This window comes from Syngnathoides biaculeatus, chromosome 10 (assembly GCF_019802595.1).
Source record: "Syngnathoides biaculeatus isolate LvHL_M chromosome 10, ASM1980259v1, whole genome shotgun sequence".
Lineage (NCBI taxonomy): Eukaryota > Metazoa > Chordata > Actinopteri > Syngnathiformes > Syngnathidae > Syngnathoides > Syngnathoides biaculeatus.
This window is the reverse complement of record NC_084649.1, coordinates 23,781,672-23,850,242: the sequence shown is the minus strand read 5'-3', so window position 1 is coordinate 23,850,242 and position 68,571 is coordinate 23,781,672. Positions and strand designations below refer to the sequence as shown.

General features: G+C 41.3%; 4 protein-coding genes and 1 pseudogene across 5 annotated transcripts; 3 read left to right on the top strand and 2 right to left on the bottom strand.

Moving 5' to 3' along the window:
* The first annotated feature begins 10,437 nt into the window (after positions 1-10,437).
* On the top strand, positions 10,438-19,744 carry LOC133507379 (immunoglobulin-like and fibronectin type III domain-containing protein 1). Its single transcript, XM_061832335.1, has 23 exons — positions 10,438-10,483; positions 11,207-11,227; positions 11,653-11,775; positions 11,868-12,007; positions 12,278-12,377; positions 12,521-12,599; positions 12,677-12,869; positions 12,986-13,099; positions 13,319-13,487; positions 13,652-13,924; positions 14,002-14,175; positions 15,426-15,470; positions 15,561-15,676; positions 15,947-16,088; positions 16,166-16,459; positions 17,065-17,367; positions 17,508-17,687; positions 17,787-17,915; positions 17,996-18,075; positions 18,171-18,363; positions 18,776-19,072; positions 19,241-19,567; positions 19,661-19,744. The coding sequence occupies exons 1-23, from the start codon at positions 10,438-10,440 to the stop codon at positions 19,663-19,665; spliced, it is 3,543 nt and encodes a 1,180-aa protein (XP_061688319.1). The 3' UTR covers positions 19,666-19,744.
* A 5,222-nt stretch (positions 19,745-24,966) lies between these two features.
* LOC133507378 (immunoglobulin-like and fibronectin type III domain-containing protein 1) lies at positions 24,967-36,064 on the top strand. Its single transcript, XM_061832334.1, has 19 exons — positions 24,967-25,177; positions 28,237-28,359; positions 28,448-28,587; positions 28,694-28,793; positions 28,971-29,016; positions 29,087-29,282; positions 29,349-29,462; positions 29,542-29,704; positions 29,774-30,046; positions 31,647-31,771; positions 32,024-32,165; positions 32,287-32,580; positions 33,023-33,199; positions 33,258-33,386; positions 33,492-33,800; positions 34,317-34,402; positions 34,476-34,668; positions 34,743-35,039; positions 35,718-36,064. Exons 1-19 carry the CDS (start codon positions 25,147-25,149, stop codon positions 36,062-36,064), a joined length of 3,285 nt encoding a protein of 1,094 aa, XP_061688318.1. The 5' UTR covers positions 24,967-25,146.
* Positions 36,065-39,011: 2,947 nt separating this feature from the next.
* Positions 39,012-54,360, top strand: LOC133507084 (protein phosphatase 1 regulatory subunit 12B-like). The gene is made up of 8 exons (XM_061831701.1): positions 39,012-39,212; positions 44,415-44,431; positions 44,523-44,661; positions 44,938-45,039; positions 45,847-45,900; positions 46,642-46,692; positions 48,254-49,101; positions 54,223-54,360. The coding sequence occupies exons 1-7, from the start codon at positions 39,117-39,119 to the stop codon at positions 48,338-48,340; spliced, it is 546 nt and encodes a 181-aa protein (XP_061687685.1). The 5' UTR covers positions 39,012-39,116; the 3' UTR covers positions 48,341-49,101; positions 54,223-54,360.
* Positions 52,764-61,331, bottom strand: LOC133507083 (synaptotagmin-2-like). Of its 2 annotated transcripts, none has more exons than XM_061831700.1 (8): positions 61,130-61,331; positions 60,899-61,059; positions 57,461-57,592; positions 56,841-57,008; positions 55,030-55,197; positions 54,192-54,309; positions 53,490-53,623; positions 52,764-52,979 (listed from the first exon to the last, which is right to left on the bottom strand). In XM_061831700.1, exons 1-8 carry the CDS (start codon positions 61,329-61,331, stop codon positions 52,764-52,766), a joined length of 1,299 nt encoding a protein of 432 aa, XP_061687684.1. The 2 variants fall into 2 exon arrangements, with proteins under 2 accessions (XP_061687684.1, XP_061687683.1); XM_061831699.1 differs by having other exon boundaries at positions 57,461-57,583.
* Positions 60,208-60,326, bottom strand: LOC133508198 (5S ribosomal RNA; annotated as a pseudogene).
* Positions 61,332-68,571: the final 7,240 nt, after the last annotated feature.

Genomic DNA, 68,571 nt, shown 5'->3' with positions numbered 1-68,571 from the left:
TATATTCATGTGAAATGCATTTAAGTCAAATTTGACTGTTCACTGGCTGAATTGGTTAAGTCCCAAGCACAAACCAAGGAGACTGAAATTGTTTTTGACTTTAATGTAAATAAACCCTTTTGACTCTAACTCAAGAGTGATTTTCTTCTTTTAACAGTCCGGCAACATCAGCAGCATTACAATAGCATTACTAAATTACAACGCAAGGTATATTTCCACAAATATGAACCTTCCTCTAACATAAACCATTCACGCAATTAGTCACTGGATGCATCATCCAACACAGATATCAAAGAGTTAACCCCAATTTCAACTAAAAAACAGCAAGACCGAAGCAGTCTCTCAGATGACTTCCGCAACGCAACTCAACGCAAATGTGTTCCCTGTGCAGTACTAAAAATGATATTTTCTAACAAAAATAAACCTATCTAGTAGATTGATCGCTCCACAATGTCAGGTGCATTTTTGCTCCCTTCCTCTCAAAAAAAAAAAAAACACTTCTAGGCCCTAAATGACAAGTGGGGCAATAATTGTGCTGCGTGACAACATATTCTTCATGCCCTGGCAAAAGCAGATACCTAAAATGCCTGCCATTCATAACTTTTAAACATCATATGTCACTACCATTGTGAACTGACAACCTCCTGTAATATTGATTGGTACAGTATCAACACAGCAGTATCAGGGCTCAATACTGTTCCGGGTACAGATAACCAGTTGTACAATTTCAGTTAACAATTGCAGTATATATTTTGCTGTGATCGACTGGCACCGATCGAGGGCGTAATCGGCTTATCGTCCCGAGTCAGCTTGGATATATCCTCAGGATCCCCACAAAACTGAACAAGATGACCGGAATAGAAAATAGATCGATGGACTATACCCATATATTATGACAATGATTACAGCATTCATTGGTTGCTGTAAATGGTTAAATGGTGATTGCGTACTGGCAACACATTGTTTTACATAAGCAACTTATCAGGACTTATGGATGATCACATTAACTTGTGCCATAAATCATCAACATTCACTTCAAAATGCTTACAGTCTTGGAAGAATTTCATTGGAAACCAGGACTCAGGTTGAAAAATACATGACGGTGAAAATACATAATGATGAGGTCATAGCAACAGAGAAAGTCAAAGACAAAAGTGAGTGGATATCTTGCTGTTCTGAGGATGAGGATTTGAAATCTCAGCCTTCATGTACAGAATCCGCATGTTCTCTCTGTGACTGTGTGGGATTTCTCTGGGTATTCCAGTTACAAAAAAAACATCCATCTTCTACCGCTTATCTGACCTTGGGTCGCGGGGGCAGTATCTTTAGCAGGGACACCTACATTTCCCTGCCCTAGCCACTTGATCCAGCTCTTCTGCAGCTATCACAAGGTTTTCCCAAGGCCAGCCGAGAGACGTAGTCTCTTTAGCGTGTCCTGGGTCATCCCTAGGGATCTCTTTTCAGTGAGACGCGGAAGGAACACCTCACCAGTTTGGCGTCAGGGAGGCATCTGAATCAGATGCTCCAGCCACCTCATCTGGCTCCTCTCAACGTGGAAGAGCAGAGAGCTAAAGATCAAGGCTTGATGAAGTCAACAGACCCAAATCTTCTGCAAAAAGGAGAGATGCAATACCGAGGCCACAGACTTCACACAGAAACCCACAGCACTGACCGTTCAAGAAGGTAGGGTGAAAAACACTCCTGCGTCAAAGCAGTTTGTTTTTGTTTGTGACACATTACGCTGTGATGACCAGCAGTTATGATGGCTCAATTCCAGGAAAGCTGGCCATTTTCACAGTAATAGGTATCAGCAACCTTGCGACGATGGTGTCATGGCCGAGAAATAATGGAGAAATTGGTGAAGAGCATTACAAAATGATCCACGGCACGCATTCTGCTGTATACTCACTGCAGGTGAGATCATAACAGTGACTCAAATAAACAAGGATGACAAAAATATGACGTAGCCAGCAAGAATAACATTTCTGCATTTTGATTTTTTAGATCCCAGATGTCGCAGCTGCCCTTAATGTCGTTGAAGGTGAATCACCTACGTACTAAGTAAATAGTGAGAGCAATCAGTTGTCCTGCACCCCAATGTCTTCCTCCCTAGTTGGATACAAAAAGAGCGGAGCCTTGCAACAATCTAGAACAGGTACACATTCCAGACTGTTTGATATCAAAAGTCTTAAAATCATCAATCACAAACACATGACCAATACATTACACATCCCTGACAAATTCTTAGAATACTTTGAGGTCTTAAAAAGCACATACATAAGATGCCAGTAATTGTTATTTGACATGACATAAATTCATTTCTTGTGCAGGGCTGACATGGAACCCAAATCTGTAGTCAAACGAGTCATTGATGGCAGGTTTGGGATCTTTCATTGAGCTGTGATTAAAAAATAAATAAAAAATGAGATCTACGGCAAGTATGATGTCACCTCAAAGAGGCGTGTTTGAGGGCGTCAGTTCACAACCTATGAAAAAATTCAACTGGATGGGAAAGAAGACTTCACTGGAATAAATGGAAATATGATACAAGTCAGAAGATATGCTCATTCATTCTCTGGTGGTGGAGAACTACCGGCCGTTGAACAAAGGAATCTACTTGACTCTGGTTGGAATCAAATATTGCAGTGCCTGGCTTAAAGTGGAAGGTATGGGGATGTTTTTCATTTAAAAAAAATGTAAATGTCCATAGCACTATAAGCGTGTCTGCCTCACTTTTCTGAAGTTTGGGGTTTAATCATCAACTCCAGCCTTTGTGTGTGTGGTTAGTATGTTCTCCCCATGCTGATGAGGGTTTTCTTCAGGTACTCAGACTTCCCATGACAGTCCAAAAACAAGATGAGACTCAACTTGTCCAAAAGTGTGAATGTGAATGGTTGTCCATCTACACAGCACGCATCCGGGGACTGACTGGTTAGTCTAGGACACGGGTGCTTAATGTGTCGATGGAGATCGAGGCAGTTTTGGTCGATCGCGTGACGACCTGCTAAAAACAGAAAAAAAAATACAAAAGACGTCAGTTGATCTCGTCGGTTGATTCAGGTCTGGCAGATACGTCGATCACACACATAAAGGTGCGTTCTTCCAAGCTGGCCTCCTATTTACGGTCTCTCCTTTGTTTTTCATCTATGGCAGTCGCAGACTGAACAGCGAGGACTGTGAAGGACTCCGGAACAAAGACGAAAAAGAGGTGAGCAAAGCGAGAGTTTATAAGATTAATAGTGGTTCTTTTTAATGGCTCTTGTGTCTTTCAGTCACATCTACAGATGAGGTCTGTATCATTCACGAAGGACGTTATTGCACGCTTGTGTTTATAAACTGCTAAGAGGATTACGGAAAGTTTGGCTATGAAGCCGTAAAACGCAAGGGAAGGAAATTGGTGGATGTAGCGACATACGGGGAAAAAAAATGAGAAGCCCTTGAAGAAGTCATTTAATGATGAATGACAAGTAGAAAACTATGCGCTCTTCCGAGAGATCTCCTGAGAATGAACAAGGATGACCTCACTGAGTTCTTAAAAACGGTTCTTTTGGAAGATAGAGGATGCAGCCTTCAAGCTGTCCTTTGTTGGCTAGGAACCCATGAAAATACTGTGGTACAAAGGTGAAGAGCTGTTGGAGGACACCCGCAACAGAATTGAAAAGTTGTCGACGCGCAACTGCCTACTGTTGTTGAATCGGGCAAAATAAAGATGAAGATTAAAAAGGCTATTGGAACGACAGAAGTTTTCACTCAACCTCATTGTTCTCAGTACAGGGGGAAAAAATTGCTACATTTGTAATTTTTTAAAAACTTATTTATGCATTTGTTGATTATGGGTGTTAGAGCACCTGAGTTGTTATTTTTCAGATAGCTAACTGTGTTCTTCTTGGGTGCTGGGACAACGGCGACTGATTTAAGGCAGGTGGGGACTACAGACAGAACAAAGCAAAAAAATAATTTTGCATACGGTGGCAGATAGGCTTGGCTTTTTAATAAAATCTAGAAAACGTAGCATTTTTCAGGTTATCTTTGTAAGATCATAAAACTGCCTCGATGATCCAAATAATTTAAGTCTGACATACGCCGCCCACCCCACCAAAAAAAAAAAAAAAAAAAAAAAAAAAATCAGAATTCAAGGAGGGGGAAATTTTTTTATTAACTGACTTTTCATTCCATTCTATGCTACCCAATATCCTCTCTCTTTTGTTTGAAGTCAGACAAGCCAACATCACCCCCGAGGCCCTGCAGATGGAATTGAAAGTTTGTCAAATAGTACAGAGTTCAAAAGGAGGGCTCTCAAACACAACGGAAGCTCTCCGATAACTGACTACATCCTGGAATGCCAATAAATCAGTGCTAATAGCTGGAAGACGTTGGGAAAAATGGGTCCTGGGGCCAAATAAGCACACTTAATGATCTCATCTCATCCCCCAAATCTTAACTCTGATCAATCGCATTACCTGAACTGACCTGTGAGAGGCAGCAATGTCCTGCAAGGATGTTATGTTAATTTATTGACTATTCTACTATAGTAAAACTGCGTATACGGGAGTCACTCTACACATGCGGAGTTAAAACCGAGTATTTATGTCCTTTGTGCTCTTATTGCACGCGGTGTACACCAGCTGGCAAACACAGCACACCACACACACGGCGATATCTCCGCGGACAATCCAAAGACCTTTCTGTCAAAAAATGTCTGTCATAATACTAAAATTGACCTTTGAGAGGGAGGATAGTGCCACAGGGTATCCGACTGCTGTAAAATAATAACAGGAACGAGGAGGAATCAAATGGGAAACAAATCACTCTTAACAGACTCCACGCTAACAGGATAATCGCTCAGAATAATCTTTTATAAACATCTAGGGAACGGGCCTTGGCCAACATTGAGCAAAAGTTGGAGAAAATACTAAAATTTTGCCCAATTGGAATTGAGTGTAGCCTGCTTCACACATGGAGGACATTTTATATCGAAAATAAACAAATGACATTGAATCTTTGTGCTGTAGCCAGTGGGTTCTCTTCTTCCTTCATCTGTTCATTTCCTGACTAGCTATTGCTCTGTTCTACGTGACAATAACAGAATCTGTCTCTTGGGCAGCCTCAGCTTTGACCCCATACAAACAGTTTTGATTCCCTCCATCCATCCATTTTCTGAGCCAATTATCCTCATGAGGGTCGCAGGTGTGCTGGAGCCTACCCAGCTGTCATCGGACAGGAAGCAGGGTACATACACCCTGAACTGGTTGCCAGCCAATCGCAGGGAACGTGGAGAAAGACAACAGTCGCCTAGGAGCAAATTTAGAGTCTCCAATGAATCCATGTTTTTGGGATGTGGGAGGAAACCCGAGTGCCCGGAGAAAACCCACGCAGGCGTGGGAAGAACATGAAACTCCGTACAGGTGGCACCGCGATTTGAACCCTGGTCCTCAGAACTGTGAGGTCAACGCTTTACAGCTGCGCTACCTTGCCACCCAGCACTATAAAAATTAAAGTTATTGTTGTGATGAAATCATAAAGAACCAAAAGCAAATAGCATTTTTACTGTACATACCGCCCTGCATTGGGATGTGTAACGTTATCTGGTTTCGTCATTGTTTAGTATAGGGCAATACAATTCGAGGAGCGTTCTTTGGCCACCCCTCGTATTGAATATCCCTTCTCAGAACGGCTCGTCATGCCTGACAACAGTCTCATGTGTCGGATTTTATCACGAGGGCTTGAAATACACAATCGTGCTCACACTAGGCATTGCTGTGTTATTGCTAAGGTTGCAATGACTGGGCCGTGGCTGCTCGCCAGCAACGTGAATGACTTCAAACGCGTAATGAAATACACTCCGTGGGCACAACAGATGCAGATCAGATTTATCACTGTCCAAAGACACCTCACTTCTTTCCACTATTCACAAAATGCACTATTGGTGGGAATAAGGGAAGACCCCCGCTATACGCAGGGGATAGGGAGCGAGCCCTGCCACCAGTAGCCAAAAAATGTGTATAGTTGACACCCAGTAATCAAGTTTTAATTCAGTAACTGGACTGAAATTGGCGCCACTCTGACCTGACACTTTCGGTTGTTTCCCCCCCCACCCACCCCCACCCCCATCCAACCATATCATGGGGCCACGTGTCCACTGTTGTGTCACGCTGTTGGTGCCACCCAACTAAACACCTGTTACACCACTGGCCGCTCTTATGTCATGCGCAGGGGGTGCCATTGTCAAGGGATATTTATGAGGCAGTGAAGGGGTCGACACAGGGCAGTTATTTTGTCATGTGCGCCCACAGCAGTTGACTATTAAATTCCCATTGAATATTTTTCTTATGTATGCATATGATTTTTTTATTTGATGAGAGTTAGTGTTTGAATAAGGTATTCAGTCTCCTGCAGTTTCTTCACTTTGTAACGACAAAATTGCACATCCATTTCAAACTCAAAAGCTACATTTACCATTAAAAATGTACATAACCAGGTTCAGCAACATCGCTGCCGGGAGCAGAGTGGGGTCACAGTCACCCGCCGTGTTGACCTTCCCAACTCCTCCTTTTGCCAGAGGTGACGATTTAGGTCAAAAACAAAAAAGCGATCGCCTTTCTTGGCAGTGAGGTGGGTGCTTAATGGCAGAGTGACTTGCAGGGCATTCCTCGAAAGGACTAAATAGCTTGCAGAGGAGAGAGGCAAGACTCAGACTCAGGAAGCACTCGGGAAGACCACAGGAGTTTTGAGGTAAGTTCATCATCAGTCATGAGGAGGTTTTTGATCATTTGGGTCTCGACACAATTCATCCTTTGGCTGATTACCTAAATGGGTGTAAGTTTTTTTTTTATTTTTTATTTTATTGTGCTAGTTTGGGTGTCTGGCTAAACCCTGTTCTACGCAACTAATTAGTAGTATGAAATTACAAGGTACAGTCCGTGAGATTTATCAGATTTCTACAATTTAATGGGCGAAAAAGGCAATAGAGTATGCCCCAAAAGTTGCATTCATTTGAAACATGAAGATCTGAATAACTTCCATAAATGTTTCAGACAAACAAATATCAAAATTCAGTCAGCTCTCACAACTGATTTCACAAACATTTATTTTCACCTCAATTGCTTCAGAATACAGGAACAAAAGTGGAAAAAAATAATCTCATTACTTCGGGGAGAGGGGGGGGGGGTTCGTTCAAATTTTTGACAATTTGAGGGAATTGGTCATTTGAATTCTAAACTACGGCCTGATGACAGTTTGTGGTCCAAATTAACTAGAATTCCAATAAAATGACTTGATGACATCTCTGGGTGCTTTCCTCGTGTTTTTGAGTGGGGGGAAGGTTTAGTTAGTATCATGCAATACCATCCTAATGACATTCCATATTTTAGATTTGGCCTGCAGTGTAATTGGCACATAGAATAGCAAAAACAGATTTCAGTCATAACAATCAGCCTCTCCCAGCTGTTGCATGTCGACTTCCTGCATAGCTACATGCATTTCAAACTTGACTTTAAGGCATCTTCTTTTTAGCCACTTTTAAGACGCTTTCTTGGAGTCGACGATTGGGTGGCGTTAACCCCTTTTGAATTGGATGAGTGCATCTTTAAATACTTGGTCCAGATGCTTCTTTGAGGTTGAAAAAGGAATTTGTACTTAATCATATGGGGTTAAGACTTTCAACAGTGCTACCTAGATTGTTGTTATCCAAGATGTACTCGAATTCTTAACAAGACCAAAAATGTGGATCAGATCACTCCAGTTCTGACATCTTTACACTGACATCCTATCTGTTATAGAAATGGTTTCAGAGTCCTGCAGTGGGTATATGAAGAACTAAATGGTTTACACTCTAGACAAATTTATATCCAGACCTCCAAGGTGGTCTGGGACAGGTCTAGTTTCTGTCGCCACACTTAGAACTAACCATGGAGTGGCAGCATTGACTTTTTATGCACGGGTTTGAACCAAAATCAAAGAAAATTGCAGATTTGTTCCACTCTCAGTTCTTTTCATTTGAGATTGATATTTCTACTTACTGCTGTTTTTAAATTTCATTTAAACTCCCTTTCATCTTTCACTCATTCCTGTTATCTCCTCTGTTTGATTTTCAGCTTGGCTTGAATTGTCCTTGTTTTGCTTCTGTAACATTGCTTCCATGCTTTTTGTAAATCACCTAAATAGTTGCGTGTCTGAAATGTGCCATACAAACAAAATGCCTTCCTTGTCTTCCTGAAAAAAAATATTGACCAAATTTCATTTCAAACCAATTTCAAGTTATAAAATTGTTTACTTAGCAGGCATTTAGATACAGCATCTATTTCTCCACAGAGACGAAACATGCGACAACTGTTATATTACAAGCATCTGTTTGTGTCAACATTTAAAAGTCCATTAGGAAGCGGCCGCGGTGAAAAGCTCTCCATTTATTGACATGTGACTATCGGTTTTCTTGTGCCACAACAAATGTCGACTACAGGCACTCGTGGGTATCATGTGATACTTCAAGAGACGCTTGAAGTATTTTGGTCAAACGAATAGGTTAGACATGTAACAGTCTATGAGAGAACGGTGGTGTTATTTGACTAGTGCGCCAAAGAAAGAAAGATATCTTGCAATGATGGAACGTCATATGCCATAAGGCTAAAAATAGTGCGGCGTGTAAAGATAGTACAAACTGTGAGTCAGCGCATGTCAGTGTGCCTGCTCACCTTCAACTACAACACAAGCCTCAGGTGGCAAAAGATACCAAAGTGTAACTGTATGGCATCTTGCAGCAGTGGATTTAAATTTCCAAGCCGATAAAGTATTTTAATGTTATGAAATAATTTGCACTTGAGGGAGGACATGAGGACAGTGGGTGTTAGAGAGGAAGATGCACGAGATAGGCTTGGGTGGACAAAGATGACACGCTGTGGTGACTCCTAACGGGACAAGCTGAAAGGAAAGGAAGAAGAACCACCCAAGATGGAACAATCTGGGAAAGGGGGGGATGGATATCCTTTACATCAAAATAGTGCGACTTCACCGTTGATAAGTGGATTTAATGGTAAACTAAAACTCACTGTTCACTCCATACCTTGGTTTGTTTCAAAGTTTGCTTCATCCTCAGTACATAAATGCTCAAGTTGTAAAGCGAATAAAAAATAAAGTACTGCAAATAACATTACAAAAAGTCGTCAAAAAGGGAAAGAAACAACTGAAATGACAAGAATATTTAACTAAAATCAGTTGTTTTGGTGGGTTCTTTGACAACACAGCCGTTTTGAAGCATCCCGCAAGCACACAAATGCTAATGCTAAATGTTTCATCAATGCTAGACAGGGCAATTAAATTCTTGAGATGGATAAAATTCCCACCTGAACATTTGGCGCCTTCAGGGCTCGAGAATTTAAAAGCTCCTTATTAGGAGAAGACCGAACTGTAAATGTAAACACTGATATAAACTACAGATCGATGGAAAATAATATCAATCAAGAAGGGTTAGCAGGCACTTTAAAAGAATTGAGAATTTACCTAGTTTCCTCAATCTTTGGACGGTAATAAACATTGCTGTGTTCAGATATTTGTACTTAAATTATATTTCTGATAAATTCCTTGTGGCCCCTAAGGGTATACTGAATCCAGAACAAAAACCTGCTCTGTGAGTTTATTTTTATCAAGTGACATTTGTACTTCTAAGTTAAGCGATTATAGGGGTAATTAAATATTATTATACAGAACCTTACTGAAAATGGCACCGACAGATCATAAAAAAAAATGGTGAGTGACCAAGTCTACTCTAATATCATCGTAGTAATACGCAGCATTAAAAAAAAAAAAAAAAAAAAAGAGGAAAGCTGTATAGTGATACCTCAAGGTGGCTGAAATTAATATAACGAAGACAGCGTAAAAGTTTCACTTTAATGACAATTTTATTTTGGGCGAGTGTGACAAACCGAAGCGTGCAGCAAGCAGCTGCATGTAACGACGCCAGATGTTTGAATCATCCTTTGTTACCACACTACGGTGAAACTATGGAGTTCATTTGAGGTTTGTTATTTAAGAGTGACCTCTCGGTAACCACTTTGCTGAAATAGTTTTTAAGATACTCTGCATATTTCATATAATTCATGACGATCTTCACCAAATACCAGCCAGTTTGGTTATGCTTTCATATTTGCTTGTTAATGATCACCATTTCACAAAAAGAAGGGCAGTTTTGGTGTAGCTCCAGATAAAAGGTTCAGCTTATCATTATTTTCCATTTTTTTAAAAACATGAAAAATGCCCCCACATACAGGAAGATGGTAGGTGAAATCAAAGAATGTGAAGTTGACTGGAACTTGGCCGAGGTTGATTTGGTTTGATTTTCCTTGGTCTTACTTTTTTGGGGTCTGAGGAGGAAATATGCAGTCCTTAAATCTGTTATAATTTTCTTTTTTTTTTTCTATTTCAAAAATCAGACAAGGAGCCAAGATGTTCAGAAGATCCAAAGTCACAGATGGGACGGGGAATGGCCAAGGTAAGCAGAGGAAAACAAATGAGCAAATTGTTTGTTGCTCCGTCTGAAGTACATCCAGAATGTATTGTTAAATGAAAACATCAAAGACTCAACAAATGTGCCATTTTATGGCTATTTTTTTTTCCGATCCAAATAAAATATTAAGCCACATGGCACCACGCACAGGTCCGAATTAGACCTCATTTGTATGGAGTTTGCATGTTTTACCCCATGCCTGGATGGATTTTCCCCAGGTTCTGTCATTTCCTCCCACATTCCAAGAAGATGCATGGTAGGTTAATTGAAAACTCTAAATTGCCTTTAAGCTTGAATGTGAGTGAGTGCGAATGGTTCTCTCTACGCGCCCTGTGATTGGCTGGCGACGAGTTGAGGGTGTACCCTGCTTCTCGCCTCGAGTCAGACGGCTCAGGCTCCAGCACACGCACGACCGTAGTGAAGATAAGCGGGACGGAAATTGAATGGACGGACACGGTAACAGACTGGACAACTTCATTTAGAAAAACGACCTTGACTATACGTGATTTATATCCAGTACCTTGAGGCAGAACATTAAGTCCAATGTTTCAAGGTGGGGGGAAAAAGTAAACTGTGACATAAGATGAACAGATTGCATTTAGTCCTCTATTACTGTACCCACAAGTGTTTTAGTTACTGTACCTCAGCTGAATGAGTTAATCCAGTGCGATCATCCTGACGTGCTATTTATGTCCTCTTGTCTTTTAGGACCCGCTGCAGAGAATGAAGGTAGACTTAGGGGACCTGCAGAGAAGCTCGTTATCTATCACCCATCTTTTGCTTTTTCTTCAATCATGTTCACAGAGGCATGGCATACTGCTCAGGAACCTATAAATAATACCTTTTATATTACATAGATATGTAGGCGTGCTGCTACATATTTGTTCTTGGTGTGAAACTAGGGCATGGATTCCCGAAGAAATGGGACTAATATGATATATCGCAAAAATGGGAAAAGGCAACGTCCCAACCGGCGTACGCAACAGGTACTATTTAATTGGACATTCTAATACTTCATGTATCAGAATGGGTCACAGCGTGCTCGAAATAGGGTGATGTGGCGATGGCATTAAAAGTGAAAAGGTTAGCTATAACAGCATTTCATCTATTATTTCCACGGACAACTCCATAATGTTTCTTTAATGGTTTCTCAGTGGGTATCCGGAAGAAATCTCGTGTTCCAGGAGTGATGATCACGCAGTTCATAGAGACTTTGCCAGAGGGAAAGAGCCATCCGGACTTTACGCGCAAACCAATTGCTTTGACCATCCAAGAAGGTAGGCACTAGCGACTGCCTTGCTAAATGTAAAAAAAAAAAAAAAAAAAATACCATTCAGCATCCATACATCGGCATGTTTTCTTTCTGCAGGGAAATTTGCTTTCTTTAAAGCTATTGTCACCGGAGAGCCTAAACCCGATGTGGCATGGAGCAGAAATAATGGAGACGTGTCTGACACTTCAAAATATCAGAGCAAATATGACGCTAACACCAATGAGCATACTTTTGAGGCAAGTGCAACAAAGAGCTAACACGCCCGAATCATTATATTATTCCCTGATGACGATGTTTTCAGGAAGTACGTGTCATAAATCCGCTTATTAACTCACTGCAGTAGAATTCAAACAAAAGGACGACAAAAATTATAGGTCAGCGTAAAAGAATATGATGAATTAATTTGGCTTGTCGTGTTAACGACAAATGTGCTTCTCATTCTGAGGCAGCGATTGTGCTGTAAAACGCCGGGTCGCTCACCAAATACTATAATCTTAATGTTTCAGATGCCAAATGTCACAGCGGCTCAGGCAGACACGTACAAATGTTTTGCAACCAATGAATTTGGACAAGCCATGGTTACAGTTGTACTGAATGTAATTGAAGGTAAGTCTATTCTATTGTCGGGGTTAACGTGCACCTGAAGCGTTAAGTGCTTTCTTATTCTTTGCTTTATTCTCTTGAAAAAATGACGATATTTAAACTTCCTCAACTATGTCAATAAAATTAAGTATTTTTGTGCTTTCTAGTTGGCTACAAAAAGAACAAACAACCCCAGCAAAACGTAAAAGAACCCATTAGCAGTTTTAAGAAAGTACTGCGAAAAAGGTTAGTCGTCGTTTTGATAGTCACGGGTTTCCTTCAAAAAGCTATCTCAATAAACCACGCCGGTTTCGTCTCTTTAGTAAAGTGCTTCCAAAATCAGAGCAAACAGAGAAGAAGGATGGGGAGTTGGATCCTAAATTTTGGGAGTTGTTGCTGAGTGCTGACAAGAAAGACTACGAGAGAATCTGTGCAGAGTACGGAGTGACTGATTTTCGCTGGATGCTGAAGAAACTCAATGAAATGAAAAAGGAACGGGAGGAGGAACAAGCTGAGGTTACATAGATTTTTTTTGTTTTTAACTACATGTTTAGATGACAGCACACACTTCATGTCAACATTTTTCAATATTAATTGATTTCATGACCATTTAATTTCTGTTTTTGATGCAGTTTGTCAGGAACCTATCCAACCTGAGACACATTCGGGTGAATTCAGACGGTACTGCCTCATTCGAGATCGACATGGACCTTATTGAGCAGAGCCACTCAATATACCTGTATAAGGTCAGGCGAAAACAAGCCTACAAAATTATTGACAATCCTACGGAAAGTCGTGGAGTAACCTGACTCACTCAGTGTTATCTGAAAGTTCAACCTGATTATTGTTTTTATCTGGATATTCTTTCCTGAAATGTGGATTATATTGTTGACCCCGTTTCAAATGTACGCTTTAATACGTTTTCTTGAAGTGTTTTGCCACTGAACTGTGATTTCCCTCCACAGGATGGTGAAATGATTCCCTACACAAAAGAGTTGGGAGACACAATGAAACACAGTCTGAGGAAAGTGGGGAGAAAGTATATTTTCAGCATGAGGGATCTCAGGCCAGAAGACGGTGGATTCTACCAGCTGGATGTGGAAAATGTGAATATATTTTCCACAGATTTTAAAAGTAAGTGAAAAAAGCACTTAGTCATGATTTGAAATGTTCACAGGCCGAAAGAAACGTACATATGAGTGTTTTTCTCGCTCTCTTTTTGGCACATACGGGCAATATGATCCTATACAGCAGTTGGTCTTTGCTGATACTTGATATTTTACTTCATCGCATTTCAGTTCCCATGGTTGATTTCTTGGTGAAAATTCAGGAAGTGAAGGCAATAGAGAGAGAAGACGCCGTATTTGAGTGTGTCCTTTCGGTTCCTCTTGCCAAGATTTCATGGTTTGGCAAGAATCTGCCCTTGGATCAAGGAGACAAATACGATATTGAGGTTTCTGAGGACAAGCTCATTCACAGGCTGGTGGTCAAAGATTGTATGGTCATCGACAAAGGCATTTATTCTGCCTGTGCAGGAATAAAATCATGCAATGCCTGGCTTGTTGTTGAAGGTATAGTCCCAACTTCACATTGAAATTATGATTCAATTCTCCGCAGCACAAACTTCAGCGGTCCATTTTCTCTCTAGCCGACAAAGACACAGATCAGGGCAAGAAGTCGGTAAGGAAGACAACAAAGGCAGGAGGATCTGGTATCAACCTGGAGAAGGTGGCTCAAGAGCAACACGAAAAGTTGGAAAAACAGAAAGAGGAATTGAAAAAACAAATCGAAGCTGTACCCCCACCCGAACCCCCCAAACCAAGTAAGGCTGCCCAAGGCACTGAAGTAAAACACTGAAAGTCCTACAATACATTTGTTATTCCACCTTTGGATTTGGAACAGGCTATTTTTCCCCCTATTCTGAAGAAAAATCAATATCTAGACAGCTTATAATGACTAACTGGGGGCATGTGTATGCCCCTACATTCATGCATTATAATGCTGCATAATCTATAACTAACTGCCCATCACATGACAAGTGTACATAGTGTAGTTGCGCTACCCAGTCCATAAACTGGGAAATTACATTCCTACCTAAATCCAAATGTACATGAGTATATAATTAAATTACCAGCATACAACATAAATTAACAAAAGCTTTCAAAAAAGAATCCAGGAATAAAACAGTGCAACTTTATACTGTAATTACAACCCACAGTGAAAACGTTTACAACTGCTTGGTTTACGTCCAATGCACATTTGCTGCATTCTTCTGTTTGTTGTGTTTGTACTTACTTTCTACTGCTGTTCATCCATCTACATGATGCTCGCAATGCTACGTTATTGAGACACTATTTACTCACGTTCACACTTAACAGAAGGTGATAAATCAGCAGAGATGGCCCCCAGCTAGACCAGCTGCAAAGCAGGTGTTCAGCAGCGGGAAGAAACCATAATTGTTTTTATCTCGTTTCATTTGAACTGTCTGATGCTGTTCATCATTTGTCTGAATGCCTGCGTTGATAAATTGTTGAAACAGCAGCTATTAACGTCGAACAGGCAATGATAAGCCATCAGACGAGTCCTTGGCTAGATCAGTTGCCAAGATGTGAACAGCAGTGAGAAACACAAATGGGTCATCCATTTGCAGTCCATATGTGGTGTAATCTGAACATTTTTTAGTAATAGATATATAGTACTTAGTTTGTGCTACAGTTGCTCTTTTTTTTTTTTTTTTTTTGCTGTTTATCAATTTTCAGTATGCCTGCTTTGATAAATTGTTGACACAGCAACGACTAACATGAATGTTTAACAGGAAATGAGAAATCGGCTGATGTGCCCTTTGATAAAGCAGTTGTGACGGCAGGAGGCAGTGGTAAGAAAATTAAATATACAAAAAAATAAAATGAAATTTACAAAATCCCTTTTTAAATGGGCTAAAAATGGACAGATTTGACAAAATAAGTATGCTAGAACTGTTTGTGTTTGGACACCAGACAAAAAAAAAAAACACACTTTCATGATGAATGAAGTGATGATGTATTTTGTTGTTGGTGTTCTTTGTCCACACAGTTCCAGAAATGAAGCCTGAGCCTGAACCTCCAGCTGTAACTAAAGGTAAGGCAAAAATAAGTGTTCTACCAGGATTTATGGTATTTCCTATCGTCAAATCGGAACAAAAAAAAAATATTGTTCTGTGGTTCTTAGAGCCTGCGATCATCTGTGGACTCTCTGATATGTACTGTCTACGTGGAAAACCAGCCGAACTAAAAGTCACGATGAACATGGACTGCGACGGCGCCTGGTTTAAAGACGGACAGCCGGTAAATTATGCTTCTACTTCTTTTAGAAGGAGTGCGATGAAAGAATGAAGACAGAAGTACGACTGCGTCCAAAACTCTTATCGGTGAAAATGAGCTACAGTTTGAGTCAGGATGAAAGGAAATACACAACAGCAACCAGTGAAACTAAAAAAAAAAAGATCAAGACATATTTGGGCAACGGAATAACTACGTTCTGTTGTTGTCTTCCCACTCATATCTTTAATAGCAGCGTAGCACAAATTGATATTCCTTCCGCTTACGATCTTCTAGCTAAGCGCCGGTGCTGGGATCAGCATAAGCAAAGATTCCACATCTCACGTGCTGACTTTTAAAAACTGCCAAGATGACAACTCGGGCATCTACCGCTTTGTATCAGGGGATCAGAGTACGCAAGGAAAGGTCACCGTCGGAGGTATAATTGACTTGAAACATCAAGCGTGCTCATTCCTGTGCATTGTACGCTACTTAATTACACTTTGTGTGTTGTAGACGCACCGGAATTTGACCAGGATGACCTTCACAAGTTCTGCAAGCCGTTGACAGTGCGAGTGGGTCAGAACGCCACTTTCAAGATGCCCTTTGCTCCCCAGGAGGCTATGATTGTTAACTGGTCGAAGAACGGCACAGAGGTGAAAGACGGAGGAGGAGTAAAGATTGTGAGGGAGCCCAATCACAGCCGCCTGCTCTTCAGAGACTGCCTACGGGGGGACGCGGGGGAAATTAAAATCCAGCTTAAAACCCCGTTCGGGGCCGCCGAGGCAACCTCTCAGCTTTTTGTGCTCGGTAAGACAAGTCATCACCCAAACTAAACCTGGGCAAACACTGTGCAAATTAAACCCGTTTCAAGCCACATACCGAGCAATGCGCTTTAGTTTTTAATGAGAGAACCGAACGATTGATTGCTGGATTTCTGGTGTGTGAGATATTTAGTCGCACTGAATTCTTCAATATCCGAACCCATTTCCTGTCGCTGCAACTTGTGTGAATAGCCAACTAACATCCAACTGTGCGGTTGGGTCTCTCTCTTTGAAGTTTTTGACCATGATGAACGAACACAGTTAACGGTACCACCATTTTCACAATCTGCAACAGTTTAAAAGCGTGCTACTGACATATAAAAAGGGAACAGTAAAGACTCAAATGCACAGTGTGTGAGTATTCTTGCTGTTTCTTAAATCTTCATTCAATCGCATTACTTCTTCACACCTTGGACTTTCCGTCACAAGGCCATTAACTCACGCTGGAGAGTGAATTGTAACACAAAATGAACACTTGTAAAAATTGTCAACTGTGTGCTCAACTAATGAGGAATGGAAAAAAAAATGAAATTCAGGATTTGTTTAAGTGAAAATGACACTGAAAATGTAAAAATGATGCTTTTGTCACAGATCGCCCAGGTCCCCCAGAGGGTCCGGTGGAAACAGTTGAGACCACCTCAACTCTTATTGAGATCAAATGGAAACCTCCCAAAGATGACGGCGGCAGCCCCATCACCAACTACATCATTGAGCGCCAGCAGGAGGGCCACAATCTGTGGACCAAACTTGGGCATGTCTCTGGTGACAAGACTACCTTGAGGGACAGATATGTGACCCACGGGAAGAAGTACAGCTATCGCATCTATGCAGAAAACTCAGAAGGCCTTGGCGACTCCCTGGAGACAGCTGATAGAATTATGGCTGGCATGATGAGTGAGCATCCGTGAAAGAAGTCTCATTAAGCATTTCCCTTGGGCTCGCTAAATATTTTGGCAAATATCCTGCAGTCACTGTGTTGATGCCATCCTATTATTCTCTCTAACGGGAGTACGAACATTAACTTTTTTCTTCAGTACTTTCCGGGCCACCCGGTGCCCCTCAAGTTGTCGCCACCTCAAAGACCTGTATCACTTTGACGTGGACCCCACCTGAGGATGACAGAGGAGTGCCCGTCATCGGTTATCAACTGGAGAAACGGAAAAAGGACACAAATCAGTGGATTTCCTTGAACGCTGTGAATGAACCAATTAAAGGTTGGTCACAGACACACACACACACACACACACACACACATATGGCAGATTGAATAACTGACTGTTTTGTTATCCACATTGTTTTCATCCTCAATGCAGATGTGAACTATGCAGTTAAAGAAATCACCGAGGGAGCAGAGTACGAGTTCAGGGTTCTTGCAATTAATGAGTCTGGAGCCGGGGATCCGAGCCCCGCTTCTGCAATGGTGTGTGCAAAGAATCCCAACAGTAAGTTGTTTATCTCTCCTCCGGTAAATATAATACAATTTAACTTGGGGCAGTGATGATGTTTTTGTCTTCTCCTCCAGTGAGGCCTTACTTCAAAGACCCAGAGGACTTCATTGTTGTCAGAGCAGGAAATTCAGCGCGAGTAAAAATCCTCTATGAGGTATGACCCCACAAGCAGTCAGTATTTGATTATCAAAGATGTCTGGATTTATTATAGTGTGAAAAACATCTGATAATGATATTTAATGTATCCAGGCTGAACCTCCACCGGAGATCACATGGCTCAAGGACGATGAACCGTTACCGCCATGGATAAATATCATCAATTCTGAGGGAATGTCGCAACTTGTTATTCCCTCATCTAAGCGCTCAGACTCCGCCATCTACACGGTCATAGCCAAAAATTCAGTGGGGCAGGCTTGCTTTGACATTGAGGTTAGAGTTACAGGTAAAAAGAATCTTTCTTGTTTAAGAGCAACAAGTGACATTGGACATTTCTCTGAATCAATTTCCGATTATAATCTCGACCTGTTTCCTAAATCCAAGGATTTTCTAGATCGTGAGCAGTAATATTTACATGATATGGACTGGCATGTTAGAATGACTAGAACTGATGCCCGACACCAAGAAAGTCCCTGGTTCAATTCAAGCTTGGACCGCATGGAAAATTAAATTCTGGCCATTTCACTTGCACAAGTTACTGACCCAAATCTGGATTTGGCTCCATGAAACTAAGATAAATGAAGGACGGGTTAATTGAGACAACCAATTTAACATTTGCTCATGTATTTGAAGTCACGCTCACAGAAATAATGTAAGAAAGAGTATGATGTCAATTGTTTGCTCGTTTTTACAACCAGATGAACCAAAGAGCCCAGGGCCGGTGGAACTCGAGCAAACCGTCCATGGAAAAGTGGTGGTAACGTGGGTTCCATCGCCAGACCAGGAGCTTGATGACAGACTTTACTACACGATAGCTCAACGTGACTCCAACACTAGGGTGTGGAAAACTGTTGCAGATCGCCTGTTCACGAATACGCATACAGTCAACAACATCCTTCCTGGGCTGGAATACCACTTCCGGGTCTTCGCCAAGAATGACATGGGACTGTCGGATCCGTCGCAGTCACCGACATGGGGAGCGAATAGCAACAGAGGTTGGCCATTATTAACTGCCAATCCTAAGAATGTTCCCACTATAACTTCAAATCCGGGAATTAGATTTGAAAGGCACAACCAATCATCATATTCCAAAAATCATGTCAAATGTCCATTGTCATTTGTTACCTACGTATTGTTAATTTCCCATTTGATTCTCTCTCAAGTTCCAATCACGTACAATGGAATCAACTCGACGCAAATCAGCTTTGAGAGGCCCCCGTCCATCTTGGTCCCTCTGAAGGTCCATGCACCACCTAAAGGTTACCAAGTCTACATGACGTGTGCCGTGCGAGGGTTCCCAACACCCACAGTGTCCTGGTTCCTAAACGACCAGTGCATCAACTCGGACAGCAACTACTACATCACCAACTCCTTTGGCGTATGCTGCATGTATATTCTCAGAGTGCGGCCAAAGGACGGCGGAGAATACAAAGTCGTTGCCGTGAACTCATTTGGCAAGGCGGAATGTTCCACTAAACTCATTGTTAGAGGTTTGTTGCATCTGAAAAATGTAATAATAGGTTTTACTTTTTTTTTTTTTTTTTTTTTTTTAAACTAAATCATCTCTTTTGCTCTCTCCACAGAATAAATCATCATGACGGCCTTATCCGGGAAGTTGCATTATTTCAGAGAAAAACTTTTATGTAAAAGAAAAACAAATCTTAAATAATTTATATGTTAACTTATTTTTTGGGGAAATGCTACAAATGTCTTGCAAATGTTTACAATGTTGTGACTGAAATAAATCATAAAATTGTAATTTTGTGTTTGTTTTTAATTTGAATTTTCTATGTTAAATAATCCAGTGGAACGGATTTCCCCAAAACAAAATCACGGAAGTACATTTATTAATTGTAAAGGCAATTCTTTTTAGTAAAAAGTTTTGTATTCTTGACTGCGTGAATGGTAGAACAAAACTCAATTCCCACTTATTGTACTTAATTATTTTTGTCGTATCCATATTGTACCGGAACAGAGATGCATGTACAGCTTTCCTACTAATAAAGTTGAATTTCCAGTCCATCTATATGGGCAAAGAAACAAGCCATGTGAAAAGCCATTTGTAATTTATTTTGATAATTGAATTGCCTTTTGGGGAGCCTCAACATGCCCGAAAATCGACCATTTTTTTTTTTTTTTTTTTTTTTTGCAAGCATGTGAGTAATGGGGAAAATCTAGGTCTACTATGGTCCCGAAGACAATATCTATTAAAAAAAAAAAAAAAAAAAAAAAAAAAGACTCAATCGAGCCCCCAGGAGAGTTGGGAAAAAAACATTTTTCACCAGACGACGGAAATTTTAGATGAATATAACGGGATGTACAAAAGAGTCTGAAGGATCCATGCATGAGATGGAACAGGAAGTCACGCATTTTGGTTTAAAGCAACCATTTTGGGCTAATTCCAGGGCTTGTATTTTGAAAATCTCCTACTCCTCCACAACTGAACTCATATCAGAAGGGAGCAGGACTTTTACATAGATGGGGAATGCTTAAATGAAAGGGTTTTTTAGGCTTTTTTGTTTTGCCTATGCAGTATAACGTGGGTGGCGCATGACTTCAAATTGGGCACCCTTTCAAAGGGATGGAAAAAAAAAAAAAAAAAAAAGCCAGCCAGAAGAACACGTAAATTGTGTTACCCCTTTAGATGTTCAATGCATGTCAGCTATATGGAAGTGTCACAAGATCTGTTGAAATCTGGCAGGGTATGTGGTGGTCTACTTAGAAGAAAGTCTATGCAGCTATGTAGAGGTCTACAGACAGACTGGTATACAGAGGTCTTGAGAGATATGTTGAAGTCCACCAAATTCTGTACAGGTCTCACGGTATGTTGATTCAACCTCCTCCAAGTTTTGTGACACTTGTGATTTTTTTTTTTTTCCAGGAATATTTTCAAAATTGTACAATTCAAGGGACATTCAAATTTTCCGAGGTACCGTATTTGCCGCACTATAAGGCGCACTGCATTATAAGGCGCACCTTCAATGAATGGCCTATTTTAAAACTTTTTTTTCCATATATAAGGCGCACCGCATGATAAGGGGCATAGAATAGACGCTACAGTAGAGGCTGGTGTTCCGATATGCATCCATTAGATGGAGCTCCACTAAAAGCTCAATTTTGATCCATATATAAAATGCACCGGATTATAAGGCGCACTGTCGGCTTTTGAGAAAATTAAAGGCTTTTAAGTGCGCCTTATAGTGCGGAAAATACATTGACAAAATCGAGCAGATGGTTTCAACAGTTTTTTATTTTTTTTTATACGTGGATAACACGGGCACATGACACCTTGAAGATTACAGGCCATCATTAAGGCTTAAGAACTGTCTGGCCATTTTTCATTGCTTTCCATATTTAACTCAGCAGTAAAATGAACGCTAGACCCCCTTTGGTTATGGACCCTAAATAGTTTTTTTTATAAATTCTATCACGTAACCTCTAAAGGGTGCGCACACTTTATTAAATGTTGTTTTATACTGTTCATACAGAGACACTGATGGAGTTAAGTCTTGTATTTGAGCCGTGGATTATCTTTTGATATCCCGGTGACCATTTACACATTCTGAATGAGCTTGATCCCAGACAATATGACCCCCTCTCATGCTCAACACACACTGCATGAGTTGTCATCTTTATTTAATGCCATGTTGACCTGCTGGCCAGAAAGTGGATGCTGTGAGATTTTTCACCGCCAGTTTTGAGTGTGACTAAACGGCTCATGTTAATGTTGATATACCATTAAAATTCGTAGTAGAAAGATCACATTACAAGGATACTGTAAAACTGCCAGTAGGAACATTTAGGATCAAAGCTTTGTGGGAAATTGCAGTCGAGAGCGAATTTAGCTCCTCAGCATGGATGTCACAGAAATACGTCAGATGCATGAGTGGCATCCTGCCAAATATCAATCTGTTTTCCAAACTGTCAAACTGTTGTCGTCAGACATTTCATTTTGTCATCAGTAACTATGTATATTGTTTGTCAGAGGTGCCTAATAGCAGATTAAGTTGCGATGATGTTTCCAATCCAACTTTGAAGCTATCACTTTTTTAGGACGTGAAAAAGGAACCGCCACCGCCCTTTACTACTGCTGTTGTATGGCTTTTTACCAAGTACTTTTCAACACCGTAGGGCTTTCAGTCTTTTATTGCCCAACAAAAAGGGTCCCCATCGCCCTCGATGTTACAGTAAAGACAAAAGGCAACGGCAGCGGCTACGGACGGCTCCACGAGAACAACCAAGGGTTAAAAGTAAGTCGTTGAATTTTCATTACTCGTCAATTATATTTGGGAATATTTGAAAATGAATGCTGTTGAATATTCAACTGATGAACAGGAAACCACGGGAGCTAGATCCATTTTAAAGAATCAACAAAGCATTTTTTAATCATTACTTTAAGACAAAATGCTCTGGGATGATGAAGAGAATAAAAGAGCTATCAGATGACAGAGTAATGGAGTTTAAATATGACTTTGCTCTAAATATTAAATACCTGGTAAATGTGATTCATACATGTGTGATGATGGAGAACCTCCAATAATTTATGATGACTTTGTGGACTATATTTGTCAGTTGGTTATTACAATTAATAACTGAACAGGAAATTATCATCTTCCACTGTCAATTTTTGTAGCCTTCATTTCAATTTCTTGCTGGATTGTGGACATTTATGTAATACATCATTTATTAAATCTTCGCCAGTTAAACTGACTTGAAAAAATATCTAAGAGACCTGAATGAGCTTAAAGAGGATTTTGTTTTCTCAGTTATTGGAGACTGTAAAACGTTTAATTTATGATCGTCGTCTATGTATTTTTCATCAACGTCTCGCTGTTGAGGTACCTAAGATGAAAATGAAAAAAGGCAATAATAGACACAGAGATACTGTGATTACATTCAAATTTTTATAATGCACTTTTGTTACTAAAATAACTTAAGTAAAAGACAAAACGCCATCATTGTCCCTCAGCACAACTCCAACATTGAACATTTTACAACACTAAAAAGTTGCAATATTTTAAATAGTTCTAAAAGAAGAAAAACTAAAAACATTTTTTTTTAATTACAAAAAAAAAACTTAAAAATCGCTCTTTGAAAGTGCCTAACAGACGGGAAGATATCTGCAGAGGAATACTTGTGAGCTCTTACACCGAACTCCACGGCCAAATGTAGATTTTCATTTGTTTGCGCCATAGTAATCTGCAAAGTTTAAAATCGAGGCAACTGGATTGTTCTTGTTTGTTGAAGAAATTTCACCTTTAATAAAAAAAGGCTTTTGAGTTCTAAATTTAGAAATGAAGAAACCTTTTCAATTAAGGTGAAAACCCTTCAATAAACAAGAAGAGTCGTGTTGCATCGATTCAGTCTTTGCTAATATGAACCCCAAGTTTTATTTGACTTTTAAGGCGTTTTTTTTTTCCCAGCCTTCAAACTTTTGTTGAACTCTAAATTGTTCCATTATTGAGTTTCCACGTTAGTCATTTCCAGATGCATTTTCATGGCTCGGTCCAATTTGTCTTACTTTTTCTAAAAGGTCGTGAATTGAATTTTTTTTTTTTTTCTCCTCTTGCTGATCTTAAAAAGAAGTGAACGTAAAATGGTGACATAAAATATATGTGCACTGGGATAAGTATTTCCTAAAGACATAGAGCCCCCAGCCTATGTTTGGTTCACAGCCACTTGACTCCAAGGGATCACGGTGGCCCCGGTCCATGGGTGTCTCGCATTCCATATTTACAGTGTTCCAGCAAGTCAGTCATCCTCACTCCGATATGCTGATATCATACTTTGATACGTAAAGATGGCAAAACCTTCAAAGGCTTGGTTTCAAACCCTCTCATGACCCATGATCCCATTTTTAGCACCCATGTACACCTGTTTTTTTTGCCACACCAGACTTCAGTATTACGGTAGGCATATACAATTCATTCGGGCTGGGGGGTTACAATTATTATTACCCTACAAACTGTATATACTTTTGAAAATCCTACAGACTACTTCAGTCCCGGAGCACTGACACACGTAACCACCATGTTAGCGCTAACCAGCAGAAAGTATGACTAGCTAGACGACACAAGTCCTCATAATTTAAAGCAATGCTATCAATATCCACAAGACGTTTTTGTTGAAACTGAAAAAGAACCACCACTAGGACGCGGTATAAGTGCAACAACATGCATTGGCAGCACACAATCGCACCCACTTCAAACCTACTTTGAGCGATGAGTCAATTTAGCACGAGGCGGCATCTCTCTTCACTGGCCCCAACGCATCCTTCTGGTCAGATTGAAATTTGCAACGGGGTTGTATCCTTTTCAAAATCACGTGAAGTCACATGGGCCTCGATCCATGGAGCGATCATTACCTTCGAGGGTCAACCGGGGTGGTCGGCAATTTACCTCGACGGGAGCTCACGACGAGCCACAGTAGTATTTATCGCGATTCCACCAAATTGGTCCCGGCTAATATAAACGAGAATTATTCAGGAGATACTTTTGGGGCTCTGGCTCCAAAGTAGTCAGTCAATGACCGCCATATTGCGCTCTCCATGTTTTGCAGATCACACTGTTTATTGAGTTTCCAACCTCTTGCACATAGCATCCATAACGAATCATTATCGAAACATACTTAGATTCACTTCAAAAATTGCGTGGGGGACTGTGGAGCCGATGCAATATCCATCGGTCCAAGTTTTTTTCTCGCCAGCATGGACGTGATAGGTTGTTGCAGATATTCAACACTAGTAAGACATAAATACCTCCTATGATAGAAATGAAAGACAGGATATCCATGTGTTACAGAAATTTCACATTTATTATTTACTGTTGACAGGCATGACAGTATACAGCACATATTTATGTACAGTTCACTTCGAATATTTATAAAATTAGATTAGAATTTACTGTAACTTTATTGACGGTGCTTTTGGGGTCCCTTTCTAATGGTCACTCACTGATTTTTTTTTCTGTTTTCCAGAATTGTCTATAAACAAAACAATTGTTATAAAGAGAGTATTCCTGTGACGCAGACATGATTATTTGTTTTCCTTTGTTTCAGATAAACTGAAGCAATGAGTTTAAAAACCATGGAGTCGTCAAAAGGTGAAATTGTGTGCCTGCATTTTAGTGCGTTGCAGATTGTTTTAATGGAAATTTCCAATGTTGTGAAAGCATGCAGTGAAACCTGTAAAGGTGAACACAATACAATAAGCAAAGCTGGTTGTTCTAACCCCACCCCCCCCCCCCCCATTCAGATGCCATCACCAAAAAAAAAAAAAAAAATAAACTGCACAAACCATAGCAATGATGTGCAACTAGAATGTCGTGACACTCACACAAACATCACGGGTGCATCCACTTTCACTTAATTTGTCATAAAAGTATAAAATATCCTCATCTCTCTATGCCAGTGATGTGCGTACAAAGACAGAATATAAAATTTCAACATTCTTAACTGTCATAGAAGTACAAAAATGAAACCTACCAATCTGTGACGTAAATGAAATAATTTTTTTTTTTTTTATAGTATGTGGTGGCAGATTCTTTTTTTTTTTTTTTAAACTGCAAAATCATAACTTTTGCCGATGGCACAAAGGGGATGGTTTTTACATTTAGAGTTTTAACGTTTACGTTTGACCTTTGAAGTATTAGTCTTCTGAACATTTTTGTCGAACTCCAAAGTGTACCACTTTTGGAGCATTCTGACCTGAAAGTATCACTGGAAGAAACGAAAGCTGTGTTGTCCCTGCTTTGTTACTGTACCTGTGAGTAATTCATCCCACATACTTTTGCCCAATCCCTTCCAAATTATTTGAAGAGCATCTTAACTTGAGCCGTCTTCCTTTGTCTTATCCTAATGGAAGAAAATCGACTTCATTTCACTGACAAGTCAACCTGCAGACAAAAACTTCCGATGCCCCCATTAGTGGCTCATCATGACGCGGATATCAGCTTGATACAGCCAACTAATTCTCACGGTTCCTCGAGCCCGCTGCAAGTCCAAATTAAAAGAATAGTGTTTGGTATGCAGAACTAAACGAGCTGCCGCCGTCCTGGCAGACTTTGGATTAGCGTGAATCAGCGCTCGAGGAACACGCTTACTGCAAGTCCTGCCTGCATTTGAATGATACAAATGCACAGCAGTAGCACCCCTGGAGAGATGACGCATTGGTTTTAATGAATATTCAGCACGTACGCCCTCTTACAGGAGGCAAGTCCTTGCCGAAAAATGTACTGATGAACGTGTAATCTTGGAGAAACTCTCTGGTAATGGTAAAATAATAAGACAACCTTGGGATGTATGTGCTAATGTGTGACTTCAGAGAGAGCGGGAGGCTCGGGTTTCACTTTGAAGTTCACTTTGGAGCTGCTTCTTCACATTGTCAAAGCAATTCTGCTCATTTTCAGCTGCTGAATGGAGGAAAGCTTTTCCCCCGTCACTCAGAATTGTCCCAAAAGACACCCGATGATAATATCATTATTAGCATTATCACCTGCCTTCTCTGAGTGACAACTGAACGTGGCAACGTCGTAAAAGCAGACCCGACGGTGTGAGGCCGTGTTGTAGTACTTGCACCAACGTATAAAGAAACGTTACTTGGTCACGTTCTCTTGGGTTAAAGTCACATAGCCTATGAGCAAAGTCGTAAAGAATTCTGAAGTCATATCTTCAAGTTCAGAATCAGACCCAGCTTTAATGGCCAAGAATGTAACAACACACAAGGCATTTGTCTCCGGCAGTCCGTGGCGCCCTGGTTCGACATCCGTGTTGGGTTCTGAGAAGAACAGCAAACAAAATAACAAGAACTAAGAACAACAGACGTTCAATTTATAGAAACTATTCCTTATAAGAAGTCACAGTTGTCTTCTCGCATTTAGAGCAGTCAAGAGTGCGTCGACACCCCACGTTTTCAACAAAGTCCCAAGTTACAATAGTCAAACTAGGTGAGCAAGGTTGAGTAACTCAAAGGACAAGACATACAACCTTATTCATTAGCACATAGCGACACACAATAATCAGCAGTAGCAAACAAGAAAAGTGGTCCACGCGTAATATGCCTGTCAGTTGATTAGGTATAAGTAATAAGAAGAAACCCATCAATGTATGTAAATATATTATAATATTACCTAAACATTGATTGTCTGGACAGCAAATGGTTTTGGAGATGACCCTCCCCCCACCCCCACCCCCACACCTCCAGTGGATTAATTCACCCTATCATTATTTCCTAAGGGAAAATGGTTTTGAAATAGGATCTGAAGTTACATAAAAAATAAGTCGTGAAATGTCAAAACTGTGTAACACCTCTACCAAGAACCAGCAACTGAATTGAAATCAAATTTTTCACCATTTCCTCATTCGCATGGCAAACACTTACATGACTGTTTTATGAATCAAACATCATTTTACATTGACAGTTCCAGATGGCTAACGCTTGTATTATATTGGTGTTTTATGAAATCAACATCATTTAGGTTGACTAAGTCATTGGAAAAGTTAAGGCCACAGTGCATGAAGCAGATATGAGTCACCGTGGAGTATGATGCCTTCACGCGTGTACTGTAGCAACAGATGGTGTTTATTTCAACACCTGCTGCACAAAGTTGCTATTGAGTCATCTTTATAAAACTCTTCGTCACATGACTCAAATCTGTCTCGTAGCTCCATTTAACTTCCAACGCCGCTTAATCATTTGGTTCGCTTGCCGACTGAGAGCCGTCGCCTTGTGTTCAGCGGCGTCTAAAAATACCATTAAATCTACTTTGTTGTTATGAAAGCACATTTAATTAATTTCATTTAATTACGTAGACAAATGCAGCAGGTCACTTACACAGATCATTCACTTCACTGAATCAAACATTGCACATATGTTGCGATTTGGGCCAAGGACCCCGGTCATACTGTGTAATTAATTTTGTTCATAAGATCAGAAGGGAGAAGGCGCCATCTTGTGGAATTCCGATATAACTGCGATCAGTGTTGAAATTCCCGAATGTTTAGAATTTACCATTGCACCTGACTTAATAGTTTGATGCATTAAAGACTGTAATTTATTTGTTTGAGTGAACAACTCTAATAATTAATAACTCAAAGGGCCATCCTAAGCCAACCATCTTCTCCTTACATTTAAACTGCTTAATCATTTTTCTTTGCCTGTTAGTGGCCATAACGAGGAAGTCCAAGGTTTACGGCGTCGTGATTACTCAAGTTGTCCAGCAAGTTCCGGTGGGAAAATCGACACCTGACTTCACACGGAAGCCGGCAGCCATGATTGTCCATGAAGGTAAGGAACAGAGTGAAAATGGCAAAGACAACACTCTCAGTTTCTAAAAGTATCTAAAATTCTGCCATTTCTTTCCCCCAAAATTGAGGGAGAAGGGCTTTCTTCAAAGCAATCGTCACTGGTGAGCCGGCGCCGAGTGTCACGTGGGGGCGAAACAAGGGAGACGTCAACGACCCGGAGAACTACAAGATTAGATATGATGAAAAAAACAAAGAACACATCCTTGAGGTGACAAATAAAAGCAGAAGCCGCTACCCACGCGAAATACGCCTTTACATTTAAAAAGGCATCATAATATCTAAGAATGTACACCGATGACGCACTCTGTATGCAGATACCGAAAGCAAATGCAGACCTCGTTGACACGTACAAATGCTTTGCCACAAACGAATATGGAACGGCTGTTTGCTCCACCACCCTCAAGATTATTAAAGGTGAGAGACGGCATTGATAATTCAAACCCTATTGTTAAAAGATCTTAACGTATTCCAGTTAGAAGACAAAGGTCGATGAGGGTTTGAGATTTATATGACCATAAATATGCCCGAGGTGGCTTTCGGTTGGTACTCAGTAGTTTTTGTATACCCGGTGTTTTGTTGTCGTTTTTCCAGGAAAGGAGGAGGCGCCACAAGATTTCAGAGCGATGCTCAAGAAAACGTAAGTTTGAAACAAAGATCTGTCGTAAATGATTGGCCATAACCGACATGAAGCCACGTTGTTTGCTCAGCAATGTCGTCGCTAAGAAAAAACCACTGCCGCCACAGAAAGAGGGAGAGATTGACCCGAAACTCTTGGAAGTGCTTCTCAGTGCACCTAAGAGAGACTATCAAAGAATATGCTTGGACTTTGGGGTTACAGACTTTCGCTGGTTGCTGAAAAGATTGAATCAGATGAAAAAGGAAAGGGAAGATGAACAGGCAAAGGTACTGCAATCTTACAACACCTGTAAATGTCAACTGTCATCCAATTAAAAACCATTCTTTCTCAAGGTTGTTGAAAACCTCAGAAATGTGAAACAAATCGAAGTAAAACCTAATGGAAATGCAGAATTCAGCCTCGAGATGGACTTACTGGATCCTAAGAGCACTATTTATCTGTACAAGGTGAGCTACGATTGCAGACAATTTCATATTGAAAACAGTAATGACTGCTTTTTAATACGTGAGCTCTTTGCTCGATAAGGACGGTACCAGAGTTCCGTACGGCAATAACGGGAACTCAAAGATTAGCCTGCAGAAACGCGGAAGCAAATATTGTTTCACCATCAAAGATCCCCAGCCGGAAGATGCCGGTTTCTATCAGGTTGATGTTGGAGAGATAAACGTGCTTTCTTCGGACTTCCAAGGTATGCGATTCCAATTTTTCGATAAAGAAATGCTGTCAGTGCAATATTTGTGTGCTTCCTTTCCTATAGTTCCCGCGGTGGAGTTTGTCGACAAGATGAAAAATGCCAAGGTCTCGGAAAACAAAGACGCCACTTTTCATTGTATCCTGTCAACACCCCTCAACAAAGTAACGTGGTCGACGCCAGACTCGTCGCTTGAACACGGCGACAAATATGAGATGAGCATGTCGGAAGACAAGTTGACGCATACACTAACAATTAAACACTGTGCCGAGGCTGATAAGGGAGCATATTATGCGATTGCTGGCACTGCATCTTGCTGTGCATCTCTGATGGTGGAAGGTGAGTTATTTTATTTTAAAGAAATTAACGATACCTCAGTAATGCATTAGAAATAAAAGGATCGTAAATATTAAAACACACACACACACACACACACACGGAGCAATGAGTCGATGTATATGATCTTTTCTTTTACTATATATATATATGTATATATATATACTCGTGTACCTAATTGCTCAAAAAAAAAAATATATATATACAATAAATATATCTTTGTCCATCTATTTATACCAGTGAGGCATAGTGACAGAAAAAAAAATAATGGTAAAATAATAATCTTCTTCTTCTTTTCCTTTCGGCTTGTACTCACTCTCTCATCTCTGAACATGTCTAAACCATCTCAATCTGCTCTCTCTAACCTTGTCTCCAGAACATCCAACTTTGACTGTTCCTCTAATGAGCTCATTTCTAATCCTATCCAACCTGCTCGCTCCAAGCGAGAACCTCAGCATCTTCAGTTCTGCTACCTCCAGTTCTGCTTCCTGTTGTTTCTTCAGTCCCACCGTCTCTAATCCGTACATCACGCCCCAATGATCACAAATAATGAGATGCGCTAGTATGACAATACAGGATTTTATTGTTATTGTCGGACATCGTGCAATTGTGAAAAAGCAGATTTGTCTTGTCGCCTGAACTGCACATTAAGTGTTGTCTCTCAGCCGCTTTATCTCTCCCACTGCATTCTTTTAAATAATATATATATATATATAGAACTTTATTGGCTGTCAGATATTTACAGTATTATGTCAAAAGCGACACACACAAAAATAAGTAGTACTGTATAAAAAATATCTTTTGGATTCAGATGTCCTGTGCACGACAGCTACGTGGAGTGAATGTCTTTCTCTGAGCTGATCAATGGCATCATTGATCGGATCGGCAAATTATGGCATCAAAACCAATAAGTAAAAAATGCAAAAAATGAAAAGAAAGTTAAAAAAAAAAAATATCGGCCGATCCGATCAGGGCGATCAAAGTGGTGCAGTCTAAAACACACACATTTACAATTCCGCATAATTTACAAGCATGCGTCATAATTAAATGTAATAATGTAATAATAACAATGAAACCATTATAATGGTTCCATGCAGCTGTGTAGTTCGTAAGTAAGTGCATGACACTACTCACCGACAAACAGCACTATACTAAATACTACATAGCTATATACTGCTTGTGACAAAATAATTCACTTCTTGTCTATCTGACCCTAAGTTGTTTAAATGCTTCACATTTCAGAAACAAATCAGTCTCGAGGGAATATCGACAATGGAGAAGGTGAGGATTCTAGCAGAAAGACCGATATGACCAAGAGAGATGGCTCCGGTGACGACTGTGGCCGGAAAACCGACGGGGGCCCCGGTGAGGGAAAAGGTGAGAAGAATAACAACCTCCTGGGAAGCGGAGAATTGGAAAGCCGGAAGGTTGGTGCAGGCAGACGGCTGTTACAAACAGGATTAGGAGACTCCAGCACAACAAAAGGTATGGAAATATTTCCTTTGATAATCCAATTTTAAAGTCTGGGTAGTTTGTAGAAGACTGACATCAAGATTTTCCTTTCCATTATTGTTATAATTTTCTCCTTCTTGTTACTTTTCAGATCAAGGTGTTCGGTTTGTCAGTGGGCTGTCAGATACCACAGTTATTACTGGTGGAGCGGCAGAGCTGTACTGTAAATTAAGCACTGAGAATTCTGAAGGAAGGTGGTACAAAAATGGAAAACTGGTGAGTAATAGCTAATATCCTTTTGCTAAATGAAGAGTTTGTTTTCAAAACGAGACATGGGCATTTTTTTCAGATTTACGAAACTCGCGCCAAAATTATCCAGCTCCGAATGGATAATTTTGGCGCGAGTTTCGTAAATCTGCAAAAAATGCCTATGTCTCGTTTTGAAAACAATCTCTTCAAATGTCACTTCATCAACAATCTTCACCGGTGGTTGTAAGGATTGAAAATAATGAGTTTTCATCTGACCAGCTTACCAACACAGATGGGGTCAGCATTATAAAAGATGGAGCCCATCACAAATTGATAATTGACTGCTGTAAAAAGGAGGATGTAGCTGTGTATCGTTTTGAGTCAGATGGACGTAAATCCGAGGCCACGCTGAATATTCAAGGTAAGAATTAAAAGGACGCTCAACTGAAACCTTTTTGGGGGTTGTGGTGGAGAGGTGTAAAGATTTTGGTTATGGATTTTTTTTAATAAACCCAAAAAAATCTTTCCCCCTTACCCCAAAGACCCACCCAAGATTGACACTTGCGCACTTGGAAAATTCATCAAGCCAGTGACTGTGAAAGCGGGCGAAACTGCTGAATGGAAGCTTAAATTCTCGGGCGGACAACCGACAAGCGTTCAGTGGAACAAGGACAACGACGTTCTTTTGAATGCCTTAAATGTGAAGATTGAAAAATCGCCCACTGAGAGCAAACTGCACCTTGCAAAATGCCAAAGGAAAGACAGTGGTGAGGTCAAAATAAAAATAAAGAATGAATTTGGTACAAAAGAAGCAATTTCCCAACTTATTGTCCTGGGTGAGTCACAGGGACCTACAGTATGGTGCTGTCATGGTAGGTTGTGGTAGCAAAATAATGATTCCGTCCACAGACAAACCCACACCACCGCAAGGACCCGTGGACATTATAGAGAGTGCTGTGACATCTGTTGAGTTCAAATGGAAACCGCCAAAGGATGACGGCGGATGTGCAGTCACAAACTACATCATAGAACGCCAACAAGTGGGACGTAACAAATGGTCCAATATCGGGGAGATAAGTGGCAGCAGAACAATTTATAAAGACTCTGATGTGGACCCTGGAAAAAGATACTACTATCGGATTAGAGCTAGAAACTCGGAAGGTGTTAGTGATTACCTGCAGACAGAAGACATACCAGCCGGAGAGTTACGTAAGTCTTTAATATGCGCCCTTGCCTATTACTCTGGCCAGTTAAAACTCAAGAAAGGTTGTGTTACAGGTTATCCGGGAACTCCTTTGGCACCAAAAGTGGTCCGTGTGTGTAAAGAGTGCATTGGTCTGGCGTGGTGTGCTCCAAGCAACACTGGAGGGACCAAAATAGTAGGCTATAACTTGGAAAAAAGGAAGAAAGGCAGTAATTACTGGAGCCTTGTAAACCAAGGAGGACCAATAAAAGGTATGGCAATCATTTAATGGGCTGCAACAGGCCAATAATAAAACACATTTTCCCCTAGACTCCAAGTATGAGGTGAAGGATGTCTTTGAGGGGGCAGAATATGAATTCAGGGTGTCAGCAGTCAACCTATCCGGTCCCGGGGATCCAAGCATTCCATCTGACACCGTGATTGCAAGAGATCCCATGAGTATGCATGTGGCATCTTACTCTCATGTCTTTTCATGACAGAATCCTACTTTTGAACTTTTCGTGTTGTTTAAAGTCTCCTTACCGTACGTTACTGTCATTGAAGAACCCCCCGGCAAAGTCACTGATCTGAGAGTGACATCCAGCAACTACACGACCATGTCGCTGGCTTGGAATAAACCCAAGGAAGTGAAAGGGTCGGAGGATGAACCGCAGGGATATTATGTGGAGATCAGACCCACAGAGAGTCCAGAATGGAATCGATGCAACGATATCCCAATTACTCCCACCACCTACACTGTGCGTGGTTTGAAGCCCATGGCTGCCTATTGGGTGAGAGTTCTTTCGACCAATTACGGAGGCAATGGAGAACCTCAAGGCTTTGACAATCACATCATTGCCATGCCCCTCCCTGGTAAGAAGACTGACTTGAGGACATTATCTACTACAAGTCTGTCAGGAATGATTCATTCAGGTTTTCCAGACCTTTACACTATATTTGAGGGTTCGGAAATATTCATCAGCGGCCGAGGCATGTTTGTGAATTTATAACAATACTGATTCAGGAGGTGGGCAAATCGCAGAACCTCGCGTGGCAATTTTGGCAGCATGACACTCGCTTGGTAAAGAAAAGATTCTTTTTGTTCCAGCTGTGTGTTATGTTCACAAACTGATAGACTGCTCATGTGGTTTTATATTTAAATTGCTGGACACAAAGGAAGTGGTTGGGCCGCTCTGTGGCTGAATCAATTCCAGCACGGTGGGATAGAAATGAGGTCCGAGGGATTATGCAGGGTGGGGGGAAAAAAAAGCGGCCTACCTGCTGCATTTAAGAATACAAATAAAAGAAAAGACATTAACCCAATGAAAAACAAAAAGTCTTTCAATCAACAACCGGTGTGACACTGTGGTTTTATTTTTACCCCTACAGTCCACCCAAAATTCAAAAATAGCAACATGAAGAGCTTCGTGGTCGTGAGATCAGGAAACACCATTCGCCTCAACATCCCCTTTGAGGTATTATAAAATAACCCATCGTCGCGGTGGATTTTTAAACATATCAATTTTAACAAATAGGTTTGTCGAACAGGCGTCACCCTTTCCAGAGGTCTCCTGGTATAAAGATGGTACTTTAGTGCCCAAGCATGTAACGGTCACCACCTCTGATAAAGCTTCTCAAATGCTGATCCCGACATCTGAGCGCTCAGACTCTGGAATCTACACCATTATGGTCAAGAATCTCGTCGGACAAGAGAGCTTCAACGTTGAAATTAGAGTAACAGGTAAACGTCACCATTACTGACACGCAAAGGAACACGAAGCACAAATCTGTTTTTCTTTACCACGTAAATTCTAGATGACCCCAAGCCTCCAGGTCCTGTGGAGCTGGATCAGAACGTCCCAGGAACAGTCACTTTGTCCTGGGCACCCTCTCCAGACGAGACCAAGGATCACAGGCTCCACTATGTCGTATCGAAGCGCGATTCCTTCAAGCACACATGGAGGACGGTGGCTGAAAAGATCTTTAACAACATGTTCACCGTCGTGGACATTGTGCCCGGGCGGCAATATCACTTCAGGGTTTTTGCAAAAAATGACATTGGCCTTTCGGCGCCGTCTCTGTCGCCGGCATTTGAAATCAAGAAGGAAAGGGGTAAGCAGTCCTGATAATATGAAATACTCTATGTTCCTGTGATGTACGTTACTGTTTTGAGCATCCTCTGTGATATCTTCATATTTTAGATCTTAGGTTGAACACAATCTGTTCTGGCAAGCCGGTGTACCACCACTTTGGTTGGATTTTTAAATCAATTTTAATGTCGTCCAAATGTCAAATGATTTAAAAAAAAAAAAAAAAAAAAACTCTTGGGGCCTTCAACTTTTACAACCTTTTCACATGGCATTTGGTTTTCTTGGGGTTCGCTGTGGGGCAGTGCACGTAGACGACAGAACCCCAGTACAAGTTTACCCGTATTTTGAAGTGCTTGTGTAGCAGTGTAACAGGAAGCAACAGGAACGCTTTTCCAGCTGGTTGATTTATTGCCGTTAGCACCCTGAAATTATTTCGCCAACCCCTCTCCTATAGGATGCGACGCCATATGTCACCGCGACACCACTCTTGAGTTGAGTATTTTTCAACTTGAGGTGTAGATCGTCACGGTAAACGGTCACATCTTGCATCACACCGGGACACGTCCTTTCTGTCCTCACCGCACATAAACAGGAAATGGGTTCATCGACAGCGTAGTGTGAAAAGCCCTTTCCAGATTCCACTGGACTTTCAAACTCAATGTGTGAACAACATCTATTATTTCTTACTTTTGCGCTACAGAAAAGTTCGAGGTCACAGTACCACCGAGAAAATCTCTGGACTTATCATCAGCGCCGTCATTCATCACCCCGTTGAGGCGCCATGCGCCTCCTGAAGGCTACGAGTGTCACATGAGCTGCGCGGTCAAAGGCGCCCCAGTGCCCCGCGTGGCCTGGTACCACGGCAATGTGGACTTGAGCACCAACACCAACTACTACATCACCAATGTGTACGGGGTCTGCTCGCTGCTTATTCTGAGGGTGGGCGCCATCGACGGTGGTGAATACAAAGTTGTGGTCCAGAACCATCTGGGATCAGCGGAGTGCTCCATGATACTGAACGTCAGAGGTAAATACAAGGATCCGTGACAAGATTGCACTTTGCTCACTGTAGCTCCACTCTCATAGGTCGGAGCTTTTTGTGGAACATATCAACTTTGCGGATAAAATCTCCACTAAATCTCGAAATTCATAGCAATGGTTTTTAGGGTTTTCTTCTTACATGTTTTTTAATGTGAATATAAATACACTGGTATGTTGTCATAAACATTTTTACACTTACAAGGGATCACTTGGGTGATTTTTTTTATTTATTTATTTTTTTTTTTGCTTTGTGTTGCGAGCAAAAGCTGGACTTATAAAACGGAGCTTAAGATTCGCCCCCATTTGGAGTGGAAAAAAAATGATGGAGCAATTCAGGCACTGTTATGCCCTCACATTTGGTGTGGAACATCATTGAAAGGCTTGTTTTTTTTCTAATATATATGAACCATGTGTTTGTTTACAGAGCGAACGATATGAACGCCGAAAGCGACAGCAGAACAGCAGCAGCAGTTTTCTTTTGAATTCATTCGCAGCTATGACAACGATCTGCTGTTTTGTAGCTGTGATAAACCAATAAAGTGTCATTTCAGAAAGTTTTATGTAGAATCTTTAGGGACTCTCTCATTAGGAATTACATGGGGTCTTTGGTGTACGCTGGAGTTCTGACCATATAACCCAAATTTGTAGTCCATCATTAACTTTCGCTAACATGGTAGTTCAGTCATGGTAACAGCAGATTTTGGTAAGGCCCACCAAACAGTGAGCAACGTGAAAGGGAACTCAACTATCATGCAGTTTGCAGGGTTGTGCAACTGGTTTTCATGAGCGGCCGACCGGCGGCAACAAGTGTCAGCAATTGGGAAATTTAAATAGCACAAGAACGGCGTCACAAGACAGCTCATTAAAAGCGCAGCATATATTAATGTTCTGAAGCCCTGTGTGTGTGAAACAGTTTGGTCGCACTTCATAAATCCAGTTACATTCACTTTTATTATGTTTTTATGAGTATATATACACTGCTACTTTATTTGAAAATAAAAACATTTGTTTTTGGGGGGACCGGAATTCAATTCAATTGCAATTCCTTTGATTCGAATGGGGAAATGTTTTGAGATAAGAGCGTGGTCAGTAAATGAATTACATTTGAAATGATAATAATAATACTTTACTATATTTTTTTTTTATTTCATATGTACCTGTGAAAGCTGAGATCGGTTCCAGTATGTCTGTTGTCGGAGTAAGTGGTCCAGAACATGGTTGGGTGGATGTACCTGTGGATAAAAAAAAGAAAAAAAAAGAAAAGGAAAGTTTAGGTAATCCTTTGTCATCAAAATCCACAAACACAGTCAAGGAATGAAACAAAAAGCCGGTGTTTTTTTTTTTTTCCTCTTTCATTTCCTGGGCATCATTTTTGTTATGTTGTAAGGCAAACCACTTTTTTCTTTATAATGATCGCATCTTGTTTAAGGTTCAATAACACACACATACACACACACACACACACAAACAGGCTGTGTGATGCGACAAAAGATTGTTTCCCTAGTTACGAACACCAGGGGCTGTTGTTTTTTTCCATAGCAGCAACTTTATTATGTATGCGATGGTGAAGCACCTTGTGTGCAGCAAGGAATTACCAATTGTATTTTTTTGCTTTACACCCATGCTCATACTAGATTGTTGCGCACATTTGGGTACCTCCAAACTTCGATTGGGCCGTGAAGGTACCGTGAAGTAAACGTTTTTTGGGTTCCCCCACACCTATGAAACAATGTTCGACTTACATGGAAAATAAAAATCAACTCCGTCAAGTGCGCATTCCGGTTCCGTTAATTGGCTAAAGACCTGTGTTGGTGGTGGCAATAGTCAGAATTTTTTTTTTTTCTTAACGTTTGGATGATTTGCAAGACTTACTTTTAAAACGTTGCTTGTTGTCACCCATCAGGTGGTGTCATACGTATAAATATGAAATGTCGACCCCGTTTTTTCTTACCGTGGCATGTTTGAGTGCCCCTTCCCGGAAATTGAAACTCACCTTCAGCCGTGTATTGCTTTCAAAATAAGTTATATGGAACCTTTGTGTTAATAATAGCTGGTGCGTTCTATTTTGAAATCCTTGGGAACAAGATGGTGACATTTTCCTATAGAGCAAAATTAATAATGAAAATGTTTTTTAAAAAATCACACGGCCACCAATGACAAAATTTGGACGTTTTTATTGCGTAGCCAAACTGTATTAGTTTGTTTTGAAATAGTCACGCATTGTTGTTTGCCATCATATTATATATATATATATATAGAGAGAGAGAGAGAGAGAGAGAGAGAGAGAGAGAGAGAGAGAGAGAGAGAGAGAGAGCGAGAGAGAGAGAGAGAGAGAGAGAGAGAGAGAGAGAGAGAGAGAGAGAGAGAGAGAGATAGAGAGAGAGAGAGAGAGAGAGAGAGAGAGAGATTTTTTAAACAGTTGTAAGTTTGAGGTTCCAATTGCAATGGTGGACATTATTTGCAACATGTGTCATATAGTAAGTCCTCAGTCGCATTATTTCTTCTGATATATGTAATTATGTATTACTCTCGCCTAATGTCCAGGAGAGTATCCACACTGACATACGATCAAATCAACAATATCCGCACATTTAAATTTTTGTGCAAAAGTGACCAAATTTGTTGATGAATGTACTTGTACGATATGTATACATACAGCACTCATGTTTACAGCCAGTAGGTGGGGCCATTACAAAACAATTGCTAAAGAAGTTCTCAGCGGAACTTAGTGTTACTTATAGGTACTGAAGGTATCCTGGGCTACTAAGTTTAAATTCATTTTTTTAATAGGAATATTCTAGTGCATTGCATTAAGAGTAATGCTTGCTAAATATTATGAAGAACAATTCAGACATGTCACACGGACAGGGCATTGCACAGGCCCGCCCACTCCACTATCCCACCACAGAAGCCCCCCTCTGCTGCTCCTCAGTCTCAATGTCTCATCATCACTTAAGCATCTCATGGAGTCCCTCTCCATCAAAGCATAAATACAGGCCCAACCAGGTCGTGGTCCTGGTCCTCATCTGCACGCCGCGGCTGTTCGGGACCCAAAACCATGTCGTCCCAACTGTCTCATTCACGCCTCAGGAAGTCGCCTTCCGACTCTTCTTCTTCATCGTCGTCGTCATCCCCCGCCAACGAGGGCCTGAGGGTGAGCTATCGGGTTGATTTTTTTTTTTTTTAATCTCTACAAACGGAATTCGAAACTTAATTCAATTTGTTTCTCACATTCTCTTTCCACCCTGTCGTTAATAATGTTATGATGAATACCATCTTGGCCGGCAACATTGATTTAAACAATTGCGATGTTTCGCAAACTTTACTGAGCCAAGGCACATATTTTAATTTCTCAATTTATGTGCTCACCTGTTTTGTTGAACACAAAGCTAATATGATGTATGAATGGGAACTGGTTCATTGTACCTTCCGCCATCTAGTGGAAGAGCATTTAATTGTTCTGCCTGTCATTATACGTTGCTAGCATAGATGGTTATTTGTCACACTGTGCATGCTTTTAAAATGTAACAAAGTTGGATTTAATTCGGACATTTTTAATTTTTTAAATACATCTTTTAATAATCATGTGGCTTCAATAATCATAACTGTATAATGATGTTTACAATCTAAGGTGTCTTCATTATTCCCTAGTGGACCGTTTGTCCATACCGCCAAAAATATTCAGTACTTCAAACTACTATTATATTTTAGTTATTATTATTTAATCTGTTTCATCGGCTTAGTAATTATGCTAATTTGTTGGGGTTACTGTTTTAATGATCGACTCTGAGGAGTGTTAATAAAATGTTGAACTATATTATTTTCAGTGCAGATGCTTTATAAGAGTCATGTAATGTAAAAAATAATATATAAAATGTAATGATAAAAATTAATGTAAAAATGTTTGTGATGATAATCAAGCTCGGACGATATATATATATATATATATATATATATATATATATTTTTTTTTTTTTTTAAATAGCTTTTTAAAAAGTGATCTGGTAGTACAAGCTAAAACATTTAGACTTTGTGACAAAGAAAAAAAAATATTATATATAAATTATTTCAGCCTCCAAACTGCCTAAACGTCCTTTAAAAGTGTTCAATGAGGAAAACTTCAACATCCCACGGACGGTTATAATGTGGCTGCACGAGCCAATCATCCAATGGCACATAGGTACTGTAAAAAAAAATTAAAAGAAGAAGCCACTGGTTTCTTTTAGGCAGCACACGGAACTTTCTCTAACAACAACCGCTGCTACCCCACACTCTTTTTTTCCTAGTTTACCTTAAACACTCCTCCCCCAGTCTTAAAGACGTACACTCCAATTACAAACATTACTTACACAGCCCATCAATGTGTTTTATCATTACAGTGTCCACCGCCGCTGCTTTAGTTAGCAACACAGTCTGGGCAACGTAGCGCAAAGACGGCTAGACATGCTGCTTATGTTTACTTTCGATGTTATTAGTGTAGAAAGTTAAAAAAAAATTAATGCTGTTGTTTAAAGATGCAATCACTGTCTGTTGGAGTATGTGAATAATCGAAGAAAAAAGTGGTTAAACTGGACGAGAATTCCTCTTTTCCGAGCGGGAAAGGTCTGTTCTGAAGCCAAAGTAGAAAGTGCAGGATGAGATGGTGTGTCATTTTAAAATCCCACCTTGGCACAGGCTGATCCAGGATGAAAGCACAGATAATACAGTGCACAAAAAGCTAATTCTGTATTCTAAATATAGGAGGCAATGTAACATTCATTTTAAAACGGTTTGGGAGCATCATCATCATTCCCCACCCCCCACCGTCGGTAGCTGGCGAGAGGGTGACTGCTTGAAAAGTAGATCTTGGGGTTAAAAAAAACTCTGGGCACATAGGAAGCTCTATCATGTAATAGCCAAAAGGTAAGCAGGGATGCAATGTTACTTTTAAAACAGTGGTACGAGTGTTAGCTTCCGATCCCCATCACACACTCAACTGTTTGGCTAAGTTCTCCACGTTCAAGTAGATGTTAAACACCCATAATTTTGTTTGATTTTAATCATCACTTTTTTCCCCAGAACTTTTCAGATGAACTCGCAGACTGTAAAGATGTGAGGAGAAAGTGACTAAAGGGTAGAATTAAAAAGGGATGTGGAGAGGGAGAGAAAGGGGCGATAGTGGAGAAGCGCTTGGATCCACTTGTGGGAACTCAGTCACAGTATTTATGAATGTTTATCTTCTCTCGCTCGTCCTGCGGGAAACATTTTCCACTGGGGAATAACTGGCCGGGAGTTAAGTGGTCCCGACGGGACGAAGCGAGGACGAATCGCATCACGTAGGCTCTTCTCAATCAGTCTGTTTAGACGCGATATCCCTTTCATTGAAACCAGAGGCTCCTCTGAGTGCATCCGCTGTCTGCCGGAGCTCCAGAAGCCTACTAAATGTCTCGGGGAAGATCTACAAGTGTTTACACACACCGGATTGCATCTTTATGAGCTGTTTTCTTTTGCCCTTGCTGGGATAACGTTCCACGCAAAACAGTTAAAGCTATGACGGGATGTCTGGTGTTTTGACCCACTTTTTGTTGCCATTCTGGGACTGTCCAGGCGGGACGGATACAGATTTGTAACATCTTAAATGATTTTTATAATCGTAAGAAATCGCACACGATGAGTAAAAAATAATGGGGAAGTATGTGATGTGTAATGTACTCGAGATGACCGCCAAAGCACATGACACAGACAATGATATCTCCACTGATGAATATGAATTTTCCCCCGATCCCAAACTAGATGACTGTAAAATGACAGGGCATAAAACATTGTGGACATCCTGTAAGCAAAGGGGAAGCGGAGCGCATGACTCTTCTTCTCCCCTCTGGGAAATGTGAGCACATGTTGAGACTCTTGAGGAACAGCAGCCGGCCAACATTTGGACTGTGAATGTTTGCTCTAAAGGCAGAACGCAGGGGCTGCAGGGGTGTTTTCATGTCGCCGATTGGTTTATGTTGAGCATATCATTGTTAGAAAAACACTATGTATTCATATTTATACTACTTTATTCTTTGATTTTTAATTAATGAACCAATCATGGCCTTTAAACATTGAAAATAATTAAATATCGTACTACATGTTCAATGTAGACATCTTTAAGTACACATAGCCAAATTAAAATTCAAGCTCTTAGCACTGTTGTATCAAATAACACCAAAATGAGCCATTGTGGCAAATTCAAAATTAATCCTTGGGTAAAAAATGAGCACGTGTCCTTGCGAACAAAAACAATGTTGAATTATATTAAATAGCGACAAAATAAACTACTGTAATTTAGGGCCTACAGAGCGCACCTGATTATAAGCCTCAGCCAGTCCGTTTGTAAAGGAAATACCATTTGGTACATACATAAAACGCACATGTAAAAAAGCTCCAAGTGCCCACATTGAAACATGAGATATCTACAAAGAAAGATGCTACACAGAAAGAGTTTTCAAAGTTTTAATACCTTAACTTAGCTTAACATAGCAACGGCACAGGAGCACAAACAGGGCTGGTTATAAAAAAAAAAACAAAAAACATACCGGCTAAAAAAATAAACAGCCACGGCAGCTACACAGAAGCAACACGGTAGCACAGCACTAACAGAACCAGTTAAAAAAAAAAAAAACTACCTAAATCACTGAGACAAGGCAATAAAAAAAAAAAAAAAAAAACAGCAGCGAAGGCTAGAGCGGCGCTAACAGGTTCGGTTTAAAAAAAAAAAAAACATACCAGTAAAATTCACTGAGACACGGCAGTAGCACAGCAGCAACATGCTAGTACAGCGCTAACAGGGCCGGTTAAAAAAAAGAAAAAAAAAAACAATATACCGGTAAGTCACTTCCTCGGCACATATATTCCTCCGGTCTCACTCTTACCTTTTCCGCTTGAGTCCCCCCTTACGGCCATTAGAAAGAATGCACAAATGAGCTGCATCACCGCATTAACCGCAGGGTTGAAAGCGTGTGAAAAAAGTTGCGGTTTATATCCCGAAAATTACAGTAGTAGCAAATCTGCCTCACAACGCAAAAGTCCTGGCTTTGAATCCCAGCTCCGGCTTTCCCGTGTGGAGTGTGCATCTTCTCCTTCTTAGGTTGAATTTCATTTCAAATCAAGTGTTCTTGACTTTTCTGGGTACTGCCGTGAACCAGAATGTGATGCTCAGGGTTTTGGGGTACTTTTTTGTAGGCTCCTGGGCTAAACTGAAATCCATATTGTGTTGGATGTCAATCAAAAGCAACATGGTCGTTGACCTCGTGATGCCAAGAACCCAGGGTGAAGTCTATTCTTATCGCTTTCCGTGGGACAAGCAAAAAGCTTTGTGTGTAAACCTCCAAAAGGTACAAAGAGGTCCTTAGCCATATACGGTCTTCCTTACATGCTGATCTAATTTTAACTGTCCAGATTTAAAAATTTCCCCGTGACGTTAAATAATCAACAATAATCTTAACTGCGGGATGGCTGTCCAGATGTCTTATTACTTTGAATTCACTTTATTGAGTTGTACATGGTAAAATGTCCACGCTGCGGTTTAGGCTCTCGTCAGGCATTTAGTATTTGATGGGCTTTGTAGAAAGGGCCTTTGGCATTGTGCGTCATGCGCACACGACAGAAAATACTCGAGTCTCACTTAAGGAGGCTGTAGTAATAAATCCAACTCCGAGGGCCACTATTACCGCGCTATGGCCTTTTTGGGCTTTGTGCTTATTTCAAGTTTATTTAAAGGTTCTTTCCTCAATGTTGTCTTCACTGAGCTTGGAATTTTCAAAGCCTTGCATGAAAAGACAAAAGTCTCTAGTATTGATTAATGGTAAAAGTGATGACTCATGTTCACGAACATGACGCAGCACGGTCGAGCAACTGGTTAAGAGTGTTGGCCTCAAAGTTCTCAGGACCGGGTTCGAATCCTCGCCCCGCATCCATGCCTGTGTGGATTTTCTCTAGGCACTCGGGTTTCCTCCCACATCCCAAAAACCTGCATTCATTGGAGACTCTAAATTGCCCGTAGGTGTGATCGTGAGTGCGACTGTTGCTAGGTGCAGGCACTACCGCGACCCTTGTGAGGATAGGCCGATCAGAAATTGGATGGATGGCTACAAACATGATCAAAATGTGACAAAATTACCAATAAACATCCCGACAGATGGGAAACTCCATTAAAAAAAAAAAAAACATTGGCTTTAAAAGCATGCAATTTTGGATATATCCATATTTTACCTTTTATTTGAATGAATAACTTGTAATGTCCTTTACAATTAATCTTAAACTCAAATCCTGCTGTAAAACATGTTATTCAAATACACTACTTGGAACGTTTTAACACATTTCTCTTCTATTTCAGCATGAGAGACTAGCAAGGTAGCCATTTCTCTGCTTCAACTCACACAAAATCAAGTCAAACCTGCGAACGCCATATGTCCTAATGGCCGGTCCCTTGTATTTTTTCCAGAGTGCACTCGTCTGGGGTGTCGGACGCCTCCAACGACGTGACGAAAAACCACGCCGAGTCGTATTTCTCTCGGCGGGAGAACAGATTGTCAGCGAGGAAAAGGGCCGAAGAGGAGATAGCCCACAATGATTATAAAAAGGCACGTGATTTTTTTTTTTTTTTTTTTTTTTTTTTAAATGGCATGGGCGTGGCGGGGCACTTGCGTTTCCCAACGTGTCTGCTGAATGCGCAACATACTGTACATAAATCCGCAACACCAGTTGAAAGATGTAATTTGGTAGGTGAACTGCTGCCACCGTGAGTGAAAATTCGGTAGATCTTTGACTGTCTTTGACTTCAGGATTTGTACGTTTTCATCTAACCTGAGATTATTTTAAATTGTCTCCTTTATTGTCAAAAATGCATATTTTTGCAGATGTATGAAAAAGCAGTGGCCACCAATCAGAGGCTCAAGTCTAGACTGGAAACCAGTAAACAAGAATTGGTCGTGATAAAGGAGCAGCTGCAGAGAGCGCAGGTAACCTCCACACAACAACAGACAATTGCCCTATACTGTAATTTCCGGCCTACAGAGCGCACCCTCTTATAAGCCGCACGCAGTACATTCGGAAAGGAAATACCATTTGGTACATACATAAGCCGCACCTGTGTAAAAGCCGCAAGTGCCCATGTTGAAACCCACATTGAAATACAAGATATTTACAAAGAAAGACGGTACACAGAAAGAGTTTTGAAAGTTTTAATACCTTCGCTTAGCTTAACATAGCAACAACACGGTAGCACGAACAGGGCTGTTAAAAAAAAAAAAAAAAAAACATACCGGTAAAAACGAAAAAAAAAACAGCCGTGGCAGCTACACAGTAGAAACTCGGTAGCACAGCACTAAAAGGGCTAGTTTAAAAAAAAAAACAGTAACAATCACTGAGACACAGGAGTAACACAGCAGCAACACAGCATCAACACGCTAGCGTGGCCCTAACGCTCGCGCGGTGCTGACGCTTGCGTGGCGCTAACAGGGCCGGTTTAAAAAAAAAAAAAAAAAAATACCGATAAAAATCACAGACACAACAACACGCTAGCGCAACGCTAAAAGGGCCGGTTAAAAAAAACAACAACAAAAAAACAGTAAAAGTCCCAACATTGATTCCACCGTGTCACTCTGACCTTTTCTGCCCTCTTGCGGCCGTTAGAAAAAAATGCACAAATTAGTCGCATCACCGCATAAACCGCAGGGTCTTATAGGCCGGAAATTATGGTAATTCTTCTAACCTCTTGATGATTAAACGCTGCATTTAAGTACCTCAACGCCTAAACTTTCTTGCAGCAGAAGGAGAGAAAGAGAGAATTTGGTTCCAACATGCTCGAAACGGAGAAAAAGGTACCAAATGTTATTGGAAACCTACAGAAATTGTCATATTCTCCCCTTTTTGGGAATTTTAACATTTCATAGCGGGGTGCGGAGAAAAAAATGTACAAATTAAAAAATGTAGCCCAACACCACTTCAATTGAACGATACTAAATTGGGTGGATGTCCCTATAACAGGAAGCCTCGAAAAATTTCAGGGACCCATGCGAAAAAAAAACCAAAACGATAAATCAGACATTTTGATTTGAAGGAGAAATTTTAGGGAAGTCCACACAATGTTATGAACCCCCTGAAATTGTTGCTAATTTCAGACAAATATCGTAGAAAGATTGATGACACTAACTAAATACTATCTTTTATTGTATATCAAATCAGATGGAATCAAAATTTGGTGACCGTTTATATTAAAAAAAAAAAAAAAAAGCAGCCAACACAAGTTTCAGTAATCAACATTAGCTGAGTCATGAAAAACGTGAAAAAGTCTCAATAATCCATGCGTGAAATGGAACACAAGTTAAAAGCTGTTTTGGGCGAATTTGACGATCTCCCAACTTGCCCAAATGAGCACTAATCATAAGCATGGACTGATAGGCTAAGATGAAATATAACAAAATGTGGGCGGAGCATGGCCTCAAAGTGTAACGTTCAATTCAAGGGTTCACCATGAAAGGGGGAATTTTATTATTTTAGTTCTCCACTGCGGAATATGAATAAATACTGTAGTTTTTCCAAGTGTATCTTTATGCTCATAGGATAGTTGGAGCCTGAGGAAGAAAATATCTGACATGGAAGAACAAGTGAAGGTACAGTACACATCAGTCACTCACATTTGAAAAATGTAGCGGTGTGGTCAGTCATGCCCGCAGAAATAAAGTTACGGGTGTGGTCCACCAGTCACGCCCGCAGATATATAAAGTTGCAGGTGTGTGTTCTGTTTGGAATTATGAGTGTACCCCTTTAAGAGTGGAGTGGGGCGGTGTCAGGTAAACGAGGAAGTCGAAGTACACTGAGCAGCAGATCATTGTTACAGACCGTGTGCGACAAGTGCGCAATTGCGCAGCTTAGAGGGACCATTGGTCAAGACTATACAAAATAAGTCTTTCAATATCTTTGTATTTCTCCTTGTAACAAATTTTACACGCGTGACTTTTCGTGCTCGACTATGCAGATTTGCAAGTGCGATGGCGCATATGTAAAATCACAGTGACTGACACATGGTAACGTTATCTTGTCCAGTGTTTCCAAACGTTTATTAAGCCAAAGGACACGTTTGTGCTCTTGGTGCTTCGCGCTGTGACACCAAGGCCCTCGGGATCCCGGCGACTATCTTAAGCGTCCGCCGAACAAATACCTCTGTGTTCTTCCGCAAATGAGACCTCGACACAAACGTGGCAGCTATGCTGTGGTCATAAGCCCGTAAAACAGAGACCCAGTGTTGGGTTTCGAGAAATTCTATGTCGTCGTGCGTGTATGTGTTGTTGTTTGCCAAAGAATTTAGAAAGGAACAATGAGGAGTCAGTCTTAAATCTTACAACTGACAATGTGTATAAAGGGCACAGACGCATGACATCGTTTCTTTCGGCTTGTCCCGTGAGGGGTCGCCACAGCGTGACATCTCAGATGAACAATCATATTTGTTTGGCAGTTTTTATGCCGGATGCCCTTCCTGACGCAACCCCTCTCGGAGAGTAGAGGCCCCAGTGAGATACGAACTCACGACCCCGTTGACCAAACCAATACGCTAACCACTGAGCTATGGGACCTCAGTAAAATATGTACAGTATTGTATGGAAAAACCTTTAAATCCATTTTTTGTATGTGTTTTGATCTCTTGAATGTGGCTTTCAACAACGCACTCGTGTAAGTTGAATTTTTGTTATTTTTTTTTTGTAAAAATGTTTTAATATTAACATTCTTCTTTCGGACTTTCAGAAAGGGCATGAAAGTATACGGAGCGTTTCCTTCTTTGATTTAACTGAATGTTCTTTTGAGTCCAACTTTACTCTAACAGCGAAACTTGAAAAAAAGTGGAAATGATGTTGAAAAAAATAGCGCAATGTGGAGTACCGGAACCGGAAGAAATGACTGGAAATTTTAACCGATTTCGAAAGTCCGATTACGGTTTCGGTTTTAAAAAACCGAAAACCGGTTATCACCGGTTATTTGTAACCGGTTGCGATCCCTACTACAAACGCTATAAAACACGGATAAAATCGTTTTCATCGTGTGGACTGTTTGTTAGTAGTTGTCACGCAACTAACCGAACCTGTCCAGGGACACATAGTGACTACCGCTCTTTAAATGTTTTCTTTTTAAAGTCCTGAATTGTATTTTCTTTCGTTTGCTGCGATCTTCCTTGTTCAGGTCAAAGCCGAACTTCACACGGAAAACCAAAGACTGAAGGATGAAAACGGAGCGCTGATACGCGTCATCACCAAATTATCCAAGTGATTTCATCCGAAGCTGAACGGATGACTGAGTACTGGATGGCTGCTACCTGTTTCATGTCTAATGATTACAATAGAGGTGATATCCCTCTGATTCATATTTTTGTTGGGGGGTCAGATGGCTAACCCGATACACATGTAAAGACGCAATCAACGTTTTACATCATTCCAGGATATAAACTCAAATGAAATTCCAAGATTTTTGTCAAATCCATCTCCATGCAAACTGTGGCCCATGTAGTCCATATGCAATAAATATGGATGTCACGCTTTAACTTGTAATGTGGCATCAAAATTCCCATCTAAAATTGTGATTAAAAACCCATACAACACAAGAAGTGAAGAAATGGCATTTTTGTCACGTAAAGCACAAGCAGACTTGGTGTAGTTGTGTGATGTAGTTAATTTTTGTATTTTACATATTTTACTGTATTGTGATATTTCAACCCAAACGTCAGTGCTTTGTTCTTACCTGATAAGTGGGTTCACTGTGCCACCCTGTGACCAATAACGGAATTGCATCTTTCATTCCATATTGTTACTGTACCGTTCAAGTACTGTACGTGTATATAACCTTCATTTTCGAATGATAAAATCAAGAACATTTTAAAAACTTGCACAACGTATTGCCTCGTTAAAATCATAAACTATTTGGGTCAGAAAACTTTGAGAGTGACATTAGAAACAGCCAAAACAAATCCAAATTTAGATAACGACTCACCTTTTGAAGATTCTTGGAAGACACTCACACGACGGATGATAATGGTGAGTAAATTATTTCAGTCATTTTTCTCATGCTAATCGTCTTTGGGAGTCAGCTACGGTGTACACGCTATTTTTGTTAGCATGTCCGGAAGTAATATTGCTGATTGTAATCAATCACATTGATCATACCACACCAACCAGGCATTGCACGACTCTTTGTTGCAGTGCATTCACTATTTAAGATCTAATATTACCATAAAACAACAAACGCACAAATAAAAGGAAAACAAACTGAGCTCTAGTGTCAAGAACTTTGATGTCTTGCGGAAGTAAACCATTTTTTTTGGGGGGGGGTGGCAGCAATAAGCTTCCGAAGTTTACTATTCTGTTACTTTTTTCACTTTTTTTCATATATTATGTGACACAATATGACATTGTGGGAAAGCTCTGGGTCATAATAAGATTCGCTAAAGCCTTGTTTTACTTATGTAAAAAAAAAAAATGCTGGGGGAATATTTTATTTATTTTTGTTTTTTTCTTTTCACCAAACTCAAGTCTCGCAAGATCTTATGAAGTCTCGCGTTCTTCACGTGACCTAATCAAAAATAAAGCGATACCAGAGGGAGCGGAAAGTGGGACATTTATAGGAAAATGAAATGTTATAAAAATGTTATAAAAAAATAAAGGAAAATGGAATATAATGGTGGAAGCTATTGAGTAATATGGAAAACAATGATAAAGGACAGGAAGTTAATATGGAAATTAACAGACAATAAGACATAATCGGGAATTTTATTGGACCGTTTGGTGATAATGGAAAACCTAAGAGAAAAGATAAGACATAATTGATGACATTATAGGAGAAGTAGGAGTTTATGTGTTATTTTGGAACACAAAGGGACATCACAGGAGACATTACGGACACTCTGGGACAAAATTAATATAGTAGGACAATAAAATTTTCTAAAGTCTTATTTTTGTGATGTTTTCCAGCATTTTTTTATCTCGGATATTAGTTTTTTGTAACATTTTTACTGGATTCTGTCATTTATGAGCATAAACTTAAAGGACAGCTGTAACAGAATGAGTAGCATGGCAACATATTAATCATTCATTCCAATCAGTGAAACATATTTTCTTCAGCTGTTTTATTATATAAAAAAAAAATTACACGAAGACACAAAACACAACATAAAAACATGCGAGTATTTACATTTTCTTGTACAACATACACACATGCTGTAGCCTATTTAAAAAATGAGCTCGATGGACGCAAACTGTGGTTTTATTCTCGCGACAAAATGACCGGCGCAAAAAGCGTAAGGCAATGCTTTTCGGCTATTGCTTTAGCGTGAATCTCTAGAGGGACATGTAGTCTCGTTTCTATTTCCGTTGGTGTTTTAGGCTCTTTGGCTTTCGATGAGAAGTGTTTCAGTAACGACCGTGAAACGCTACGAGGAATGCTACTTTCCCTTTCTTGTTTCGTTTTGGGTTTATCGGGAGAACGGTTGCTGCAAGCAAAATGGCCCTGGACATGTCTCAAGATGTCTATAAACATTTAAAGTACTTGCCAGGAAAACTTGGAAAGTGTACGACCCTTGATTACCGAGAAATAAATCAGTTTGCGGAATGACAGCTAATTTAAAATCGTTTCTTTTGTTTGTTCCCATTTGGCTAGCTCACTTGAGCTTTGCGTACACTGTTGTCTTAACATTTGGGTTTGTGTTGTTGCATTTAAGACCCGATTTAGCCTCGGGGGCACTTGTTAAATAAGATGATCAAGCCGTAGGGGGTCGTTTCCACCCATGCTCTATGTCACAATGCTCATTAGCCACTTGTTAGCTTTGCAAGCAGCACATATATTAATGGAAATTACAAGGTTTTGTGGTGGTGCGCAAACAAATGAGAGAAAATGTGGATCTGCGGAGAGATTGCAATGAACGCAGCCCCAGAATTGGTGTTGGATTCGCGAGATTTACACTGCAGGTTCAAGTGCCCAATTAGCGTCTATTTTCATGTTCTCTTCAAGTCACGCTTATGTAATATGATGCAGTTTATATTCACCAAACACATTAACCAGCATGTGCAGGTGCACAGTATACGTTAGTAACTCCACAAGTGTCAACACCGGCCGGGGACCACAGAGTAACTAAACAACAATAAAGTCGTACTTCGACTTACAAGTTTGAGATACAAGCCGTTGCTTGGTCAAGTTTTGCTTTGAGTTGCTAGCAAAAATTTGAGGTTTGAGCCCTCGATAATGACAACACACAGCAGTTTAGCAGTTCTTCAAATGCTCGCTGCAAGCTGTTTATTGCCACTCCCAGCTAAAATTTACCAGAAAATGTAAATTTTACATCTTGTATTTAACCAAACTGAATAACTTTGCCTTACGAAAATCTGTTACCTTAATGTAAACATCCATCCATCCATTTTTCCAAGCCGCTTATCCACACAATGTTCGCAGGAGTCCCAGAGCCTGTCCCATCTAACTTTGCGCAAAAGGCAGACTACGCCTAGAACTGGTCGCTAGTCAATGCAAAATTCCATACACAGGATCATGAAACTAGTATCAATGTGGGACTTAAACATTTAAAACAATAGTCCCCAACCACCAGGGCATTAGGAACCGGGCTGCACAGCTTGAAATGTTTTTGTTGTTAGTTTTTTTGGGGTGGCGCAGGAGGCACCAACCCCCTATTGTCCATTATTGGCTACTGATCAGGACATTCCACCTATCTTGTTTTATCTTGATGAACCCCAAGATGGCATTGACTGGTTATCGCTGATCTGTGCATTTATGCTGCACTTAGACTGGCAGACTATTGTCCACATTTTGTAGAGACCTGATGAATTCTGACCTGGAGATATAAAATTCTTTTCTTCCCTACTCATGGATCACTGGGGCCACACTTTAACTGTGGTACTTGAGAGCATAAAAATCATAACTGTGTCATTTGAACCACGCCGTGTAAATCCAGGTGACGACACCTTTGTTGCGACGTTTGTGTACGCCGTAAACTCAGAGTTCGTGCAATAAAAAGATCATTGTCGCTGAAAACGATTTTCGGACATACAGTACATGTACTCGCCTAACACAATCCCCACCATTTGATGCCAATCCAAATCAAAATCAATCCCATGAAAAAAAAAAAAAACCCAAACTAAATAAATCTGATTAGAAACTAACTTGATTTGCAGATTTGTATGGACCTATACTCAGTTTAAGGTGAGTCAGGTTTTACATCCATGCGGTCGTTTCACTTGGCACAATAACAGCGTTACTGCTTATTTCTTTTTGCCATTCACTCCAGTCTTGAAACATATCTCCAACAGGCAAAGCGTCCTCCATTCAATCTAAATGCATAGATGGCCAAGCCACCGTGTACAGTATGATTCCAGACCTAAAACCTCCTATTCCAACGCTATTTGCAAGTTCATGATACTTGAGATGTGCGAAGCCGTTGACAGGTGGGCGAAGCATGCTCTACGAATTAATACCAAGCTTTAAATCAGCTCGGGCTTCAGTCGAGAAGAATCTTGAAAGAAAATCAAGTCGGGTCACTCGGTAAGCAGACACTAATACGCGAGATGGGATGCCTTGAAACCCAAACTGAATCAATTCTACTGAGTCTTTTGCTGAAGAGGTTTCACGTCGGGTTAGGTCATGCAAAGTTTCAGTAACTGAATGAAGGGCTTCAATGATTAATTGGCTTTGCTGGTTACTTCTTGGCTGCCAAGGAGGCGAGCTGACCGTCGATGTCCTCCTCCGGTTGCAAAGGGTGCCACTGGGCAATGGGGCGCCGTGGGTTGGCCAGCATGTCAGACCAGTGCTTAAGACCTAGCCCCGTGGCCTTGCTGCCCACGAAGATCTTGCCGATTGCGTCGTTCTTGCCGATCTTGTCGTAGTCGAACACCGTAACGGCCACGAGGATTTTCTGCAATAATTATGAATGCAACGTGTCATTAAAACATTCGCTGACACCAGTGGTCCTTATGATAAGGTACACAATTCCTGGTTGTCCACGGGCTGCAGCTTGGGAGGTCCCAAAATAGTTTGCGATAAATTATCACAGGGGTCTAGGGGAAAAGCTTTTTCGACCATAGACAAGAAACACGTCACAAATTCATACAACAGGGATGAACAAAATTACTTCAGTTATCAACACTCTAATAATTATCTTACTTAACTAAAAATAGATATACAGGAGTGTGGAACTTGTCCCCACTGTAAAGGAATTTTATTGAAACTATGGAAAATAGTTTCCCTTTTACAAAGCCAACCAGGACCCAAGAACACTTTGACAGTGGACAGTCAGAGGTGGACTTTAAACTGCCAACCTAAATGACCCACAGCCAACCTGTACCACTTTTACTTGTCCTTTGTGTCACAAGTGCTCTTTTTGTGTACTAGGATGCTACAATTGAAGGTTTGAAATCTACTGTACCTGCATCTGCTCCAGCGGGATTTCAAAACTGAAGGACTCATTGTAGTACGGGTTAAGGGTGTTCTTTTTCACCGTTGTCTTCTTCTTCTTCAGACGCTTACCCCCCTGCAACAGCTGGATCTTGACATATGGGTCTGCGAAAGAACAAATTAGTCATCATCAGTGTTGTACCTACACGAGTAAAAAAACTGAAATGTTATGAAGTTGTTCGTAATGTGGGCCAACACGAACGGAACGTTGCGTATTTGCGCCTGAGGAACGTTTTTGAGCGTGTGCTCATTCTGACATCTGTGAACAATTTTTGAACAGCAATTCACTTTTCTTCCAAACAGTGGCAGTTGTTCTTTGACACGAAGTCACCATTACAGGCTGTGGGAAAATGTAGATCTATGAGTTACACTATTACTCTATCCCCCTGTCTTAAAACCCTCTCTTTTGAATTCCTAAGCGTAACTTAAAACGTAAACCTATGTTTGAAACCGTCACCGAGTCTTGGAACCCTGGTTTCTCAAAACCCTGAGATTGGCTTGCAACCTAAATTTGAAATTGTGTGTTAAAACCCAAAGTGTTTTTCCATACAAATATTTACTAGACTAGAGCACCACTTGTACACAAATTTGGATTACGTTGCCACGTTTTGGAAATGAACTCCTCGGTACATCGACGAGCCTCGGCATTCATGAAACTAAATTGTCTCCCTACCGGATAATCCACAGGCATCCATCTTTTTTAGGTTCTTGGCCTCCAGTATGCAGACGGTGAGTTTCCCGGCAGTGGGGACGTAACGTAAGGAGATGCAGATGTCCCCGAGTTTCTCGGGCTGAAACAGCACAGACGCCAGAATCGTCAGGTGTGAAGACTTTAATGAAGAATAATGAAGCAACGTTAGATATCATGGCTCCGGTGAGTGCCAGGACCAGGTGTGCTGCTTTTTCCTCGACAAGTCAGCTAACAACTTTGAAATCTCTCATCCTTTTGTGGTAATACATAATTGTAAAAAATGATTTAAAGAAGACATTGAATCAAACTAAATCAAACACACACACAAACATACCCATAATGAGTTTAGGATGCACTACCATGTCAAAGGTAAAAGGTGAGATGAGTTACAGTGTTAGCATAGATTAGCATTTTGTGTACTGTGTCTCATAACCGGCACTTATCCCATTGTTCAGAAACGTACTCATTGATAGTGTAATTTGGGTTCTTGGTGATGAAGTGCTGCCCCTACTAGTGAAAATATCTATCTGTATGGTGGCTGTCGTTTCTTTTCAGAATTTGAGCTATTTGAGAACAAGTAACTGCGCTCATAGTTTGAATACAGTACCCTGAATATCTGTTGTGAAGGTGTTGAAAGCTGTGCTGGGTAATTAAAACGAAGTATTAGAAGTGGATGTTATCTGTGTATTTGAAGTAAAATGTGTATTTTAAGTAAAACACCTGGTGTCTGTAATGAGCTTTGGGACAAAAGTGCACAATACGCCTCATTTGAAAGTCAACTTGAACTCAGTTGCCAAACAATGACACGATTTCTGCTTGCCTCCTCTTGATCGGCGCTCTCCAGGTCGCGCCACTCCTCGATGGGGCGCCCGAGGTCGATGGTGTTCATGGGCAGCTTCACCTCGCCGATGACGTCGTGCTTGGAGAAGCGATCGTAGTCGAAAACGGACATCACCAGAGTTTTGCCACCGAGCTCTTCGTAGGGCACCTGCCGTGATGAACTAAAATCAGCATTTAGGGAACCATTGCGGAGACAATGCAAGTAATGAGTAAAGTCTCGAAAAGCAGGCAAGATCGATGTGTGTACACATTTGGGGAATATGAATACTTGCCAGCAAATCGCATGGAACATATAAACAAACAAGTATTCACACTCACATTGACACCTATGGACAATTGAGAGTTTTCAAAGAACCCAGCAAGTATGTTTTGGGAAAGTGGGAGGAAGCCATGCAAACACCGGAGAACAGCTGTTTTAATTCATCATCATATTTCTTTTGGATGCTATGTAGAATGCCTGATCAAAAAATGTAAGATGAAACTGAACAACGTTGCACGAATACAAATTGTTAGAACCTTGGATACACCTTTTTGACAGCTATTTTGATCGAAGGCCTCCTTACCCAGTATTTATCTGGCTCTGCCATTAGAAGCCAGAGTACTTGTCATGTAAATTCCCCAAAATTGTATTTACTCCATGTTCCAAATGATTCCACTAAATTCCACACTATTTTATGTATGCTGCACTTGCTGCTTGGAATTTACTTCAGAGGTGGAACACGTTACAAACCACAAGAACTAGTTTCTCTTGGAACCTTCGCAAAGTATTTTGAGTGACTTGTTGACATCCAAAATGCTTGGCTTGAAGCATCTATCCATCCATTTTCTAAAGTGCTGCTGCTCATTAGTATCGCAGGTGAGGTGGAACCTATCCCAGCTGACTTTGGGTAAGAGGCATGGTACTCCCAGGACTGTAGTCTGGACAAACAACCATTTATGCTGACATTCACATTGATGAACAATTTAAAATCTTCAGTTAAATGAAAATGCATATTTTTGGAATGTACTTATAAAAGGAAGACAGAGTACCTGTTGAAAATCCATGCAAGAGTGGCCTGAGGCAAGATTCAAATTGAAAACCTGAGAACTGTTAGGATCAAATGCTACCCAACAATCCATCAGGCTGCCCAAAGACATAATTCAAGTTGGAAAATCTAATGAAAAACTATGGAACAGAGGGTAGCAGAGCGGACTAGTGGTGAAGACTTCTGCCTCGCAGATTCTGAGATTCAAGGATGCAAATCGTAGCACCAGCGTTCCTATGTTAAGTTAGCATGTAGTTGCCATGCTTGAAGGCTCTAAATTGTCTCGTGAGTTAAAAGGTCAGTGTGAATGCTTATTTGTCTCATTGTGCCCAGCGATTCACTGGCGACTCGTCCAGTGTACACCACCTCTCGCCCAAGTCAGCTGGCCCAGGCTCCATCTTACCCACAACCCTAATCTGGAGAACACTTATAGAGGCTGCAGATACGGTTTATCAGTTAATAGAATTTCTCTGTATGGGCATCCCCAAGCTCCTGCCAAATACTGAAATGGACAGACTGAAGCGTATCTCTAGACACGGAGAAAATGAAGACATCTTCATCTCACAGGCGGGACACTGTGCTGTACAGTAAAATTGGCTGTACAGCTGCAGCAAATGTGCGGACAGGCAGAACTTTCAATCTGACCTGAAGGCATTTGTCAAGTCCCTACAGACCTTATTAACTGAGACAAGAAGCATCACGAACCTGGCATAACATTTTCCTAATAAACTTTGGTGCTCTAGCATATTTTGGCTTTTACACTCACCTTGAAGACAAAGGTTTCATTAAATACTGGGTTGAGCGTTTTCTTGTGGACTTTGGTGTCAAACTTCTTCTTCTTGTCAGGGAAGAGCAGAACTCTAACGTACGGATCTGAAGTCCCGCCCGAATCCATGGACATGAGGTCTGCCGCTTGAAGGATCCCGACAGTGAGCTGTGCATGCAAATCAGACGCAACCACAACTTGATTTATGTCAGGGTTACTTTTTGCAGACGATAAAGTATTGCAATCAGTCAACACTTGTCTCGCCTGACTGGGCATGCATTAAATTCTTCAATGTCAAAAAGGGGTACAACAACTTCAAACAAAACAATATTTCTTCTATTGGACACGTCGCCCCCACTGAAATGATCACTGGTTGGCAGCAGAGAAAATTGCAACCTGCCATGTACTCATCACTTGATTCTTGTTTTGAAAAGCTGGAGAAACTGATTCACCACACTGGCTTCACTCGCGTTGGATTTTTGTGTTGAAGTGAATCAAAATTAGTACAATTCTTGGTTTGATCCAGATTTACCCAGTTTTTCACTTCAAAATGCCATATTACGGGACCGTCATAAACCGAAGACTCCCTTTATAACTAGACGTTTAATAGGGAAACAGACCTTTGTGTTCTCAAAGTCATAGTCGATGGAATATTGCAGCTTGCCCAACTTCTCTTGCTCCTTCTCCTCTTCCTCCTTCTCCTCTTCTGTGAGCCCGGTCTCTCCCTCATCATCATCTTCATCCTGCGGTTTCTGCAGTGATGAAGTGACAACACGATGACATCAAATGTCAGGAAACTATGAAGTTCAATGCACTGGGGCCCCCCAGTAAATCTCTAGCATGCCAGAGAGGCCGTTTGAGTGCACTGCTTATCTCCGCAGTGTCTGATTTAATGAACCAAAGAATATCAACATTGATTCATATATATGTGTGTGTGTGTGTGTCCGTGTGTGTTTTGCAACTCTATCCTCTCATTTGAGCTCTTCTGACATGCTAGTGCAGACAGGGGCAGCTTGTCATTGGAAATATCACATGCGCGTTCCATCAGCATTCCATCACTCGCCTGGTGTTCAAGAGGCTTAAGAGGTAAGTGTCTGAATTCGTTACAATTCATTGCAAGGGGATGTTTTGTGTGGTAAGCGCTAGAGCTGAGTATTTACCCTTATGCCACGTTTCCACTCCACAGTACTGGCATTGCTCTACTCAGTTAAAGGCCAGTTGATTTTAGACTTGAGAATAGTGACTGTGAAAACCAGACCACGTCGAAATATTCCATAAAATATAGTAGCAAACAAAACCCAAGGAGGAGAATGATAGTCTCCTGTATTTGCTTCTGTTGGCCACAGTGAACTGACTGAGGGGAGCGAGGAAACCAGATTGCTGCAGCCAAGTGGAGTATCTCCTATGTTTACTCATGGCTTGTAATGAAAACAAATTTAAGCCTGAAAGAAGCTTGATGGAAACAAGGAACCAGTTTGTTGCAGCCAAATGGAGACTGTGGAGGAACATGATAGTCTACTGTGTTTACAGTCCTGCCACTATGCAGAGACACTGATTTTTTTTTTTCCCTGGGTAGAGACTGAGGTCAAAAAGAAAACAGACCACTGCAGCCAAGTGGGGAAAGTCTTGGAGATTGAGGTTCTCACATATTTACTTTGGTTGTTCATGGCAAGAAGAACAATTTGATCTGAGACTGAAGATAGCCAGAAAAACGCAGCCGAGTGGAGCATGAGGTGTACAGTATGATGCGAGAAAATGCTGTCGCTAATGTTAGTGGAAGTGATGGTTTTTGCAAATTTTGAGCAGTGTATCCTCAAAATAGGAATCTGCTCTACCAACGAGCAAAGGGCAGTGGTTAGCCACGTGCTATCGGATTGGAAATCATGGAACTCTGCTGTCTAAGCACTATAAATGATTGTAGTGTCTTGCAAGAGTCAATAGTAGGTTGCAGATGTAGATATCATGTAGTGCAAATGGGGCAACTAATCAATGAAATGGTTGTGTCTCCTCTACTTTTGTGTGGGACCGCAATAGAATTGCTGTCATTCAAATCACCACTACTGACTTCAAAAGAACAACGTTTCAGAGTGGTTGTTCTAAATCCATTCAACAATTTTCAAGGACGTTTGTCCTCATTCAGATGAGCTGGAGATTATACCAGCTGACCTTTGGCAAGAGGAGGGGAACACCCTGAACAAGTCACCAGTCCATCACAGGGCAGACTGTGCTGCAAGTACAGTTAGATTCATGCCTAAAACGTTATGACTCTTATTTGGCCTTTCAGAGTGGTTCTTTAGTCTATAACAAGTGGTTGAGATTCATGCAGTCATCTTCATCAAGTCCAATAAACCCACCAAAACATGCCCTGTCACACATGCATTGCTTAATAGTGTTAGATAGTTCTCTGTGATTCGTATCAGTGCATTAGATAGAGGGTTAGACTCCTTCTCCGGAGCACACGATGGCTTTCCCAGGTATTAAAAAGGGATGTCAAACAGGAAAGAAGCCATTCAAGAGAACCCCACCCCCACCCGCTACAACAGCCAATCCACCTACCGTAGAACAGCGGTCCACCATGGTCAAGAAACACAAAGCAGACACATAAAAAAAGGAAGGAAAGCAGAGAGAGGAAGAGATTCAACCCAGGAGACAACAAGAGAGAGAGTGATTGATGTCACTGTTACAGTGAAAAATGACACTCATGTAGGACCGTCACCGTCACCTAATTAATTCCTTTAATTAAAGAGCCACGATCAGTCAACAGAATGTGGGCGTCAGTCGATGACGACGCAGATGAATCAACATGTAATCTCTTCATTTATCAAGAGTTACTCGTTGAACTGTCGCCCACTCAAGAGTTACAACAAAGCACGTCATTTCCCACCGCAGTCGAGTACTTTTGAACAGGCACAACATCGACTAAAAGGGAGGAAAAGAGCTGTGGTCCTCCAGGGTACTGCTGGAGGAGCAAAAAGAAAAATTAGATTTTAAGGTTGAAGTAGGGGTTGTTTAGGAGCTGTGTCAGGAAGGTTCCACGACTGGAGTCACAAAAGATACTACAAACTATAAGTTTTCCCTTTTGAAGGAATCCCCCTGTATCTAGCGTTCTACACCAGACCTTTATACCCTGCTTCGAGGATTCTTCTGGAATCATCTACAACTCTGTCATTACAGCTATCTGGATGGCGTCCATGTCTGCAAAACAGGTTTGCTTGATGACCACCTTATTCTTCTTCTTTTCCTTTCGGCTTGTCCCGTTAGGGGTCGCCGTAGCGTGTCATCCCAGATGAACACACATTTGTTTGGCACAGTTTTATGCCAGATCCCCTTCCTTACGCAACCCCTCTGCATTTTAGCCGGGGACAGAAGCTTACAGAACCTGGTATTCCCAGGCGGTCTCCCATCCAAGTACTAACCAGGGCCAAACCCGCTTAGCTTCCGAGATCTGACGAGATCGGGCGTTCTCAGGGGAGCATGGCCGTAAGCCTTGATGACCACCTTGAGAGAGGGCAAACAAAAATCCCAAAGAGCCAGATCTTGTGAGTAGTGGGGTTGTTCCAGTACAATGTTCTTTTCAGCCAAGAACTGTCAAATGCTCATGGAACCGTAGAAGTAGCCACGGCATGTCCTCCACAACTCTTTCCTCTTCTCGCGTACTGAACAAAACAAATGCTGAATCTCATTTAAGACGTATGAGTTGATGTCTAGCCAACATTGGACAGGAACAAAACTTGTTTTCAAATTTGGTTTTGCAATGTATCTTTTGTGACACCAGTCCTGGAACATTTCTGACAGACCTCATGTGGTTCAGTGGTTAGGATTTAGGGTTCGAGTTACAGTTGGAGGATTGGATTAAGGTCATGAGTTGGGTTCTGGTTATGTTTAGTGTTCAGGTTGAATGAACATCTTTGTTATAACAGGCGTGTTTTAAGATTGAGGTTAAGGTTGGGGTTTAGATTAGGTTTTAAGATTTTATTGTGGTTCAAGGGTGAGGTTTCGGGTAATGGTTGGGTTTGGGATTGAATTTAGATTCTGGAAGGAATCAGGAGGAGTTGTACCTCACCACCCTCCATGTTCTTCATGTTGAAGCCGTCCTTGCCCTTCTTGCCTTTTTTGTTCTTCTTTTTCTTGCAGCAGCACTTCTTGATGATGCAGAAGCAGCAGGTGAGGACAAGCAGAGCAGCCACCACTGCTATGGCGATCAAGGCCCACGGGGGCACTAGCCGGACAAAGAATATTTAAACATATGTCACATCACAATTTTCCCGAAACACAAAGGCATCACTCACGTGGGATTTTGTCGATTTCATTCAAGAATTTGCTCTTGATCTCTTCAAACATGTCGTGCTTGCTGATCTCCGTCTGGTTGCCAGAGTTTTCGGCCACAGTAGAGATGGCGGCTGGGGTGGGGGCCATACTGGCCATGGTGGTAGCTCCGGTGGGCTCAGCGGGGGCCACCGGCTGTGCCTTCCTGAAAAGGTTGAACTTCATTGCCACAGGAGACGAGGTCTGGCGTCCCTGGGAGAATAATTGATGAAGGCACAAATATGAGTGACAGATCAGCTCGCTGGGATGTACAGTACGTGGTCCAGATGACCAATAAAATTCCAATATTTTATCTAGCATGTGTATTTGCCTTCTCTGGACTCATGTGGAGAATTACTGAGGTGTACCGTACAGGGTAATGTTTCCCAATCAAATGCCATTGATTGTTACATACAGTTCTGAGGACCTGGGTTCAGTCGCGGCCCTGCCTGTGTGGCGTTTGCATGTTCTCGCCATGTCGGTTTTCTCCGGGGACTCTGGTTTCCTCCCACATCTCAACTACATCCATTAATTGGAGACTCTAAATTGTCCCTTGGTGTGATTGTGAGTGCGACTGACGTCTGTCTCCATGTGCCCTGTGTAGCAACCAAGTCAGGGTGTACCCTGCTTCCTTGTGGCTCCAACACTCCCGCGACCCTCGTGAGGATAAGCAACCCAGAAAAGGGATGGATGGATGGATGGATTAAACAGATACTCGTACTGTGCACAAATGTCCGGTCTCACTCGGGATAAACACAAACTCATCCCTTACGTCTGACGGTATGAGGACTTACTGTTCTCGTAACAAATGGACAAAGGTCACAGCTTCTTTGCGCATAATGATCCAGAAGAGATGGATGAGGCCGACTCAAGACAGATTTAAAGAATCCTCCCGAGCAGGTGAGGAGGCAAGGAAAGAGGCCGGCCATTTACTGTCTTTTGTGACTTTTCGTCATGACGAGGTAGCGGCGTGACGAACTTGGATGAAACGGTTGTCATGCAAATAGAGGATTTCGCCAATGGAATCACAGCAGTGTCCTTGAGGAGTTTCCGTGCCCGGGGTTAATTTCCCAGTTGGCTTACGCGTAAGACTGGGGGAGGTGAAAGAGTATTACTGAACTCTGAAAGATGAAGAAAAATGAAGACACTGGACCAAAAATGTGCAAAGGTTCTGTCAGGAATCTGCATGCCACTCACTGCTCCGCTTCACTAAACTTTCTGAAAATAGAACAGTAGGCACTGAACCTAAGATTTGGGAAGGAGAAGATAAAGATACTAGAAATAATGTGTACAAATACAGTACGTGAATGATCTACTTTAGTCAAGATAGTGCACTGCAATGTACTACTCGCTGCTCTGGTCTGTTGTACTCAGGAAAGCCAAATTTGCACAAATGTAGAAGTAAATATACTTCATTCAAAACAATTCATTCAGTGATATGCTGCTTGCGAGTAAGCTTCGCTGAACTCATGAAGATAAAATCAAGACACAGCACCCTAAAATATGCATGAATCTAGTAATACTCAATGTTACTTTCGGTTCGCTTAACTCGGAAATACAAAATAAAGGCACATCCAGGACCAAAAATATTCTTACACGTGGAAATAATCTATTTGTTCAAAACAAAGCTAGATATGTCGCTTGGCGCTATGCATCAACAAATTTAACAGAACAAAATTTGAACAACTCTGTCATCATTCGACTGGTCTGTCAAAGTGCAAAATGAATTTTCTGCTTCACTTGCTTACTTCACTTCAAATTTCTCTTCGTGTTTTGAATGAATACAAAAACAAGACAAGCAGTTACCTGGGTACACAACAAAATGGTGCCCCGGTGGCTCATAGTACCGACGACTCTGTTTATATTTGAGGCATCAATAAATGAGAGCGACCCGATGATGCTCTTGACCAATCAATTCACTCTGGCAGAAAAAAAAAACGAGCAGTAATTCTAAGCGTTTTTTTTTTTTTTTTTTTTTCCTAACTGCAGTTTGACTGGTTTCAGCAGCATTTGCTAGTTATCCCACGTCTGGATGATGACTCAGCTCAGCCTCGGGCAAAAAAAAAAAAAAAAAAAAGAAGTTGCAACGGTGCACATTTTGTAGTCGTAAAGAATTTTGACATTCGACGTTGTTAAAACTGCTAACAAGCATGCTGAGTGAGTATTTCGGAATTCTCACTCATCATAATATTATGGTGGCTTGCTAGCGGCTCAGTTGTCTTGGTTACAATTTTACCAATGGGATATGTGTGTGTGTGAGTGTGTGTCTAAGTGTGTTTGTGTGCGTATGAGACATTTTCAAAGACCTAATAAATTATCTACATCTCTCTCTCTCTTCTCTCTCTCTCTCTCTCTCTCTCTCTCTCTCTACATATATTTATATATGTCTCTCTAATGAGCTCATTTCTAATCCCATCCAACCTGTTCACTCCAATCGAGAACCTCAGCATCTTCATTTCTGCTCCCTCAAGTTCTGCTTCCTGTTGCCTCTTCAGTGCCACCGTCTCTAATCTGTCCATCATGCCCGGCCGGCCTCACCGCTGTTTTATAAACTTTGCGCTTCTTCTTAGCGTAGACTCTTCTGTCACATAGAACACCAGACACCTTCCGCCACCTGTTCCAACCCCGCTTGGACCCGTTTCTTCATTTCCTTAGCACACTCACCATTGCTCTGTATTGTTGACCGCAAGTATTTCAAGTCGTCCACCCTTGCTATCTCTTCACTCTTCCTCCTCCGCCCCTCTCATTCACGCACATATATTCCATTTTACTTCAGCTCATCTTCATTCCTCCCTTTTCCGGTGCATGCCTCCATCTTTCTAATTGTTCCTCCGCCTGTTCCCTGCTTTCACTGCAGATCACAATATCATCTGCGAACATCATGGTCCAAGGGGATTCTACTCTAGCCTCATCTGTCAGCCTATCCATTACTACCTCAAACAGGAAGGGGCTCAGCACAGATCCCTGATGCAGTCCCACCTCCACCTTAAATTCTTCGGACACACCTACAGCACATCTCACCGCTGTTCTGCTACCCTCATACATGTCCTATACTCTTCTAACATATTTCTCCGCCACACCAGACTTGCGCATGCAGTACCACAATTCCTTTCTTGGTACTCTGTTATAGTCTTTCTCTACAACTACTACTACTACTACTACTACTACTTCTACTCTACTCTACGTACTGCCCTGAATTCAGAAAATTAAACAGTTAAAGTCTCCAAATATACACGTTTTGAACTTTTAATTCAATTATTATTTTACACCCCAGTAAACGTGGCCTGTTCTCCCCGTGCTCGGGTGGCTTTTCGCCGGGCACTCCAGTTTGCTCCCACATCCCAAAAACATGCAACATTAACTGGACACTCTAAATTGCCCCTACGTGTGATTGTGAGTGTGACTATTGTAAACCTCACTCTCTTGTTGTTTCCTGTTCTGATAAAACTGCTTGATTGGCCAGCTGGTTTTGATGACACGCTTACACTCTCGTTTGGTCACCGGTTTTCCAGTTATTGATATACATATGATATCACCCATCACGCGTGCGGCAGATGATGTCGGTGCTGTCCGGCCGTTCATTTTTTTTTTTTTTTTTTTTGCTAAGCAATCCTGAAAGTGCCTGTCAGGCTTGGGCCAGCCAATTGCCCGCAACCTCCGGCGGACAAGCCAACCAATCCAGGGAGCAGCAATTGTCTCCCTGCCAAGTGTCAAATGATTATGACTGCACTCGAAACGTATGACTGCGATGATTAAAGTTTCTCAATCCAATGGACACTTGCGATAAATGGTCGTAGCAAAACAGATGCCCTGAAGACACAGGAAACGGCCTATGAGCTATATCATGAATGGTCATCTTTTAACTTCCATAACTTGGTGGGCTCTGTGGTTGAACAAAAGCCGAGTGAAATAAGCCTCAGCTCACACATAGTTTGCCGGATCTAAACATGAAGATACATACAAGTGTAAATCAAACTCACCGGTTAAATACGATGGTCGCACTGTTGCTGGTGATGTACGCCCCCCCCCCTCGCTCCTGTCCCCCACCAGTATTTGGGCTTCACTTGCTAACCAACATAGTCAGATTGCATCCATAGAGCAGAGACTGCAGTCTCCTCTCGCACTTCGCTCCACTGCAGCAACACACCCCCCCACCCACCCCCACCCCTCCCTCCTCCTCATTCTCCTCCTCTTCCACAGCCTCATCCAATACCCAGCATCCCCTCACTCACACACCTATCGCTCTGCGACTCCCCCTTTTACCTCACTTTTACAACGGGCTTCATTGGGATGCTGCTCACATACAAAGCAGTACGCCACCTCTTTTTTTTTTCTTTTTTTTGTTTGTAGAAGATCAATAATGCCACAATATGGAATTCATGTTTTCTTGGCTTGCTGACTAAAGGACGGAGCGCATTAAGTTGATGGCTTCGCAAACTTGCGCCGTTTCGCCCGTTGTGCCGATGTGCGTTTACAACAAAGCACGTGCAGTGACTCTCGTTTCTGGTTGGTCCCTGGTCTATGCAGAAATGTAAACAGGAAGTTGCCTTTTGCAGTCCTTACATCCATTTCCTGTCGTGTTTTTTTAGCGTCAAAATATGAGAGAATATGAAACCTTAGTTAAAAAACAAAAACGTTACATTTATCTATTTTGTACGCTTGCTACTTGTTTACTTCTTCACTTACATAATGTAGACATCTCCATGTATCCATCCATCAATTTTCTTTGCCGCTTATCCTCCAAAGGGTTGTGAGGAGTGCTGGAGTCAACAGGCAGGAGGCGGGGTTACACCCTGAACTGGTTGCCAGCCAATCGCAGGGCACGTAGAGACAAACAGTTGCACTGACAATCTCACCTATGGGCAATTTAGAGTGTCCAATTAATGTCGCATGCTTTTGGGATGTGGGAGGAAACCGGAGTGCCCACCCAGAGAAAACTCATGCAGGCACGGGGAGAACATGCAAACTCCTCACAGGCGGGTCCGAGATTGAACCCGGGACTTCCGAACTCTGAGGCCAAAGCTTTACCAGCTGAGTCACCGTGCCGCCATATCTCCATGTGTCTTCCTTCCAATATGTCTCATAGTCGTTGTATTTTGATATCATTAACATTAAAAGCACGTCAACATTATGTATCAATATTGGTAACATTTAGCATTCATATGAAAATATAACTTGTCATTATCGCTCACGGCGGTGGCAAATCAATACATTGAAAGTGGACAATGTGCAAGGTACTAAGCCAGCGGTGTCAAACTCGAGGCCCGGGGGCCAGAACTCGCACTCCACATGATTTTATATGGCCCACGAAGTCTCGAAATCTTGAGTGTCAATTTCCATGATTCTTGCAAAAATCTGTGCCAAAATTTCAAATTGTCATTTATCATAAATGATAAAGTTGAGATATTACAAGCATTTTTGTGTTAGCAAACGTGAATAGTTGGAAAAACACAATACCCTTGATTTCTGATTCCAAAAGCTAGTTCATAAATTGATGATGTAAATAAGATGAGATGGTGAAATATTTTTGTCCCACAGTCATAACGGCCCTCTGAGGGAAACCGGAACAACAATGCGGCCCGCGAAAAAAAGGAGTTTGACACCCCTGTAACTAGGCTATGGTGTCTTGTACAATAATACTTCTTGGATAACAGCAGTTGCTTTCAACACAAATACTGGGGATGTAGCGGGTTAAAACTTCACACCGGAGATTTGCTCATAAATACAGAATACATGTTTGAAGGTAATTGATGAAAATGTGGAAAGACTGAGAAGTAAGTAATATGCAATTAATGAAGAAATGTAATTAATCTGTTTTTCACTTCTCTCGTAACTGAAAAGGGCGGCTCGTTGTAAGCCGTAAATTAGTGCACGATCAATCAAGGCTTGGGGGGTGGGCTGCAGGCTTGCCAATAAGCGTGTGGACAGACGATTCGTTCTGGGGTTACCCGGCGATGACCCTGTCGACTATATTCCAGCCAACAGAAACTTCGAACATAAAACTGCGAACATCGTCACTTCATTACATTTCTGTTATCAATTTCCTAAAACACACAACTCCCTTATACACCGCCACCTCTTTTCCTTCCCATCAAGGTGGAAAACTATCCATCCATCTATTTTCTTTTGCCACTTATCCTCACGAGGGTCGCGGGGAGTGCTGGAGCCTATCCTAGCTGTCAACGGTGCAGGACGCGGGGTACACCCTGAACTGGTCGCCAGCCAATCGCAGGGCACATAGAGACAAACAGACAATTTAGATTGTTCAATTAATGTTGCGTGTTTTTGGGATGTGGGAGTAAACCGGAGTGGTCAGAGAAAACATGCAAACTCCACAGAGGGGGGCACGGGATCGTACCCGGGTCCTCAGAACTGTGAGGCCGACGCTTTACGAGCTGATCCACCGTGCAGCCGGTGGAAAACTATCTACCGTATTTTGGACCAGACCTCTATTCTGTGACGACGTGAAAAAAGTCACTCGTTCCAATCACCGCATGATATCACGTCGACATTGTCGATTAAATAATAGATTCATGACTCAACAATTTTGGTGATGGGGTGAGCGAGGCCATGACAAAGTCGCAGCGTCACCACACGCACACAGGGTACATCCGGGCAGAGTATTTGTCGTGCAGTACGTTGTCGTGTATTGACCTGCGGCCGACCCTTCCAGTCCCTCCCCGCCACCACGGAGATAACGGCCGGAGGACAAGTGGGGATATCACAGCTCCGGATGCCGAGGACAGAAGGTGTGTGTGTGTGTGCTTGCGGTGCCGTGAGACTGCAAGATGTGTAGAAAAACCTGCACCCTCTGTGCTGCAATGCAGGGGAACAACACAGCGAGAGGCTGCGAGGCACCGAGGCCAAAAAGTCCTCCTACCAACGCCATCCCGCCTCTTTCGTCATGTCCCTACAGTAGTCGACACGGCATTTAATAGACTTTGCTGGGTAGATTTTATAAGGCCTTTAAATAATTTTCAATATGTGAACTGAAGGCAATCATGCTAAAATATCGTGTTTGTCATTTAAAAGCACCACTGAGGGTTTATTACAGCAAACGTCTCCCTGTCCATTTTAAGACCTCCACTTGCTTGCGTTGACAAAAACATTAAAGTCTCCTGAGAAATGTGCTAAAAAAGGAATTATCGACCGTGCGTCTTGTTCTTAAGATTTCCCCGCTGAATACCTCGTGCATCAGTTCCAACAAAAAAAAAAAAAAACAAACAACCGTCACACTTGTCCACGTTTTCATTTAGTCAAGACGCCAAGTCATGAAATGGTAGAAACGGGAAATCAGTGAAGATGTTTACATATCTCGGTTCATAAATGCCCTTTTATGTGCGAACACATAAACTCAAGGTTCAAATACTTTTAAATATTGGTGCCGAGATGATGAAGTGCTTAGATTTAAGGGCTAGTCTAGGAC

Bases quoted from the DNA above. Each gene is read 5' to 3' on its own strand.
- LOC133507379 (XM_061832335.1), top strand. From the start codon at position 10,438: ATGTTCAGAAGATCCAAAGTCACAGATGGGACGGGGAATGGCCAAG. The intron at 12,378-12,520 runs GTAAGTCTATTC...TGTGCTTTCTAG, and splicing joins TGTACTGAATGTAATTGAAG to TTGGCTACAAAAAGAACAAA. The intron at 16,089-16,165 runs GTATAATTGACT...TGTGTGTTGTAG, and splicing joins AGGAAAGGTCACCGTCGGAG to ACGCACCGGAATTTGACCAG.
- LOC133507378 (XM_061832334.1), top strand. From the start codon at position 25,147: ATGAGTTTAAAAACCATGGAGTCGTCAAAAG. The intron at 33,801-34,316 runs GTAAGAAGACTG...TTACCCCTACAG, and splicing joins CATTGCCATGCCCCTCCCTG to TCCACCCAAAATTCAAAAAT. The intron at 35,040-35,717 runs GTAAGCAGTCCT...TTTGCGCTACAG, and splicing joins TGAAATCAAGAAGGAAAGGG to AAAAGTTCGAGGTCACAGTA.
- LOC133507084 (XM_061831701.1), top strand. From the start codon at position 39,117: ATGTCGTCCCAACTGTCTCATTCACGCCTCAGGAAGTCGCCTTCCGAC. The intron at 44,662-44,937 runs GCACGTGATTTT...ATATTTTTGCAG, and splicing joins CCCACAATGATTATAAAAAG to ATGTATGAAAAAGCAGTGGC. The intron at 46,693-48,253 runs GTACAGTACACA...TTCCTTGTTCAG, and splicing joins ACATGGAAGAACAAGTGAAG to GTCAAAGCCGAACTTCACAC.
- LOC133507083 (XM_061831700.1), bottom strand. From the start codon at position 61,331: ATGAAGTTCAACCTTTTCAGGAAGGCACAGCCGGTGGCCCCCGCTGAG. The intron at 61,060-61,129 runs GTGAGTGATGCC...TTGTCCGGCTAG, and splicing joins TGAAATCGACAAAATCCCAC to TGCCCCCGTGGGCCTTGATC. The intron at 52,980-53,489 runs GTACAGTAGATT...TAATTATTGCAG, and splicing joins TCCCGCTGGAGCAGATGCAG to AAAATCCTCGTGGCCGTTAC.